The sequence below is a fragment of the Pagrus pagrus genome (genome assembly GCF_965226575.1).
Source record: "Pagrus pagrus genome assembly, chromosome: 5".
Classification (NCBI taxonomy): Eukaryota; Metazoa; Chordata; class Actinopteri; order Spariformes; family Sparidae; genus Pagrus; species Pagrus pagrus.
Window position 1 is genome coordinate 35,822,215 of NC_140189.1, and position 63,181 is coordinate 35,885,395.

The 63,181-nt window shown below is 41.4% G+C and overlaps 1 protein-coding gene across 1 annotated transcript; it reads right to left on the minus strand.

The window, feature by feature from the left end:
- Positions 1-39,386: 39,386 nt before the first annotated feature.
- fgf24 (fibroblast growth factor 24) lies at positions 39,387-52,438 on the minus strand. Its single transcript, XM_084352910.1, has 5 exons — positions 51,737-52,438; positions 51,515-51,551; positions 47,124-47,301; positions 43,123-43,229; positions 39,387-41,168 (listed from the first exon to the last, which is right to left on the minus strand). The coding sequence occupies exons 1-5, from the start codon at positions 51,766-51,768 to the stop codon at positions 40,896-40,898; spliced, it is 627 nt and encodes a 208-aa protein (XP_084209036.1). The 5' UTR covers positions 51,769-52,438; the 3' UTR covers positions 39,387-40,895.
- Positions 52,439-63,181: the final 10,743 nt, after the last annotated feature.

Here is a 63,181-nt window from a genome sequence, read left to right on the forward strand (position 1 = left end):
AACTGAATCCAGGGAGTGTGGAGACGGAGGGAGAGGAAGATGCTTCCATGTCAAAGGTAAGAGAAACGTGTGCATGATGCGTGCACGTACTGTGTACTCAAGCAAGTATGTGAGCAACTGCATGTGTGAGTGTTACATTCCCTTAGATTTTCTGTTCATGTGGGTTGAGTTCCTGTGTGTTATCACTGTTCATGCTAACCTCCAAGTTAATCTTTTAACTAACCACTAACACCAGTGTTGGCTACGTTATCTGAACAATGCAATAAATCACTCATTACATTTCATTAATTAAAAGTAATTAGGCTATATCACATTACTGATACCTCAACAGTCAAAATACTTGAAGGTTCACACACCCTGCAACTCTGAACTAAACCCAGTTGATTCCTAAATGTAGTTACTCGTGGTGAACTACGTCCGTAACTCCCATTACAACTGCAAGTAATGTGTGTTACTGTGACAGACATGTTTAATGTAATTACTGAATTTCAAATTTTATTCCAACGCTACTCATTTCTGAAAATAGTAATCACTCAAATACTAATACCATTGTCTTTATTTTAAAAATATGAATTTCAGTTTCCTTAATTCCTTTTAACACTTGCTGACTCAGGAACCAGGTCCGAGCGTCACATATTGTAGCCTCAGTAACCACAGGAACATTTTACACATTTGTAATGAAGCCTGTTATTACAACATGTAAAAATACATCCTCTTAGTGTGTGTATCTATAAAATGGATTCTCCACACTCCTTTCACTTTACTCACCTGATCGGGTGATTGACTTGCTTGTAGGGTTGTTGGCTGAAATGAGTATCCAGTACAGATAATGTACTTTTTGCGAGAGCAGGTATCACGTGGGTTAATATGTGTCAGTATCTTCATTGGGTAGCTGACTTAAGTTTATTCATTCAAGTGTTAAAAAAAAACTTGTTCGGCAAATAGTTTTCCAATAAAAAATACATAAAGCAACTTCAGATCAACACATATCAGTTTCAGGCTGAAATCAACTACCACAGTTGTAGCGATAGCCCCGCCCGCTTTCAATATAAGCCCCGCCCAGTCAAATTACGGCTACGGATAATGCCAGTTTTTAGCCAGTTTTGTGAAATATTTTGTTAAACGATGTATGAACCACTAACATGATGCATGCACAACTAGCATAATAGCTTGTTAGCTGGCCGAATATGCCATCAAGCTTTTCTCTTACAAAAATCTATAAATAGAACTGTATTACGGTCATTAATCAGTTAGCTAATTCGTTCATGCTAACTTCACGTGGCACACATGAAGAGATCACAGAGGTTCCTACAGGAATGATTCGACTTCTGGTTGACTCGCATACATTTAGGGAAGGTTACCATTGTATTTATCAGTGGCGTACAGCTTGGTTTGTTATAGGCTACAAATTAAACATCCGCCCTTACATTGTCAATATAAACTGAAATTGTCATGTAATTAAACACAACAAGAATAAGAAAAGACTGTCTCCCAGCCCTGTTGTGACTACCGCCGCCCTGTTGTTCTCTGCGCGGATGAGAACAAGTCTGTTTGTTTTATGGGAATCACACTTTTGCAACCTGGCAAAGCCAAACGATGGGTAATGGTCTGACATCTCCATCGCGGTTCCAGAGAACAAAGACTCTCGGGAAGATGATCTCCACTGCCACCCAAGGACTGCAACAAATGACTCAATATTTCTGAGCATCAAAGCCGCACTGTGCAATGTGGCGTCTGACCTGCGAGGTCGCTGGACTCCATGACATCAGGCCCAGTATCACGTCATGGTCAGCATCAGCCCTTCAGTGCTAATTAACACCAGACAGAGGGATCATGGACACAGCTCAGGGCATTACTATTCATCACTGTGCAGCTTAGTTTGTTTATTTGCAGATGTAGAAGAGAGAATAATAACAGATTGTGCAGATTAGAGGAAAGAAAACACAAAGGATGTCTAAATGAACAAATAAAAAAGGTGGGTAAACTTAGTGTAGGAGGTTTCACCGTCTGCTACATCCCAGAGTCCCTGTCTCCTCAGCTGATTACACTGCAGCACTGCACTCCAGGCTCTTCTCTCATGTGACCCAGCGGCCCGTGAAGTGTCATCAACCTTTATGAGAGGGACGGGCCCGGAGCAGAGACCTAAAAGCTTGTACATGAAAGAGACCGTGTTTGCTTTGCTGCTTTTAAATGGACTCGGCACGGAGCTCAGAGAAGAAGAAATGAAGGAAGAGAAATGGAGAAAAACAGATGCAGCAGATTCGTGGAAGACCTTTCTCTAAACAGTGAGCAACAAGTCCTCCCTGTGCTTTTAAACATGAATTAATGTAGATTCCAGGCGTATTTTAAGTCTGTCTGTGACGCCTCGACTCACCGGCGTGGTGGAATTTCGTAGGGGTGCGAGAATCGCGCTGTAATGGGCATTCCAGCGCAACAACATTACCACTATTTCCCAACCATCAATCATGGTCAGTCAGTGTGCAGGAGGAGGAAGAGTAAAAAGAGGCTGCAAGAGTCAGTCTGTTTGTATGTGAGTGTGTGTGTGTGTCTGCTTACTGTAGGTGGTATTGAACAGTACAACAGTTTATCTAATGTAAAGTAAGTTTTCCACCGTAGCCATCTTTATAGACCTTTAAATACATACCATCTATCACTCCCAGTGCTATCTTAGGCAGGCCTGAGAGGTGTAGTCATGGAGGATGAATACATATTTTCACACCAGATAACCAGTCTTATAGGACACACAGTACATCCTTACACCCTCAGGAGTTATCTTAAGCTGTATGTCACGTATAAGTCAGTGAGGGGGAGCGTAACACAGCCAGGGTTAGCGGTTTAACTCCTTCTGGGGCCACCCAATTTTAAAAATGTATGCAACCAAAGCATCCAGAAAAAGCACACGTGACATTAAGTTTAGAGGTCTTAAATCTGCCAAGTTAAGCTTCCCTGATTGCTCTTGTCAGCCTCATAATGCCACTGACCACAGCTGCTGAGGGTCTGCAGAGATCAGCTGTCTTCCTCTGTGGTGGTGTGAGTGAGTTGGTGAAGAAGGCTCTAACGACACATAATCCAGTTCACAAAGAGACACCATGTAAGTAACATGATGTCACATTATGTACAGTATGTGACGTGAGTTAAATGTGTCATGTAGTTAATGTGAAGTGCTCGCAGTTTGGTTGGGTTTAGGCCCCAAAACATAGTTGCATGACGTTACGCTGTGACGTTACTTGACATTATTATTATGTGATGCTACGTTACCTGATGTTACGTCCCTTATGTGACGTCTTGTTCTGTCCATGACTCAAGTTAAGATCATTCTTTAAGTTAACTTCAGGGCATAAGTTAAGATAAGTCAGCAATGACTTTTGGTTTCACACGGGACACTAACAGCGGCCTCCTGGTCATTTTAACCCCTTGAGAAAAATCTATTGGTATTGTTATAGTTTCTGCTGGAAACAGGTAAAGTACAATAAAAGGGCATATATTTTACTTTATACATAACGTCCTTTGTGCTTTTTTAATGGGAATCACCCGGTTAATTCGACTTGTATGCTCATACGTACACAGCCTTCTGTTGTATGTCAGAAAATTGCTCTTTTATGCAACACTATGAATTTTTCCTATGCTTACTAAAGTATGTAGCCATGCAGTGTTTATATAATCTGTCCTGCTCATCATCAACACTCCTTTACAGCATATCCAGGGGAGAAGCCCAGCAACAAATAATGCACAATTGTGTGTCTTTAAATTACTTGCACATTGAAGATACCATGTGCTCTTGCATGGGAATATATTGTGCATTCAAAATCTGTTAATTGTTCATGACTTCCAAATCTTTTGAGATTTTTTTTGTCTGTTTGTCCATCCAATGAGAGTTTGGAATTGGCTCGTTGGTTTGATAAAACTAAAACATAGCTGTAGCTCTGTAGCTTTGAAAGACTTGATCCTCTGTAAGATTGTGTTGGAGGGCGGTTGCAGAGATGAAGCTTTGAGGTGCAGCTCTTGACTATCTGACAGTGACATTACACATACGCACCTTTTGACACGGCTGACGGCTGGCACATGTGCTCAACTCGCCGTCAGATCACGTTTGACCCAAATTGAGGAGGGAGGTGCACAATGTTGTGAAGCAAAACAAGAAGGCGTTCACGGCCGTGTTCCACACATTCTCATCTAATCAGGACCTTCCCTGCTTGGAGACACGACGTCCACTGAATAACACCATGAAGTGATAAGGTCACCAAATTAACTAAAGCTGGAATCAAGAATCTGAAGTCTTCTCTAATCCGTGACCAACAAGATTAGAGGGTTTCCACTCAACATACAGTATGGGTCGCTGGAGGATTCACTCAGGGACCTGAGCTGGTCTGGACACCAAGAGGAGCTTGATTTTAAAAGCCTTGGCTCTAATGAAACATCTACCTTAAAATTAAGTTATATACTGGTGACCCACTCAAGTAGAGATGGTCACACAGTCTGAAAAGCTATTAGCTGAGTGTCAAACCACAAAACCACAAAGTAACTTTGACCTAGACACTCAATCCAAACTTATCCTGCAAGAGTCTGACCTGCTCAGGTTGCTGCCAGAAGAGTAGGACTGTGTGTTATAGACACACTCCAGGTGACTAAGGCATTGCACTTGTCTGAATATGTACATACAATCAAGTTATTGTTGAAAAAGCTCCTGGTACTAAAGGTTTTTAAATAATTTAACAAACTGTTTTTATGATGAGTGTGTGCATGTTCATGTTTTACTTTGGAAGAGCAACTTGTGACATTAGAGTTGGGCAGGGGTGGGTTAACCCTCACCCTCACCCTCACCATAACCCAGTGCTGGCCCTGACCAATTTGCTGCCCTAGGTAAGATTTTAGCTGGTGGCCCCTTGCATTGCAGTCAATTTCACAATCAATTTTCATACACTCACACAGAAACTGCATATATGTATTCAATATTTTATTTCTTTTAAGTCAAAAATATCACACCAAATAAAAACTGAAGAAAGAAACAAGTGATAAATTAAAAATACAATATAAATAAGGCATTGCACAAACATATTAAAGAATATTCTGTTTACCTACAAAATAAAAACAGTGAGCACGAAAACAAGTGACATAAAATGAATTAAAAATACAATATAAATAAGGTATTGCACAAACATATTAAAGAATACTGTCACTCTGCTGTGCTGAGGTAGAGGACAGCACCTGATTCTGTGTCACTGGGGGTGGTGATGAAATATTTTAAAAGTGCATCTGAAGAGAGAAAAGTATGTGACCACTGGATGTTACATTTTAATAAAAAAAACAGATGCTTGGTGTGTGCTATACATAAGACTAATATGGACTAATAATGAAAATACGACGAGATTCGTTCAACTTTATCGTCATTGCAATTCAATTCAGTCTATCCAGACTGCAAAATGCATCGAAATATATATATATATATATATATATATATATACACACAGTACAGACCAAAAGTTTGGACACACCTTCTCATTCAAAGAGTTTTCTTTATTTTCATGACTATGAAAATTGTAGATTCACACTGAAGGCATCAAAACTATGAATTAACACATGTGGAATTATATACTTAACAAAAAAGTGTGAAACAACTGAAAATATGTCTTATATTCTAGGTTCTTCAAAGTAGCCACCTTTTGCTTTGATTACTGCTTCGCACACTCTTGGCATTCTCTTGATGAGCTTCAAGAGGAAGTCACCTGAAATGGTCTTCCAACAGTCTTGAAGGAGTTCCCAGAGATGCTTAGCACTTGTTGGCCCTTTTGCCTTCACTCTGCGGTCCAGCTCACCCCAAACCATCTCGATTGGGTTCAGGTCCGGTGACTGTGGAGGCCAGGTCATCTGGCGCAGCACCCCATCACTCTCCTTCTTGGTCAAATAGCCCTTACACAGCCTGGAGGTGTGTTTGGGGTCATTGTCCTGTTGAAAAATAAATGATGGTCCAACTAAACGCAAACCGGATGGAATAGCATGCCGCTGCAAGATGCTGTGGTAGCCATGCTGGTTCAGTATGCCTTCAATTTTGAATAAATCCCCAACAGTGTCACCAGCAAAGCACCCCCACACCATCACACCTCCTCCTCCATGCTTCACGGTGGGAACCAGGCATGTAGAGTCCATCCGTTCACCTTTTCTGCGTCGCACAAAGACACGGTGGTTGGAACCAAAGATCTAAAATTTGGACTCATCAGACCAAAGCACAGATTTCCACTGGTCTAATGTCCATTCCTTGTGTTCTTTAGCCCAAACAAGTCTCTTCTGCTTGTTGCCTGTCCTTAGCAGTGGTTTCCTAGCAGCTATTCTACCATGAAGGCCTGATTCACACAGTCTCCTCTTAACAGTTGTTCTAGAGATGTGTCTGCTGCTAGAACTCTGTGTGGCATTGACCTGGTCTCTAATCTGAGCTGCTGTTAACCTGCGATTTCTGAGGCTGGTGACTCGGATGAACTTATCCTCCGCAGCAGAGGTGACTCTTGGTCTTCCTTTCCTGGGGCGGTTCTCATGTGAGCCAGTTTCTTTGTAGCGCTTGATGGTTTTTGCGACTGCACTTGGGGACACTTTCAAAGTTTACCCAATTTTTCGGACTGACTGACCTTCATTTCTTAAAGTAATGATGGCCACTCGTTTTTCTTTACTTAGCTGCTTTTTTCTTGCCATAATACAAATTCTAACAGTCTATTCAGTAGGACTATCAGCTGTGTATCCACCTGACTTCTGCACAACACAACTGATGGTCCCAACCCCATTTATAAGGCAAGAAATCCCACTTATTAAACCTGACAGGGCACACCTGTGAAGTGAAAACCATTTCAGGTGACTACCTCTTGAAGCTCATCAAGAGAATGCAGAGTGTGTGCAAAGCAGTAATCAGAGCAAAAGGTGGCTACTTTGAAGAAACTAGAATATAAGGCGTATTTTCAGTTGTTTTACACTTTTTTGTTAAGTACATATTTCCACATGTGTTAATTCATAGTTTTGATGCCTTCAGTGTGAATCTACAACGTCAATAGTCATGAAAAGAAAGGAAACTCATTGAATGAGAAGGTGTGTCCAAACTTTTGGTCTGTACTGTAAATATATAGCCTATGAATGATATGGAAAAGCTAAGGTATGGAGTATTAAGAGTAATACACTTTAACTGCACTTTAACACTGATGTAAACTTTAACAAACATAAACTGTGACACAATAAACCAAAGGCTTACAACTACCCTATTACTTATAAAGGGGGTGGAAAACTAATAGCATTTTAACTGACATACAAGCAGGAAAAGTATTGCATACGTCAATGGTAGCAGTTTCTCTGTCTGAAACTGTGAAATAACTCCAAACAGCACTCCTCTTCCTCTCTGCCATCTCGCCAGTCCATCTCTGCTCTGGCAGGCAGTGCAGGAGGGGAGGTGAGGGGACGGGCACAGTGAACCTGAGTGAGAGCGGTGGAAAGGAGCGCTGCGCATAAGGACTAGCTGCTGCGCTCACACAAACTCTGTGAAGAAATACGAGTGATTTGACCCCTAAGGAAAACACAGCCAACAGGTTAAAATAACACCTCAACAGGCCTGACGTTAACTTTCCAAATGTCCCTGATGAATTTAAGGTGGAGTAACATTAACTTACATCGACTCAGCTATTTACTGATTATTAAACAATGCTACTATCGTCCGAGGTAAGCTAGCAAGTTAACACTCTGCTCCAACAACGGTAACTACGATGCATTAAACTATTAGTTTCATTTACTTCATCACATTGACGTTACTGTACCTCTTTCTTTTTCACGTTTTTCTTCCTCTTCTTTCCTTCTTTTCCTTCCCTGGGCGCCGGATGGTTTCAATCTTTTGGACATTATGGTTCCGCTACAGTATCAATAAATCTCTGTATTGGTCTTGGGGTCACGGTCCGGTCAGATCCAGGCAACGTGCCTCTCGACCCCGCTCCCCACCCTGACAGAGGGCAGGTACAGTGCAACGAGCCAGCCAGCAACCCAGAAAAAAAGGCCTCTCCGTTATTTAATAGGCTTTGCTATGAAGTTATTTTGCTGTGGGCTTATATAATATTTCAAAATAATAGTAGCAATAGCACTGGTAAAAAATAGTAATTTTTTTTTCTTTTTTCTCCCCGTTTGCGGCGCCCCCCGTGGATGACGGTGCCCTTAGCATACGCCTAAACAGCCTATGCCAAGGGCCGGCTCTGCCCTAACCCTAACCCTCACCCACAGTTTCTGAGCAGTATAACAAAAGCTATTAAATTCTGTCAAACCACAAACTAGTTATAAAAGCTGGTGGAAAAGCTGGAGAGACTGATCAGCTCATTTGCAAGGAAGTGACTTGGTCTTCCCAGCTGCCTCAGCAGTATAAGGCTCTATGGCAAAGGAGTTTTAGAGCTACCCATTTCCAGTCTCTCAGAGGAGTACAAGTGTGCCAAAGTCAGACTGGAGATGATGCTAATGGATTCCAGAGATCCATTTGTAGCCCAAGCTGCCAGACTGACCACTGGGAGGAAATGGACCCCATCTGTAGCATCCAAGCAGGCAACGGCAGCACCTAAGCACAGGGACCTCGTTGGCCAAGTGCAGCAAGGAAGGAGCAGTCTTGGCCTCGGGGCATGTACACCAACCTGGAACAAGGCTTCTCTCTTCCAGAGACGCAAGCTTGTGGTGGAAGAGATACGTCGGCAAGAGGAGGCAACAAGGTTAGCTTCGCTTAGGCAAAGCAAGGCCAATGGATGACATGGGAGGGAGTGGAGAAGAGGAAGATCTCCTGGAAAGAGCTGTGGGAGATGGAGACATTCAGGGCAAGCTTCACCATCAAGGCTGCCTACGATGTCCTGCCATCTCCCAAAAATCTCAACCAGTGGTTTGGAGAAGATCCCACATGCCCCCTCTGCCAGACCCCAGCAACACTCAAGCACATCTTGGTTGGCTGCAAGACCAGTCTCACTCAAGGTCGTTACACCTGGCGGCACAACCAGGTGTTACTGTGTCTTGCAGCAGTGCTGGAAGATCACCGGACGAGTTTGAACGCCCTCCCTCCTTCCTCATCCCACCGGCCGACAATGACATTTGGAAGGCGAGGGCCAAGCCAGACTCTCCACTTCAGTACCAGACGCTGGACGGCTAGGCGGGGCACGCGACTGGAAGCTGTTGGAAGACTTAGGCCAGAGGCTCTGCTTCCTAGCTGAGATCGCATTAACCAACCTCAGACCAGACCTCGTATATTGGTCGGCCTCACTCCAGCTCGTCTACATCATCGAGGTCACAGTGCTGGGAGGCTGCAGTGGAGGAGGCCTTTGAGCGAGAAAAGCTGGAGTGCTGGCAGCTGATGCACAAGATCAAGGCTGGACAGCAAAGGTCCGACCGGTGGAAGTAGGCTGCAGAGGTTTTGTAGCCTCATCTACATCGAAGCTACTACGGGAGATGGGAGTGCGAGGGAAGCCATATCGGCAGGCAGTCCAAGGCCTCTCCAGAGCTGCAGAAAAGGAGAGTCAGTGGCTGTGTAGGAAAAGAAAGGACGTCACCTGGGCCCTCAAGTGAGCAGATGGCATCTAGGGGGTGAGCCTGGGACGCCAGGATTCACCGCTGAACCCTCTGGAGGTGTCACTGGCCTGCAACTAGGGATATTAACATCTAGTCCTACAAAACAGATCAGATAAGCAAAGATAAGGTCATGTGTTTATTGGATTTGTAAACAAATATTAAGTATTTGTAACTGGTGCTAAACAGATAATGAATGTTCAATAATATAACATAACAGTTGTACTATATAAATATGAAATGTGACAAACTCATTTGTTATTTTTTTATAAATAATTCTTCATTTTCCAGGACAACTGGGCAAAGTCCATTTGTCGGTGAAGTGCATGAGATGCAGCTGAAATCCCATCCTCATCAGAAAAAAATGACCATATAGGTCAACTGTGAAAGCAGTTTATTTATGACCCATATTTACATCTTGTGTTAGATGCCGTCCTCTAGTGGCTGTAGTAATTATTACAGCAGCAAAGGAGGAAGTCAGGTGGAGAAGTATGAAGAGTGATAAAGTCCTCGAGGGAGAAAGAAAGGGTAAACTGCTAAGTGACAAACACAGGAATTTCATCCCGGAGGATCCTGTTCGTCAATGGAGGATTGACCTTCGGAGACGTTAAACGCTTTCTTCTACACTTCCAGCGGCTGATGGACAAGGTTCTGGCCGGCACGGAGTCCTTTGCAGTGGCGGACCTGGATGACATTGTGGTTTGTTCGTTTCATTCAGCATTTTTCCACTCTTGCAGTCACACACATTTAATACATTTTGCAATTAAAGGAAGACGAGACAGGGCAGTTGTGTTAAAAACATTGTATTTATTGAATTGAAGTGTGTTTTACCTCTCCTCTCTGTTGCACTTGTCTCCTCCTCTGCCATAGACCAGGAACTGCCAAACTCGATCTGGATAGGTCCATGTGAATGAGTAGAGGGGTTCCCAGAGGAGGAGACCAAGTGTGGTAGAGTGGGAGGGGTGTTTTGGTTCTGTTTATGGTTTAGGCTGTTAAAACGGCTGTTTTTAAAGAAACACATTTTAAAATGAACTAAAATGTATTTCTAGTTAGTAACATGTTGTATTTGAATATTGCTGTCCTAGTGAATGGTTTATATGAGGTAATTGGTTCTGGTCTCTTGAGTAGGTTGAGCTCACCTGTATAAAAGGCAGAAAGCTGGGGTGGCTCTGGGTGACCAGACCCAGCGGGGAGAGAGCTCCTGCCGTGGGCCCATTTGGGGGCATAGCTGAAAGTGCACTTAGAGTTCTTTTTCTAAAAAAATAGTTTATTTAGTGTTGTTTGTTTTTCTTCATTTTGGCCAACCATTCTCCGTATTTCACTGCAAACAACTGCTGTAAATAAAATACATTTGGACTGCTGAACCTTGCCTGCGACTCCATTTCTATGTGTCTGGCTACTCGGCCAACCCTCACACACACCTTAAGTGCAAATTGTGTTATTGATTTTGTGTCTTAAACTGGTGGATTTCATTGGTTGAAGAGTTTGATTTCATGTTGGGCTGACTGATCCTAACTGATAAACCCCCCAATTTTTTATTCTCCAAAGAAATCAGTCATATGCAATTTAAAACTTTACAGAACAGATTTTTAAAGGTGAACCGAGATGAATGTTTTTATGAAAATCTGAATTTAGTTTTCTTCATACAGCAAAAAGCACCATGAGACAGTGAGAAGAATTTGTGTTCAGTAAAAGCTGTGCAATATGTAAAATGCGTCGGTTTCTTTTCCCAAAGCAAAGGCAACGTCGCTTCTGAAAAGGTTGCATACATGAGGTAGCGAGGAGAATGCCACACAGGCTAAAAAGACGAACCGGGGAGAGGAGAGAATACACTTTCTCCCTCCCTCGCGTTGCTCAGTGATCCAGTACAGTGAACACAAAAGCTACTGTTTGCCAGTGTGCCGAGGAATCCGACCAGTTACCTAAATGACAGGAAAGCCTGAAAAGTGCCTCCCATAGAAAACAGGCCTGTAAACAACGCAAAGTATCAAAACTGAAGAAGACACGTCTCAATGGAAAGTGAGATGGTTTCATTTTTGCACAAAAAAGTCTAGAATCTGCTTCTACTGAATGCAAACAAAATGAAAACATTTATTAAACTTTCCAAAAAATGTAACCGTAGTGTCCTTCACCACATCGTTTTTCAGTCTAAACTTGAAAGAAACTCATCCAGCAACTCTGTCTCATCAATCTGCATTCAGGTTATATGTCAATCCTCCACATTAACAGATCCATAGTCACTTGACCTTTATCATTATCCATTGTCAGGTGACCGCCATTATCATGTTAACATACAATAAAAGATAGATAAACCAACAAAAATGAAAATCATAAATAAACATGTAGTTGACATGAAACGTTTGCAGTTTGGTTGGATTAAGGCAACAAGGCTACTTTGTTAGGTTTAGGAGAAGATCATGTTTTGGGTTACAGTAAGTATTTTACGTTACGTTAGGTAACCAAAGAACTCCTTATACTACGTCACCTGACATTTTTTCTGTGTGGTATTTGGATGCATCTGTTTTCCACAGAACTTAAAGAGAAGGAGCATATATGTACGCAGATTGAGGCAACTGGGCTGCAGCCACAGTGTTTGTAGTTGCGCTGAAATTAATAATTTTTGTAATTGGTAGAAGAGTCAGTTTGGAAGCACTGACAAAATACTCAAACGAGTTGCTTTTGAATTTGTTGGTAAATCTAGTGTAAACACAGTTGCATATTTCATATTTCTTTCTGAAATGTAATACATTTTTTATTTATTTGAATAAATACGATATTGTGCAGACAAACGAAACAAAAGAGGAACAATGTTTTGCATAAAGGTCCATCGTCAAACTTCAGTAGTGTAATTACTATTTTCTGCCCCTGTCTTGTGGGGATGACAAGAGGCTGAAAAGGAATTATCCTCTTTGACATCTCTCAAGCCAGCATCATATTTATGATATTTAAGATTCCCACTGAGACAGAAAAATCTTAAAAGAAAAAAAAAAAATTGTCTGATGAGCAGTTGCAGTCAATCCAGCCCAGATTTCTTCCCTCAGGTCTGTACGTCTGTTAAGAACCACCCGCAATCTACGATTAATCCTCAGTGCTTTATGCTGCTTTTAGGAGAGCATAATTCTTGCAGTCTGGGTGTTTTTATCACCCAGTGTTTATCCTGGGAACACATCCCCGCTCAACAATCTTCACATAGGAACAGGGGATGACATCTATCTTCATCGGAGGGAGATCTCTCTGCAGCTTTGTGCCTTTTAACATTGTTACCACTTGAACTGAACATCTCAATCCGAGCAAAAAGAAGCACTCACGTTCAGGAATCAAATTATAAGCCAGATAAGACCTGAGGATGTGGTTTACAAGTACCATCACATTCATAGTGTTCTTTTCTATCAACACAGTTTCGTGTTACAGCATTCACCTTGTCAAGGTGTAATGGGTGAGATTACGGGATGTAGTATAAGGTTTGACTTGCAGTACAATGCACGCATTTCAACAAGGAACAAATTAAGAGATGAAGATATTAGTTCCCCATTCTGAACTTTATGCCGCGAGTTACAAACACCTTCACTGATAGGTTCTTACATAATTTAGAGATATAAATGATAAAATTCAATTGATGAATTTTCACTTTCCTCTACAAAATAGATACATGGCATTTTAATTATGGACTTGAGTTTATTTTATTATTCACTTGTAGCAACTGTCTCCCCTGTGAGTTATTTAGACATGCATTCCATACTGGACCACATTGACAGAAAGGTTTTTCATACCTGTCATACTTTCAGAGCCATTTCCCTCCCTCATGAAGCCTAATATGCTCATTCACATTCTCAGGATGAGACCACACAGCTCCTTATACAACAGATTGTTGCAGCCAAGCCACCTGATTGGCCACTGATGCGTTCCAGCCGTGTTGGTAATCCCACAACGCACCAGCGAGATGTTATGGAAATGGTCCCAATACTAACTCACAGTAACCAGGGAGCTCGAAAACAATCCGTCTTGCTTTCTTCACTGTATCAGCCTCATATTTGTAATTTATCAACACTGACTGTTTTAAAGAAATGGCACGAAGCCAGGTCACCACTGTAAACAAAATCATGTTAAAGAATCCTCTCTAGGATTTTATTGCTATAACAAAGAATGTGCGCTCGAACTTCACTGGGACTGCCTGCAGATTTCAGCACTGCTCAAATGTGCATTTTCCACTGGACTATTCTGTTACCCTGTACACATGTTGTCACTGCGCTGTGTTTTTCCCATTTATTTATTTGTTTTCCTTTTTTCTTTCACTGCAGTTTATGTATAGGAATATTCTTCTTTTTTGAGTTACTGTTATGACGTTATTACTAGCTCTGCAAAACCTCTTAAGAACGAGGCCAAGTTGGACGGATGGGTCAACCACATGTGACAATAAAAAGAGAGACTGCTGGTGTTGTTTTCTTTCAATGATGACAGTGATTTTCCCCTAACCTTAACCATTCATTTTCATGCCCAAACTGACCATCAAAACATTTATTTAGTACTCGAGATCACCCAACCAGTGTAAGCGAATGTGATTAGTGCAGAAGGTTGCCAAACAATATTATGGTGTGAGATATACTTGCTTTAAATAATGTGTTTGCATGCACATGATGGCTGCCTTGCATATCCTGCATCTGTTTGGAGCGCTGGTTGCGCTTGTCCCCAGAAATTACTGCAATGCGTTCGCAGGATGCAATATGTACATGAATGATGGGGACGTTGTGGGGGCAGTATGATGATGTGACAAAGTAAGGGTCAGTAGGTGTGCGAGTTCAGTTACATCTAGTTCTATATAGTCTGACTTGTCTGGTGTGCCCTGTAGTAGAATCCTCCAGTAACGTGCGTAACACATATTCAAGTAGCTATGTGAACCGTAGCGTTCTCAGTGCAGCTCAAACGTGTTTCTTCCTTACCTTTTTACCCCTCACTGATAGTCATACCTAAACAACCGAGTAGTCTCCCCAAATACACACATACCGGACCTTTGTTGTAAGGGCGCAGTTTGGTTAGGTTTAGGAAAAATCATGGTTTGGGTTAAAATCAATCAATTATTTTGTCACTTCTGTTACAAACATACACACGTTACCTAACTAACGCATGTTGAGTTATATACGTGATGTAACTTTAAAACACTAGTAAGTTAAAAGAACCTCCCCCAACCTACATATATATGTGTGTGTGTGTGTGTGGTTAGGTTTAGGCAAGAGAAGAATGTAATATATGTGTACAGAATATGTTATGTATAATCTGTAATATGTGAAAAGCAAACACACATTTTCTTATGTACAGTATTTAACTACAACTACAAAGACATAACTGTGTGCTTTGATACATGAATGGTTAATAACACACACAAATAAACGCATGCTTTCAGGGGACTATATTTGCAGAATTGTACCACGAATCCAAAGCGTATTGACTGGTGCCAATTTGTGCCAAATCATACAGACTCAGCACAGGTGCAGTTGTGAAAACGTACTCTTCTCTGATTCCTAAACATCAGTTAATGACGCAGTGGAATTTGGTGTAATGATTATGATATTATTATTAGGCCTAGATCTAATGGCACAGACTCAGACCGTGACTTTTTCACAAACCAGTCCAGTAAAAGACAGCTCAACAATATGCCATTAATTTTGGATCACGGCATCCTGCTTATCAAAATATTTTGCTCCGCCTTTCATCAAAATACCTCAGTAACCTTGGAATCTGTCAAAACATTTTGGGTGCATCGAGTTTACCTGACGGCCTCCGATTCATCAGAATACATGTCTAAAATATTCCAACGTCACAGATTAGTGGGTGTTTTGTTAAACAAAGGCGGGTTTGATTCTGAGCAGAGCTCGGCACTCCACCTCTCGAGCATTACATAAAGCGTGAGCCTAAACTTGGCACGGCCCGCCAGCCAGTAACAATGCTCTATGAGAACATGACTGAGCAACGCTAAACCCATGACCCCACCTGTACCCCTCATCACCCTGCCACCCCCCCCCTTAATGCCTCATTCTCTCCATTTCAATATTTCTCCTTCCTCTCTTCCTCTCTTTTCTCTGAAATAGCTCATCTTGTGTTCAATTGTATTTTGATATAAAGCTGTTATTTTCATTTAATTTACATTTCTTTTTTTTTTCCTCATTATTTTGGAGGAATTCTCTTAAGATCTTCATTAATGTCATACAGTAGTGGAAGAAGTATTGAGTTCTTCTTAAAAAGAGAAGTGACACAACGTGAAAATATTCAATTAGTCCTGTGTGTTAAAATTAACTACTTAAGTAAAAGTAAAAGGTTTTATGGGAGCAGTATTTCTGCTACAGTGGTGGAGGTAATTAGAAGTACTTAATATACTCATGAGATAGTTGATTTTAAGACAATGTAATTTTAAACAATAAGTTTTTTAATAAACTGATCATGTTTTGTGTGTTTAATGTTACAGTTTTTAAATAAATGTAGTGGTAGTAAGTGAAGTACTGCACTTACGTTTGCACTTATCAACCACAATCAGTACAGCTTGGATGGGTAACTTTAGCAGTAGCAGTAGAAATAGCATCACTACTAGAGCTATCAATTTTAGCTGAAGTAGTAATAAACTATAAAAAATTGCTTTTCGATTCAGTTGTTTTTATTTTTTAACAACTGAAAGATCATCAAATCGTTGGTTTTATGCCCACACAACTGTCATTTACATTTTCAAAGTCCTCCTTAAAAAGAGGTATTTTACAGCAACAGCTTGACTTTATCATGGTGGCTTTCTGCAGGCGAGTTAGTTCAAATAGCATTCACCAAAAAATAAGTTCAACAAGAACTACCACCCTTCAGGGTTTCAATAAACAACAAAAGATAGAAATGCAGGTCGTTACAAAGTTTGGTTTCTCAAATCTGTCCCGAGTAAACCCTCTTCAAACAAATCAATAAAGGATCTCTGAAAGAGAAAATAAACCCAAAAGGTTTGGCGCTTTGTGTCGTTATTATAGCAGTAATAGCAGTAGTAGTAGTAGTAGTAGTGGGTTCCAGGGCGGCCATTTCACTTTCATGTTTCGAAATGCCGGCCCTTAATTCTTTTTGAAAGAAGGGCGCCATTCCGAACCTGAAAAAAGGTCTGCCTTCGGAAATTTTAGGAATGGCGGACCATCGGAATGGGGGTCGCCCCCGTAGTAGTGTTAGTAGTAGCGCAGCAATACAGCACATAAACTACTAATAGAAGTAGAGGTAGTGACAATAGTAGCACTTGTTTAGGTAGCTTCAGAGATGTAACAGTAGAGATAAAATCAACTGATGGCAGCCGTCTCAACAGTAACTGTGTTGGGAGTCATTGTAGTTGAAGTAATTGTACTTCCTACTTCCTGTTGTTTCAGCTTCCTCACTCCTGCCTGCTAAGACTTGCAGTCCAGCCAGTACACTTTGTACCATAAAACAATGCATGAAACTAGCTTCAAATCTTTTTCATGCTATTTATTTTGTGTCTCAGTCTCCCTCTTACATCCTCTCACATCTTCCCTTATCTGCTCCCACATCAAGAGCCTGCTCTGCTTGATCAAAGCAAATCAAATCAAATCAAAATATCTTTACTGTCACCGGCTCTGTTGTGGTTTCGAGTGATGACGCTCTTGTCCCAGTCTTTGCATATTGTTAATGGAGTGTAGCCAAGTGAGGTAGCTATAGTGATATCACTTAATATTGTTTTCAGTCACACATTTTAGCTGCCACTCTGAACATGTCCAACACCGGGAACTGCACAGAGATGCCTTTTTAAAGATGCCTTTTTAAAGATTAAGAGACACGAGTACAAGGACAGAAAAGACAGAGAATAAAGGCTATCACATGGAGACCACAAGAACTATGATTGTGTGCTTGGACGACTTTATGTTTTATCCTACATGATTCCAAAGTTATTTGATAAAAGTGATGGTAAATAATTTGTTCTTAATGACTTGCCTTGTTACATAAAAGGTTAAGTGACTAAACTAAAACAATATGGAGCAAGGTGAAAACTCACACTTCTCGTTTTAGCTAGATGTCTGACAGAATTGTATTTTTATTTGTCATTCAAAGTCACGACTGTACCTGTCTATGGCCTGTAGTGAATGAAATAATGATTGACACAACCACGTAACATAGGGGTGGTGCTTTGAAAATCCACGATTACATCCTGAGCTGGGAGTTGTGACTGGACCACCAGAACAGCTCAAAAGAGAAGCATAACTCAGATTTGACACCTTTGGCCACAGATACAGTGAACTCCACCGGAGGAGCAGTATGGAGCGCCTCGTTCAAAGACTGTTGTCCTGAGCGTCCTGAGCGTGTGTATGTGAACTTGTTTTATTGACACTGTGGGGACATAAACCTGATATTGTATTGTGGGGACTCAAATTTACCGAGCACGGCAGAGAAAAAAAAAAGATTGAACATAAAAAAAATGCAGGTGGTCCTGTATCCTGGAATCTGTGTGGATTGATGGACAGCATTATTGCTTTGAAAATGCTTTGTTTGGACTGGCCTGTAGGCTGAACTCACAGAATCAATGTATGTCACTGCAGTGTCCTTATAGGCGATCAAAACAAATTGTATGTGACTGAAACAGAAGCAGGAAAGTGGGTCCTAATAAATCAGATAATTTACAATACTTCATCACAAAGCAGAAACAATTACAATGCAATGTATGACCATTACATATGTTTTTACTTAAGTGGTTGCCTAATACCCAAGCTACCTGTGATTTTGAGTTTGGTATTTTATTCTCTACCGGCCTCAGACTACAGACCCATGTCTCAACATACTATCACAGAAGTTTGTGACATCATCATGAAATATAATCTACAGGATTTGTTTAGATGGACTCAACTTTTAAATTGGTTTTGCGACTGTCAGCATGACTATCTTTTGTGCCTGTGACGTCCAGGACCGTCGCACCAAAATTGAGGGTTCGCATCCAGTCAGTGGTTAGGTTCAGACGAATAAACCCTTTGGGCAAGGTGAGGAAAAGTTTGTGAAACAGTCACAAAATTGAATGTATTGGATTCCCTTTGGTTTGGGAAAGATTGTGATTTTGGTCAAATTTAAATAAAAATGTGTGAAATACTGAGGAAATGTATTCTTCTGCTAACAAGGACATGAGTTTTCCATTTTAAACTTGTGTCACAAAAATAAAAGACAAATTGTGCCCATGTATATGACTCTTATATGATTGATTGTTTATATGATTGTTTTGTTTGGTTTAACATTCACCATGAGCCACTGAAGTTCCATCCCAGCTCATATGAAGGGCCGAGTTGGACAAACCACCCTGTCAACCATCCCACGCAGTGACAGACAATCATTGTCACTCCACCTCTGCAGCAGCCGAGGATTCTTTTGGGATTGAATAAACGCAGGTGAGTTGCTGCTTTGACAGGGAAGTGAAGTATTCTTGTATTGTATAAACATTACATCACCCTCCCTATAAGCTGTAACTGGCAATTGTCCACATTATTAGATGGAGGAACCCAATGCTTTGTCTCTGGGGTCTCAGTGTTCCCCTTTGTGGCCCTTTAACTGAAAGCAAAGGACAAGCTCCAACTTAACTGCTCTAAAATAGATAGATTTCCTCATAATTAAGGTGGTGCAAAATGACAATTTGCACAAGTTTTTAAATGGATTGCTCTACTGTAACCTTTTTCTTCTCTTTTTAAACATTGATAAGGATTTTCTGATCAATACACAAGTGGTGAACGAGAACACCACTTTTAAAGTTTACTGTTCCTGCACAGAGGTTTGTCTGTGGAGATTAATCTATTATTTAAAGTGGAAACAGACAACTTCAGCTCCACTTGTGCACCCAAGTGGTATTATTGTTTCCTCAGAGTTGCAACTAACAACACAGGACGAAACATGATTTTTTTATTCAGTTAGTCTATACCGGAGACATTTAAGTAGATAGACATGGGCTGTGTCTCAATTCAGGGGCTGCAGCCTTCAAGGACGCGGCCTTTGCGGCCCACGAAGGCCGGGTCCTTCGAAGAGACCTTGAAGGCCTCGTCCACCATTGTTAAATGGGACGGTCTAGCCGTCGGAGTATTTCCTGGTTGGCCACCAGATGTTCCTGCCCTTACCCTTACATCACGATAATGAATGAAGAGATGCATTAAAGTCTATTTTGGTTCAAATCTATTAAACGTGTACATTTATTTGTGTGTGTACAAAAATTAATGACAAAATCTAAATTGAATTATCAACATTACAAAATACACATTAACCCATTGGTGAATAACAACTATATTTACCATAGCATCACCAGCGTCACGTATTTTAACTGAAAGTTAAAAGGATAACTACCGTTTTTTACAACCTGCGTCACGTATTTTAAAAAGGTGAAATGAACTAGTTTCGTGGCAGATAATGCTCATAGAGGCTGCGCTTCGGTGCCCGGATCACTCGCATTATATGGATATATGCGGCGCTCCACTGGATCTAATTTCGTCCGAACGACTCCAAATGACACCAAAGTTATCTGGGTGAGTTAATGATAATATATTTTGCTAGAAATAAGGTCCAGGTTGTAAAAAAAGGTAGTTATCCTTTAACATATCTGGCGTTGGATGTTCAAATGACTAAAAACCGAGTATAAACCCATTACTTAAATTTGAATGTCATGTCTGCGCCACTTGATGTCGCCATTTTCTCTTGCGTCCTCTTCTGTTTCGGGACTGAGCGGCGGTGCGCAAAGGATCTTGGGATATGGGAGGCCGCGAAGGATAGTTGGGTGCGTCCTCTGAGGGAAGGGCAGGCTGCATTTGTGGGCTGCGTTTGAAGGAGCCTTCGAATTGGGACAGCCTTCGCGCGGCGTTGTGACATAATTGGCCTTCAAATGCGCCCTTCGTGGGCTGCAGCCCCTGAATTGAGACACAGCCATGGTTGTAGCAGTCCCATTGTTTGAGACTTGCTATCTTTCTTTGTTTTGGGCCAATTTCAAAATCCCTCTGGACTAATTGCAGGTGATTCAGATCACCTGTGTTCAGGTGGGAGACTGACTCCTGATTGAGGAGTGGAAGCAGCTCGGGGCGTTTCCCTCCCAGCCAATCATGGTGTGACGACGCCCTCCTTGTGAAGGCTTAAAAGAGGTGGTGAATGGCACCAGGTGGCCCCAACACTCATTCTGGATCTGTCCTGACTCACTGAGAACCTCGTCCCCTTAGATTACCAGCCAGAAACTCTGGTCTGTTGAGGCCCTGGTGTGTTTTCTTGGCTGCTTCACGTCATTCTAGTGAGGAAACTGTGATTATTCTTGAACCCCTTGAAACCCAAAACCTTATATACACCTTCAGTCTGACATGTTATTTCACTGGGGCTTGTAGGAGCACCTTTCAGTTTGATCATCCCTGAAGAGGCATTCGTTTGCTGGTTTATTGTCCAAGTAGAGGACGTTGGGCGTCCCTCTAGATTTACATGTTTTTATGTAGGTTGGACTGCCTGGAAGCATTTTACTGCCATGGGAACCACTCTAAACACAGGTGTCATTATCCTATAGTCATTTCATGGTTCAATAAACATTCACTACTTAATGACACATTAACGCAAACACATTTTTCTGTAGCAAAAAACATTCGAAAATTGAAAATTTTGGTTGAATTGGTTGAATTTGTGTTAATTCTTGTTGCCACTAAAATCACAAACTCTCAGAGGGACTAATTAAAGGACGGATAAAGCCAAAAATGTTTTGCTCAATTGTCCACCACCATCCAGTGAAAACTGTTATGCATGTCAATGTCCTGCTATGGTTTACGTTTCATCTGTTGGTAGTCATTAGCTTGGAGTCTCTGGGTATTCATAACCGGCAACTTTCTGAACACTCCTGCAACCTCTGAACTGCCCCCTTCTGTTGTCAATGAATTAAATGCAGCTTCATTGCCAGTAGACACTCAGCACCACAACTCTACTGGAGCTGATGACAGAAAAATATTAATATCATCTACAGGATAAGCTCTGTTTAAGACCAAGACATTTTCTTTTATTACCTCTTGGCACTTTTAAAGCATTCCACTTGTTTTGTCCCTCCTCCCCTCAGCCATAAAAATCTGATAAAATAACCAGACTTAAACACTTTGGAAGCATGTGAGGCATAGAGTATATGCCCCCGTTTTTACTTGTGAGTGCTCCTCAATGTAAACCAGACGTTTATTAGTTTAAGAAGATCTGTGGGAAAGAAGACACAGCAGAGGACTGCATTCAAAACAAGGGGTCACAAATCTGTGAAGACGTTTCTATAATATTTTCCCTCACCAGACATAAAGAGTTGACACAGGCACACATCTGCGATGCTTTTCTGACACTGTCAAGTGATACTTTTAAAACACTGTTATGGTTATACTTATTTATGCTTAACAATCTGTGAGAAAGTATTTCAGCATGCATTCTCAGGATAGGAGGATGAAACAGGATGTTGCTTTGATAAAAATTTTGGATGAGACTTTTTTCACTGTATAGATATTTAGTGAACTGTAACTTCAGGAGATGGTCGTGGCGCTACAACTTGGTGAGAAAGCTGCCAAGCCAGACACCACTAATGGAGGTGGCATTTCAGTGTTTGTAAGCGTGAAACCACTGGATGTTTTTAACAAAACATTAACGCACTGTCCAGCTGTGCTTGTGGTTGTACTTGGCCAGGTTTAGGAAAACATTGTGGTTTAGGTTAAAATCAATTTGTTGCTCCTGTAGCTACATTTCCTAAGTTACTAACACTGCAATATGCACTTGACGTAACATCACTACATTAGTAAGTTTAAAGAACTTGACTTCTGTTTTCCCATTGGGCACGGACAGCTGTTTCCTCAATGAAAGTCCTGCACATTTTCAACTCAACCATCCATCCCAGACCTCCTCCCAATACCAACTTTTCACTCTTTACTACTTCTCCTCAGTTCTTCGTACGTTAATGTGGGTCGTAATAAGCCGCTTTCATTTTCGACCCATATGGTCGTTTGTCTGATGAGGGTAGGCTCATATGCTGGATACCAGTCTACAAGATGACTCCTATTCATTTCGATGAAAGTTGCTCACCAAGTTTAAATGCCAAAGTAATTTTTTCATCAGTCATTCTTCACATTGTGCGGCCCACTCTCATACTGTACTTTCTTGTCTGTGTCTTACACATGGTAGTCTATGGGGAAGGAGATGGATACAGACTGCAGACTTTTCACCTTAATTGACTGGTTGATGAAGGTTGTGATTCATCCAGGTCATGGTACGTCTGAACTGAACTTGTTTCAGTTTGTTGAAACAAGAAACCGAAACAAGTCCAGTTTCCTACATTACAGCACTTGGACTTAACTGACCCCTTTTTCTAGACAGAAAAGTATCCTACCTATAACGATGACTTAAAAAAAATTAATAAAATGTAATTGAAAAATAACAAAACAAAATAAGTAGTAACTACTTTTAAAAGTAAATATCCTTGTCATTGCTTTCTTTTTCTCACCCATTATTTTCCTCACAGGTTGGTTAAATCATTCTGGACTCGTCTGGTCTCCCATCTATAACAGCCACTGGGTCTGTAGGAGTGCTGTGATCTGATCAGAGATAGTTGGAGGATAATCTGTAGGCTCATACATCACCTCTGTATGACAGCAGTCTCAGTTTTGAACTCCTCCAACTTCTTGCACGACTGTGAACTCTGTGCAAACAAAAACCCCATGACGGCAATCTGTCACTATCTGTGCTCCCTATACATGACAAAGCAACAAATTGCCTTTTGAATTGCTTGTTGCGGGTGAAATCCCAGCTTCAGGGGAGAGTTTTTCTCCTCCTCTCTCAAAGCAATGAATCATAAAAATGTGACAAATATGGTTTGACATTGCTTTTTGGGGCTGATTAATGAGTGTAGCTATAGTCACGGTGGAAAGTCCCACACAGACAGGTCTGAAGATTTCTGTTTAGCGCTGGAGCAGTGAAGAAAAGCCTCTTCATGTGTGTCCTGGCGTTGAGCACAGGTTGGCTGGGTGACATGCAGTCATGCTGCTCCCCTTATGTGAACCTTTAAATTCACTTCATAACTTGCTGCTCTCTTGTAGACTATGACTGATTTAGAAGTCATATAGTAGTTTGTATGTTTGTAGATGTATATGTGATCACTTTATAAAGTATGTATTGTTTTAACTAACCAACAGTATAGAAAGTGTATAGTTATAGCTACCTTGATGACACTAATATTCTGCTTACATGTAATAAGTTATTCTTTTCCAATAAATTATATACATGACAATGATTGGGATTATTATCCTTAGATTGACTACAGTTCAATTCTACGTTAGCAACCCTAACTAGCCGTCGTGCTGTGTCATGGGGAAAATGCAGAAATGATGTGCACAAGGAACCTCTAAGTCAGGAGACACTGGGGACATGTCCGACAGTATGAGGACCTTTTACTTACAACTGAGTCCATCATAAATCAACAGAAACTCCTTTTGTTTACTAGGTAAGAGGCTAGTATGTTAGCTCACACACACACACACACACACACAGACAGACAGACAGACAGACAGACAGACAGACAGACAGAGACACACACACACACACACACACAGTTGTTAAGTAAATAAAACGGTATTAATGAATATTAATTACCAATATCCAATTGCAGTACCCTACAATATGATAAAATGAAATACCTGAAGGAATAACGGTAATGTTGGCTAAAGATGATGAATAAAGCTAGGCTTTAGCTTTTAGGTCAAACTGCTTTGTTTCAATGACGCACTTTTTTTTTTTTTTTTTTACATTAAAATGTGTGGGCCTGTCGGGGCATTATCAGAAAAGTAGGCTGCAGCAGCTTGCTACACAACAAAAGAGGAAAAAGGAGGAGGCATTACAAACTTCTTGGCTAAGCTGTACTGTAAATTACGATCTACAACTATGACTATTATTGGGCTCCTTATAACATTTAGCCAATAGGATGCACTGATCTAGCTAGCTTATAAACCAACCAATGGATTACATTTCACAGTATATGCTGATCACATGAAATAACAGTTTTCTCCACGTGACTCGTAGCCGGTCCAGGGTTAAATCGGCAGCAGCCAGTTTCAACTGCAGACTGTACTGATGGAGTGCAAAGTGTTCTCATTTGTTAGTTTACAAATTTTGGCACAAACTACTTTTTCAAAAACGAAACAAATTATGCTTTTTAAAAAGTGATGGGGACATGTACCCAGCGTCTCCTTTGTAAATGACACCTAAGGTGAGGAGGAGGTGGTGGCATGCATAATGTAGTATTACTGGTGCTGCAGTTAGAGTGGTTACTGGAAGTCATAGCGATGGAGCCTGCTGAGAATGGCGAAACTGAAGGTCCCTGCATTGTTTCAGAGCTTCACCACACAGAGTTGACCTGTTTTAATGCTATGTTGATATTTTGCAGTTGAAGTGTTACAGCAGTAAAATATGAAATCATCATCTTAAGCTATAAAAAGTTGCTGGTATTTCTGGTGTCGGCGCCTTGTGATAGTAACCATGACTTCATACAGAGCTGTTTGGAAACAGCCTCTTAATTTTCGCTAAACTCTCACCAGTTTATTTTATTTGTCACCTGTGGCAACATGTTCGTCTGTGTTTTATTTAGACGTGCATTCCAACTGGACTACATTTAGAGAAAGGTTTATCATACCTGTCATTCTTTCAGAGCCATTTTCCTCCCTTATGAAGCCTAATATGCTCAGTCAGACCACACAGCTTATTATTATACAACATCCAACTGCAGTGATTGGTCAATGATGCGTTCCAGCCGTGCCTGCAATTCTCACAATGCACGGGATTGCTGGGCTTTATCAAAAATGTAACCGGTTGCTGTGGTAACTTATCGCAACAAAGTTAAAAGTCAGAAGAGCGTGTACTCTCTTGGAAAAACATGGCTGCATTATTGTTGCAACCATAATCATGGTAGGGAACACTTTCTTGAGGATTTAAAGTGTTGTTTGTGAAGGTCAGGTGTGTATTTAGTACTGTAAAAAGCAGGTGTAAGAGTAGCTGTGATTCCTGTTCAGCTGAAGAGTTACAATGAAGTCACATAACAGCAAATATATCTGCATTTCCCATCTTCAAACCAGATAAAAATTATTTCAACAATGTTATTGTTCAGTGTAAAACACTGGATTATCCTCTGAAACAGGATTTTGTGAAACTAAAATATATTATAACTCTCAAAACATTGCAAAAACATCGAAAAATATGTACCTCCCAATTTTGGTGATTTTTATATTTTCAGACCAGATTTAGGTTCCGAAAATCCTTTTCAAACCTAGTGGAAGTTTTTCTTACTTCCTGTAAAGTTTAAACCGTTTATAAAGGGCTAACTTCAACAAATCTGATCAACAGTAGTTCTCCAGTTCTGACGCTATAGTGGCTATGCTAACCTGTTGTGGAGCCGCCATTGTTGTTTTCAAACAAATAGTCACTTCTCTCGCTGCTCGTCACACCTAAGCCACGCCCATAGCTGTTCCTTAAAGGACGCTAATTGGTCCAATTACTGCACCTTCGGCCACAAGCGCATTGCTTGAAGCCTGGAAAGATGGATTTGAAAGATCTCATGTAGATACAAGTCTTTCACTTCACACGGACAAATAACAATGAAATGAATAACTTGTGTCTGTTGGCTAGCAGCTGCGCTGGAATTATGCATCTCCAGGCTGGATGAAAAAAGTGAACGTACATGGTTGTTGCTTGGACCTGTTTGCATGTATGTTTTTTAATACTTGTGCAGGAAGCAGTTTTCATTTTGTAAACCATTATGTACAGAAATGTGGAAGAAATCAGGACGCAAGAATCTTTATTACCCCCGTGACAGTGTAAGCAATGCAGTAAATCTGTCAAACATGTAAAAAAAACCATAGCTGGATGAAGAATGATATTAATGGAAATGGAAAAGTTTATTTTTTTTATTTTTATTTTTTTTTAATGCAGCGCTCCTGTTTGTGTTTCTGCACTTTGAATTCTGCTTTTCTAATTTGTAAAGCATTAAAAATTCACAAGGTCTTTGAGAGAATTTCATGATCCTTGGCGCCTTGAATCCTGTCAAAAACGCTGCTGTATTTATTTAAAAATCTGACTATCGGTAAGAAAAAAGAATTCTTTTCATTCTTTTCTTTGTGGTTTGTGTCCCACAGCTGCAAAATAGCTGTAATAACTCTTGTCCCATTACAACAGGCTGTGTGATTTCACCATTGTTTGGGAATTTCCCCTGTAGAAGCTCAATCTTGCAGAATATTATTAAGCCACAAGACTACATGAAGACTTTGGCTTTAGGAAAGGTAGAGACAATTTTTCAGATGATTCAGCTGCTACAATAATAAACATTGACATTCCTTTCTTTATCTCACTATCTAGAGTTTCACATGCACTGCCAAAATGAGCAAGGTGTTTTTTTGTGTGTGTGATGTTTATGATAATACCCAAGGATATTGGTTGCATATCTTGTTGGGACATTGCGCCCTTGACCCTTGCTCTCTATATTAGCAGCTACATGTAAACTACTGCTAATGAAGGACTAAATATTTAAGAATTTGCTTCTATATTCATGCATGTTTGCTGACATCTAAGGACCATGGAACATAAACACAACGTTTAACATGAGGCCACTAAAACCATTTGGTTAACCAAGTGCATCTAATTACAGGACATGGTGATCTGTCCAGTTTTGATGCGCAGCCTCCAGCTATGCTGTGCTTCACTAAGGAGAACCAACACAGGTGATTTAAATGAATCCCTTTAAACTTAGTCCAGGGTGCCATGGTTAAGACGTCACTGATACAAATTTAAGATGGCTCTCAGGAAGGATTAACTGCTGTAGATAAAAGCCGACATCTGGTTTAACGTATATCTTTTCCAGGAAGCCGACTCAACCAGTAAGTACAAGTAGGCTGCAAGTTCTTGGCCTGTTCATAGGCAATGTTTTGATATAAAGAAACACTTGAAACACAGCAAAGTTATTAATGACACTTGTGCTTTTTCTACTATGACAAGTCAAAATGTCTCACTAAAAACCAACAAGCAACAGACTTAAAGCAAAAATGCAACCAGATTGTTAAATGGGAATTCCAGCATTTTTAAACCTCAGCCCTATTTTACATTTTAGGTGTGTAAATGATTCATACTTACCAAAAGTTTTGGAATTGGTCCAGTAGATCGCAGCAGCTGACAGCCACGACACGACTGCAATGGCTGCAACGTAACCCTTTGGGGCAACTCCGACCATCAAAGTTACATCCACTGAAAGTGCTTGTTTCTGTCACTGACAGGCTGAGGCTGTTGATCTAAGTGCCAGACAACATTACGGAAACGACTTCTACAAAGATTCGTTTTGCTCCAAGAAATACAAGTCTCGCTCTGAAATCTCAGCAGAACATATTGGAAATGAACACCGGGACGGAAGGAGAGACATCATCAGCCACTGTCCCCACCTCTAAAGTCTTCAAAAAGTAATTTGACGAGTGAGCAAGTGTTGGCGAAGTGAGTCTTGTTGCATTTTCTACATATCCAGCAGACAGTCTTCTTGTAGCTTCACACCTGAGGAAAATATCTGGTTCTTTAGCAACTATATTGTCAATTATGTCCGCCAGCTAGCCGCTAACTTTGTCCGTCTGCTGTTTGGTGATAGGCAGGTGGGCTCATCCGTGGTTCTTCATGCTAAACAGCTGCCTGCTCAAGGCTGGAAGCTAGATTGATGAGAGCAATGAGGGTGAACCAAAACAGTAAAGTCGGAGGCCATGAAATAAGAGGAACCGCAGGGTCGAGTAATAAATCTGTGACTTCTTTCGCATTACATATATTTTATTCATAGTCGGTATGAAGCCTGATGCACCAAATTGCAGCAGCGAGTGTGCATGAAGTTATTGTACTTGTTGCTGTAATGACAAAAACAGTTTATTCTCAAACACCTCTCCACTCAGGACCGATCACCGTAGATGAATAGCTCCTCTGTTGTGTCGCAGACTTTCTTCATTCTCGCCCTCCCGGAGTTCGTCCAGTCATGGCGAAGTGCTATTGGCAGCCTGTGTTGCTGTGATTGGTGGTGTTGATACGTTTCATTAAGAGGTAACTCTAGCCGCTCGTATCTCCGTTTCATCCTCACAGTCTCCTGGGAGTGTGCTAGAAAACAAAGGCTGCAGGGTCCTTTGTGGGGTACACTTAGGACTGGTTCAGTTTACTGTAAACACACTGGCAGGGCCATCGCAGAGGTCATGTATAAGTGTTTGTGTGTGGGTGTGGAGGCTTTTGTCACGGTGCTTTCATAGAGTTAAGTTGCAGGGATGGAGAATGAAAGGACAAGAACTTTTCTCTTTAGAAAACTGGAGAGGAAGTAGAGAAGGATTTAGATAATTAACCATTTTTGACGTGACTTGAGTTTGATCAGTGGGGTTTAGATTTTATATTTTCTACTAAAGATTACAATAGTTAATGTTTTTCATGGTACTTTTAAGATCTGAAAAGTACTAAATGTATTCCTAAGGTAGATTGTGTAATACGTGATTTATTTTTTTTGATTTTTTTTTGGATTACTTAATCTTATTAATTTTCCACTTTGCATTTTGGGATCATTTTGAAAGTTTTCCATTTGACTCAGATTAAAAGTGTTTATAAATGTAGTACACAAGGTACACTTGAAAAAAGTACTTTACGTTTGTTAATGGCACAAGTTAGTGTATATGTGGATCTGTTAAGTGAGTTAATCCCAGTATGTCATGATGTTTGAAAACAGTATGGAGTCCAGGGACAATGCTACGGTGGAGCTATGGTGCACTGCTTAAACAGAAAAAGAAGGAAACCTGCGTCTGAAACTTAAATGCATGTTAAAGAATCGCATTGGGAAAAAAGCGACAATTAACTTGTCCTCGCTGGTGTCATGTTCGCTGTAACTTCCTGTAGCCTACAGGAAACCTTCCGTTCAGTTCATCTCACTTCAGAGGGCGAGGAAGGAAGTCGGCGAATGTGACATAACATGAATAAAACTTTTAAATGTTGCCTTGTACATGAACATTTCTGCCGAGTTATCGCAACCGATTTTCACAGCAATGGAGGATGTTTAACAATGCTACACAATATGTAGTTCCACCTCCAGTTAGTGATGCATTCTGTGTTTGCTGTGACATTTACAATTTCGTTAACATTATGCAATCACTATTAAGAACGATCAATTAAATCCCCCCCTCTAAATACAATTTTTTGACCTTTTTTTTGTAGGTGTTACATTTATCGTAGCTATTTCTCTTTTTAATTTGACACGAGGAGTTTGTTGAATGCTAAGCAAGCTAACCTTTTCTGTAGCTGTCTGGGGCTAATCTATTGCTAATAAAACATTCTAAGCTGAAGGTTCGCCCAGGGCGTCATGCAAGCTAGGACCGCCACTGTGTGCACCTGCTTGTATAGTCAAGGAAGAAGATGCAGTGGTTACAGGTTTTTGTGGGAAGATGAGGCTTTCATAAATTTACTTTTAAAATCTGTTATTGCAGACATATTTTTGTTTGAACCTTTTTTGTGGTGTTTTGGTTTTTGTAAATGCATCTACATGTTGGTTCAGTATGTTCTTGTTTTTTTAATACAAATAGTAAAAGGACAAGCTCTTGTCAGCTGAAGCGGTGACCTATTAGAAGTGGTAGGTTAATTGTTGGCTGATGATGTTGTGTGATCACCTCAGAGAAGATTTATTTGGTGTTTGCCATTTGTCACCTTGACCCTCAGCAGTTCTACAAACACTGAGGTACAGACTGGTGTGTGTGTGTGTGTGTGTGTGTGTGTGTACGCTTGTACCTTTTCCGACACAGAGGTCAACCAGTCAACTAGGTGCTGAGGGAACAATTTTTCACAGGCTTTGATTTGCCTGTGAGTAAGTTGGCAAGTATGCTTTCAAAGTCCAGTAGTCTGCGGTCCCAGCAGACCACCACAAAGGAGCTAATCCCCTCTATCACAGCCAGCGCAAACACATTAGCCACACAACATCAACACTGCACTCAAGAGCCCCATTGACAAATCCTCCCAGCTTTCTCAATGAAATTCAGACGAGGAGCCACGATGTTCCTTTCCCAGCAAATCAAGGAGCTTAAATGCTGAAATTCAAGATGCTGTGAGGAATAATTAAAGCTTCGGTGTGCAAAGGTTACCTCTTAAACAAACAATGACTGAATGAATAAGATGCTTTTATATCATGAGTCGCTGTGTGTTTTTGTCACATTACTCATTGTAAGATTGAGCGACGCTTTTTGCTGATATTAAGGAAAAGACATAACTAAAGTATAGTGAACTTTTAGTGGATTAGATCTGTTCCAGAAAAAAATCTGAACCTTCTTTAACATGTGTTGTTGTATGTTGCTACCTCTGCTGGCCTCACTGCTGCAGGTTCCCTCAGCCTGAGGCTAGATGTTGTTGAAAAGCAGACGGGTCATCAAGATGACTGACAAGCACTGGAGCACGAACTTGACCGAGGCAAAGTTAACAATGAACTTCCTGCATCGAGGCTAAAAGCCATGTATTGCAGCTTTAACTGTGCTGCTAACAATGTACAATTGAAATGATATAGAATTCAGTCAAGGGCAGATTATGAGACAATGGGCCTCTGTGCACAGACATTTAAAAGGCTCTTCTTTCTACCCAAGACAGCAACCATTCTCCATGTAAGGTGGTCTCTATGGTCTCAATAAAAGCCGATCAGAGCAGCTGATCAGATGAAGCACCAGGTCCATCAGGTTTCTCTAGGTCGTCCCGGTGTTGTCCAGCCAGGGATGATCGAAAATGTGGTTGGGATGATCAGACTATCACTTAGCAAATAACAAACTGAACTGAGCGCCGACAACAATGAACCTCTTCTGATGCTGTTACTATAGTTAGTATCACAGACTGGCTCCTCAGTGCGAGACTTATGAGAAATGTTCCTCCAGCTGGTAGGACCTCAGAAAAATGTTGCACTGGTTAAACCAAACGGACAACGCAAATATGTATTGAAATGGGCAGGAGAAGAGCTAATAAGCAGCACATGAGCAGTAAGGTTTGTCCTAAGGTTTGTTTGGCTAAGAAGGCTAACAGCTAACAGAGCTAATAGCTTACAGCAGGAGTATAGATGTGCTGAAGTACTTCAGCTGAGTACAGTTTGGAGTAAAAGTACTTTGAGTTTGCAGTTACAGACACTTTACAGCATTTACCAAACTTGTGTCAGAGATGAAAGCAACCAGATTCGAGCAGTGACCATGCTGTGGGGTAGTGGACTTTCATCCATCCATTTTAATGGTGTTTTGTATTATGTCACAAACAACTAAAAGCTACAGATGATAAAGTAAAGACACAACATTTTGGTTGGTGATCGACATTGGCCGATGATGCTTCCAGTGACCGGTGATCAGCCCCAAAAATCCAGATCGGAGCGCCCTTACAAACAGGACACCCTGACCGTTGAGCTCTTTGAAATGAACATTATTAATAACAGATGCTGGGTCCCCTGACCCTTTGTGGCCCTCTGTCTATGCCTTGTTAGCCCATTCAGTAATCCGTGCATGGATTCAGCTACAGATTTTGATACACATCTTGTTTTTGGGGCATGGAACAAGTTTGTGCTTCTGTATTTGCCTCTCGATGTGTGTGGTCAGAGGAAGAACAGAGAACCCTTATCAGTATAAATTCATCCTGTTATTGCAGTCGGAACCACAGCTCATTCTCTCTACAGTCTAAAGTTTTGGTAGACAGTGTCCTCTAGCAGCCAATCACCCACCAGTGTTGCATGACGTTCTGCCTCTCTGTCTCTGTTGGCACCACACCTTGCAATCAGGCCACTGAAAAGTAGAACGCCGATGTAGCTGCTAGCGGCGTGAACACGGAATTAGTGTCGAGCTCCTGAGAGGACGTCATCAGAGGCACAATGGGGAGTGGGCAGCGGGCCCTGGGCCCTCGTGGGGGTTGCCGGCTCCCAAGTGAGAGGCCCGTGTACTCCCAGCTGTTCTATGCAACATGCTGAACAGTAGGGGGTCGCCCTGTGTTTGTTTAAAACTAACAGGAGTCCCATTAAAGCCCTGACTCCCCTCATTTAGGACTGCCATGGGGACACAAAGGACAGCCCTGGGAAGCGGCACGTTGCAAGGGACACCAATTATTGAGGCGAGGACACAGGCCAGCTTGTTCGTGCTCAGGGACATGTCAACTCGTTGGACGACCCCCTCCGTCAAACCCATTGACCAGAGCGCACAGAGAGGCATCTTAATTGGTGTTGGGCAAACAGATTTTGTCACAAAGTTGCAAAGGAAGCTAAGTAGCTGAATGCTCACATTGTCCAACCCCTGACCTGAGCTTCAGGGGCCATTCCGAGACATCATTATGCTCCATTACTTTGAGTAATCGTCTCAGACTCATCCTATACCGCAGCAGGGAATCCAGGACAGCAATTAAAAGCAATATTCTGGCAATAACAACGGCGTAAATAAAAAGTGAGCCCTTTTCTCTTTGTACAATGATATGATGGTGGCGAGGGGTAAGATTTGGCACAGGAAGTAGCTGGTAGGGTCTCTGAGCTGCACAAGCTGAGTTATTCAACAATACGAGGGTCGTCTCAGTGTTCTTCTTTGCATCAACCTGTCCCCCCTTCCTCCTCTTCTGCTGCATCCCCTCTCCGGACCCCCACAGGCCCCCGCACTTCCCTCCCTCCCTGCCTCTTTCATTCTGTTTTTAAAAGGGATTCTGTGAGAGGGAATCACTTGACATCATTAGTTTTGGAGAGCGGCCACCATGGCAGGGTTGCTTGTCTTGGCTCATGAAAACATATGTCAGATTAGCAGCAGAGGACCTGTGTTTCGACCTCAGGTGAAAGGTCTGCATGAGGATTTTTTTTTCTTTTGCTGTTTTTTCTCCTCTCTCTGCTACCAGTAGTGCAGGGTTAGATAATACAGCCAAATTATACCCGACTGGAGGACTTAATTCTCTGAGGCCTATAGGATAGCGCAGTTGTCTTAGGCAGGCCATGTGTGCTTGTGGACTCCAGAGCTGACACAGAGCTGTATGTGGTCAAAACAAACCTCCACAGGGCCCCGGTGAAAAATCAACTGGAGGTTCGTGTCAACCTCCCCACTGTGAACATCCCGTCCTATCCAAGTATCAACTGAGTCCAGTGTCCACTGTGCACTGTAGCATATTCAGTACCTTAAAACAACTGCAAAACAAGTTAAAATATATTCTGATTTTAAAAAGATAGCAGCTATAATGATGACCTGGTTTGGTCCACTATTACCAGCTAACCACTAAGAAAACAGCCATGCCTCTACTGAAACGTTGCATTTATGTATAAAGATAAAGAGAATTATTCTGACTTTGGTCGTTAGTGTGATGAATCTGACCTCTTGAAATGTAAGAATATGAGAACAATGTCTTCAAATGTGAATACAAATTCACAGGATAAATGTTGGCAGTGTACGTTTCTGTAAGATTACGGATATGTTGACTCTTAACTACAATTACAGCTAGTTACAATACTCAATACTTTTTTTGCGGTAATGCTGTGCTTAAAGTGGACTCAGATTTAGGCACTTAAAACCCTTAAATAACCTGGTTTTGTTGCCACAAACATGGCTGGAAAACATCCTGATGTCTGACAGCTGTTGAAATGCCGTCTCACCATTTTGAAAAGAGAAGTGAGAGAGCACTTATGTGGATATAAGCTCTAGATGTATTTTTGTCATATTTTGCATCACTTTGAAGAATTGACTTTTTTTAAATTTGTGTCTTTTGTTAAGCTTCTTCTCTTTATTTTTGATTGTATTTGAGCAGTTTCAAGTTTTGGTCTTTTGCCAATTTAATCCAGTGGTTTTGAAAACTTTCATACAAAATATACCATTAAAGTCGGTGATTGATTGATTGATTGAAGTAATGTACTGTATAATCTACTTCCGGTATCCACTCTTTCACTTATAAACACACACGCAAGATTGTGTAGTGACTGTTATCTGTTTAGTTGTGTTTTTGAAAGAGTCGTAACAGCCCCGCGGCGCTGATGATAACCAAAGTGATAATTAGAGAGGATGATGCAGTATGAGATGAAGGGAAATATAATTGGAAAGCAGAGAGCATAATACTATTTATCGACTAACTGGATCATAGCTTAAAGTCAAATAGTGCCATCAGTTTGACGTCAACGAGCTCGGTTTGATGTGGAGCTCCAGACAGGTGGAGCTCACCAGATCAGGACTGCTCAGAAGTCAGGTAAGTTGTCACTTGCTGAACTGAAGTGATTTTCAGACTTTCTGGCACTCACTGCTTTCTTTTACCTACAACTAACCTCCAAATCCTACATTTACACAGACTTAAACAAACCTTAATGTACTTTGAATAATATTTGATTTTATCTGAAAGGATAAAATGACGTAATGCATCCATTAATTTGTCCTCCTCCAAATGCAGCATTTATTCTTAAAAATCATTGTTGTTCCGTGATATCTCCATTACTGGAAAAAGGCGTCACGACTTAAAAATTTGGCCTTGATAGAATCGAGCGGCTTCTGGCCATTGGTGGGAAAGTGCTGATTAATTGTGTCGTAGCCCTGTGAGAAAGTACGCCCAGCGCAAAGCACTAATTATGGGCCCTGCCAGGCTGAGAGAAAAGGGGGCAAAACTCTCAACAAAGGCTCATCTCATATCTCAAGACAATGAGGAGCCAAAAGAATAGGAGAAAGGAGAAGTTAATGAGCTGTGTCACCTGGCATCTGTTGCTGCTGGGACGAGGCCTGACTGGTGTGTGTGTGTGTGTGTGTGTGTGTGTGTGTGTGTGTGTGTGTGTGTGTGTGTGTGTGTGTGTGTGTGTGTGTGTGTGTGTGTGTGTGTGTGTGTGTGTGAGTGTGAGAGAGAGATGAAGTTTGTTGTACATGTTGACATGTTGTTGGTCAGCATCACTGTGTCCTTTTCCTCTGCAACAGACCATAACCCAACACACTACACAATGCAGCAGGTAAAAGTCAGAATTCAAAGGTGTGAATGAAAATCATGTCTTTGGTGTCATGTGATCAGTATGATTAGGAGCTTTATATTTGATGTCATGTGATCAGTATGATTAGGAGCTTTATATTTGATGTCATTACGTGTGGTGACGCTCAGTGTTTCTGCTTGTTTTGTCTTCGCCCGTTCATACACCATTTATTCTAAAGAGGCAGAATGATATTTGAAATGAAAGCCACAACACACACATCCTGTGCAATAATGATTTTTCTTGGGAAAATAAAATATTCATACTTTGTGCAAGATGTGACCAAAATAAACTCTATTTTCACCTCTTGGCTATGAGAAGTTTTCATCCTGTGCCACTTACAGTGTTTGCAGAAGTTCAAATGTCACTGATGTACAGTTACGATCAATACTGCTGCTTACTTCTTTTTTTCCTTCTTCTGACTCTAATCACGCCGCTCTTACTTCACCATGCATGGGTAATTGTTAAAGGTCGATCAGAAGCATCGGTTTACCTTGTAAATGGGAGACGTCGTGCAGATGCTGTTCCTGGTGCGGTCAAATCCAAAACCATGGTTGCAGTAATGTACCTTTTCCAAAGTTTACCGTGGTGTGAATGTTGCATGTTGTGCACATCTGCTGTTCTTAGGTATTGAATTTTACCGTATTGTTGTTTCTTTTCCTTTTTTTTTAAGCTTCAAGTTTATCGGTGTCATGTCTGTCAGGACGTAATGATTAGTAAAATACAATAAAGCGAGCCAAACAAAAATGCTTCTGTTTGTATTCCTTTCAGGGTCATTAAAACTGATAATAATAATAATAATAAAAAAATAATAATAATTGTGTAATATTGTATAAAGTAATACTGTGAAAGTGTGGTGTTTTCAGAGACGGTTATCACACCATGACAATCTCATATTGTTGCAACCCTGGTCACTATTGTTTGTTGCTTTCTGATAATAACTGGTGTTAAGAAGCTTCTCAAGCAATTTACTATTAAACGTCCAAAAGGGAACTTGTGAAAACAAACTGTAGATTTTAAAAAGATGTGGTCAAATGATGAAACTGATGAAACTGAAAGCAGTTGAGGCTGAGATTTTGTGACTTTTACTATTTGGTTGTTTGGAGGTAAACTTCAAAATCATTGACTCTTACTCTTCTCAAAATGTAACTAAATGAAGCATTTCTGTTGAACCTCCTTCTTTTAAACTGACATGATACCTGTTATTTTCTTGGACTTACAGAAATCTCCCTGTAGAGCCACAGAACACTGTTGATCCAGGCTCGTAGTCATTTTCATGATGAATAAACTTCTGGTCATGTGTAAAATAGGTGTGAACATTTTTAAAACACAGTTTTATTTCAAGGCACAATGTGTAATCCAGTTGAAAGGGAGTTGTCCAACCACCAAAGTCTGTAACACAAGATTGTTCATTTTATTTCTGGTGGAGAAAATGCAGATTTGTCAAGTCAAACTTTTCAATGATGTGGGTAAAAAAAAATTATATTTATTTGATCAGACACATTTTGGATTTGGGTTTAAAGATCATATTGAATTTAAAATTTTCAGATGCAGTTGGAATAGAGTGGACACTTTATACCTCCTGACCTTTATTCTGACCCTCATTCAAAACACGCCAGCCACATGTTGTTACGAGCAGAACACAGAAGAGGTCTGGCTTTCCAGAAACCGTATGTACACTAAGCACATTTGTAATCCTGTAAAAACACAACTCAGCCGTGAGTTCAAAAATACTTTGAGAATCAGTGTTTCCCCTGTGGATTTCAGTCATAAAGGCGACCAGTTGACTGTGGTTTAGCGTTTAGCATGAGTTAGGAGGGCGGCAGCGGCAGGCCTGTTTTGACAGTAAATGACGTGACATAGAACTACATTTAATGGCACAAGGTATATTATAGCTTGAAATCTGTTTTGTTTGGCGCTGGGGTTTTGTTTTTCACTGACCTTGAGGGAAGATTTCAGTAATATTCAGGAGACAAAACGTGTTTTTATGTCTCAAACTGAACACATTTCTGTTGACAGGGCTAATTGTTAAGTGTGTGGTTGCTGATTTCGAGGCCAAAGAGCCACTTTTGGTTGTTCCACTAAAATTTGTGTAACTTATGCAGAACCACAATGTTGTTTTTTTTTATTTTCTCTAAATTGACACCGCTGTCTGGTCATACTGTATCCATTGTGCACAGTTTCTGTGTGCTGAGATCTTCTAATAATAGAATATAAACTACTTGGCAAGAAGCAGGACTGCATTTAAAGATTCCACCTCCTTTGTAACGGGGCTGGGCTTTGCAGAAGGGAATTCTATGTTTCATTTTGAAGTTATTGGTCCAGTTCCAAGACCATCTAGCCTCCAATGATCAAAGGTTGAGTCAGAGAAAGGCCTAGCGGGAGGCTTATGCAAAAATGTCGTCTCCTTATTGCGAATCGGCTGACGCGTTGGAAACCATCGGCGCTCGTTTAAATGTCAATATACCCAGATGCAGTTTGGCTGTGCTTGGTCAAGTTTGAAGTATGCAGACGGGGAAAAAAGAAAAGCTTCTTGCTGGCATAAATAGACTTAGGAGGGTTTCGAAAATTGCATTGATTAAATTCAGTACGCGACTGACTTTAACTCCCAGAACAATAAATATCCCCACAGAACAAAACTTTTGCAATTATTTTTGAAGCAGTGACTTTTTAAAGGGTTACTACACATTTAATACATATTCGTGTCTGTGGCTGTTACTTGTTCTTTTTCCCCTCAGTAGTGTCATCATTCTTGCACCGAGGAGATAATAAGCAGTCGACAGAGATGATGACAAGATGAAGGGACATAAAACATTCCTTGAAATCTTGCAGTCACCTCAGCTTCTTCTCTCACTGCTCCCCCCCTCCCCAGACGAGCACTACCTCGTCCGCTGATCCATTATGTTAATGGTGGATTTCTGGGTCACACATCAAGCACTGTTTCCACCTTTAAAAGCAGGCCAGACGTCCAAAATCCCATGACGGAACGGGGGACTTCTGGGTCTGTTGGAGTCGGAGTCGGAGTTGGAGGGGGGGGGGGGGGGGGGCACCTGATAGCATCGCTAGGAATTTAAACAAAAGTATTTTTTTTCTCCCTCAAAGCCGCCATCTTTCAGTCTGACGGTTACTGTAAACATCATTCCAGCACACGGCATTATAAGGCATGCTACTCCACATTCCTTTAGCGCTTTTAAAAGATGGAAAATTGTCTAAAATATTGTATGTTTACTGGTGTGGAGGACGGAGCGTTTTCATCAAAGTAAAGTCGTGTTTACGGCACTCAAAGGTTTGTGAAGGAGCATCTGTGATCATCTTCTTCACTCTTGTTTTTTCTCATCTGTGTGTTTTGACTTCTGTGCCGCTCACTGCAGCTGTGATGTGGTTTATGATGCAACATTTAATCTCATTTCATTAATACATGTGCTAGTTGCTGACACTGAAAAAAGAACACACACAAAGATAACATATTTCTTTCTCTGCCAGAAATACTTTTTATAATTATGCAATGATATCGGTGTTTAAAAAAAGCACAACTCTCAGCGATATAAAAAGCCTTCAGAGATGTCGCAAGAGGCCTTTCTCAATTTAAAAACCACTGACCTTAAAAGCAGTCCTCACACTTTGGGTTTGTATATAAAAATGCATACCTTGGCAGTATGCAGAGAAGGGAATGTACTCTATGTGGAACCAAACGCTACCTGCAGCATTTCTCTTTCAGGCAGTCTGATATTCAATGTGCACGTCGTAAAATTCCAGTCTGAACCGGGACATCGAGGCGCTTTCACCTTTCTCCACAGAGCAATAAAGACATAAAATAGGTCCTTTTTTAAAATATAGTCCTCATTTTATTAACAGAGGCCAAATAAAACTCATCACATTTTATTTACAAAGGGAGGCAATAAATATCTTAATAATAGTCATAAAATTATTTTTGCTTACATTTGTTTAAAAAAAATCATAAATGTGTCATGTTGTTAGTAGCAACTCATACAAAAACCTGCCGGCAGACAGGTGAATACATACTACTGGTGAGAAGGGCCGGAGTTTGTCGTCAGTGACAGAAGGAATGACAGAATCAGACTTTTCCCTTTAGGATTCAGACTCAAACTGCTGAAAATGTTCCCAGAATCCTGGAGGAGTTGGTCATCATTGTCAAAGGTTGGATTTATGAAGTGATCAGGGTTGGTTAGAGCAACAGTACTCCTGTCTGTGGATCTCTGATCTGACAAACAAGCACAGGCCTCTGTTCTCTGAGACTGTCATCCAGTGAGAGTGGAAGGAGCGAAGATGAGCTCACAGTCGAAAGATGATTTTGGAAGGAAGGGGGAAAAAAAAAGCTCGGTTCAGCTCGGCGGCGTCTGAAAGGTTCTTGAGATTAACTGAACACAGACAGTCAGACTAGGTGAAAGATAAACAAAGAGGTAGAGGAAGTCTTCATCACCAACCCCAAAATATTAGCTAGCTCACACTCAAAGAATCAAGGCATCCTTTTGTAGAAAGAAAGAGCTGTTAAAAAGCGACAGGAGACGAAAGGGATTAACATCCGTCTCCAGAGTGTGATGAAGTTGGAAGACTTTGCTGAATTATGAATCACATCAGCTGTATATTTTTGTTTGTATTGTGTGTGTTTTAACAAGACTAAAGCCACGGCGGCTGCCTGACTAGTCAAAGCATGTCGTGTTTTAGCTGAATCACAGGCTGCATGGAAATGTCAAGGAAATCACACACAGCACTCGGAGGGGTTCAGCACATTCCTGGAGCCGTGAGTGAAGCTGAGGTTGAGAGACATATGGAAAAAAATCAAGAAGAAAGAGAGAGACCTGTAAAATATTGCACTCAAAGCTACACAGTTATCCCGGCAGCACAGTGTCACCTGCAACTGCCACCTCTCTCCGTTTCATCTCCATGGTGTCTGATTCCAGTGGAAAATATGGGATCCACGTTGTCAGGGGAAACACAAACAAAAACCGACAGGTATTCCAATAAATCTCTAGTTGGCTGATTTTTATAACATTGCGTCAGCTCCTGCTTCAGCCCCCATTGTCAAAAAAGAAAGCATGCCTTCAGCTTGCAGTTCAGACGTAGCTGAGGACGACGGCGACAGGAATTCTCTCAGAGGTCCTTTAGTTTATCCAGTATAAATAACATGACAGACACGTTAGCACAATGACATCAACCCAGAAGAATCCAAGAGTTAGGAAATATTCAGTCATCCTGAAATACAAAAATAAAACATCTTTGATTTTTTTTTTGTTCTTTTTGTCTGTCTTTCTCTTACAGAAGTGACTCTTTTAAGACAAGAAGCTTGAGATTTTCAGATATAGTTTGTTTCGTTTTTTCCACCCAAAGGAAATGTAGTGCTGTCCCATTGGTCCCATCAGTTCCTCTTGGGTTTTAACCGCCGAGCCCTTCGTGTCCGCTTAGTTACTGTGGTGAAACGAAACTCCTCCAGTGGGTCCAACCTGCCCTTCGGCTGGCGCTTCATGAAGTGGACTTCCTGTTGCCTCTGCGTGGTCCGCGAGCCTTTCTTGGGCCGACCCTTCCTGTTGAAGCCGAGGTACCATCCTTTGTACTTGGCAGACACGAGAGCCGTATAGTTGTTCTCCAGGAATTCCTCGACAAAGACGCACTCCTGCTTCCTTCCATCGGGCTGGAAGAAGGAAATGAAATAGGACATTAATTAATTATTAACAGGACAGCCTGACCTCTTTTTCGTTCTGGTTCACCTTCATTGCATCAGTGTACCTGGGCTCAGAAGGGTTTGCTTTTCTTTGTGGGTTTTGTATTTTCCAGTTCGCCGTCAGATCTAAGTCTGAAATGCTGACAAGGTTCCTACAAGCATTTTTTTAAGCACCTCAAACAAAATGTGTCGACTCTTGAAGCCTTTATCATCAAATCTAGGTTATAGACTTCCTTACCAGCAGCAATCAATTTCTATTGTTGCTATTTGTATGATCATGATTCATTTGTTATTTGGATGCCATACAAATATGATGACGGGATTGTTTTCGGTTTACATGATTATGTTGATTTTCCAAGGACTATATTCAGATTCCAGCGTATTCCCAAACTTGAAAACACAAGAGTTAAAAAATGTAAAGTGTTCAGCCCTGTGTTGGTGCATTTTCCCCTTCTTCACTGTGATGATCAGGCAAAGGCAAGTTTACATTACAGTAGTAATTTATTTATTTATATTTATTTTATTGCAAAGTATTTTAAAGGTTTTTTTTTTTGGGAGCCAGAAATGACATATTTGGACAAGAGTGTGGACCATCATCTAAAAATGAACATCATGCTGTATTGAAGAAGACTTAAAACTGGTGATTGAGCCCATAAACTCATCAGGAAACTATTTATTGAGGCAATGAATCAAGTGAGAAGTAGGGTCATTTTCTCATAAGCTTACATACAATCGTACTTCATTTTGGAACCAGTGCAGGTGTCCCCTGCAGGCCATTAGAAAGAATGCAGGTTTCAGGTTCTTGGCTTTACTTTTCCGACCCAGAGGCCTGTCCATATTCTATAAAGTCAATGGTATATCTTGACAAAAGAGTGGTTTCAATCTTCTGATCGAACTCTCTGCGAGACGTTAAACTATTGCTTTTAAGATATTGAGCAATAAATTGATGAAAGATTGGTCTTTTATATCCTCTCAAAAACATGCTGGTGTGGAGAATATCATGCAGTTCTACAAGACTCCAAAAGCATGGTCCTTTTATTGAGACTGCAGCTCACTATCGACACATTTCATAGAGTTTTTCTCTCCAAGAAAGTAGTTCCACTGAAAGCTCTTCACAGTGAGGTGGATTATCCAAAGTAACAGCACGTGATTTCTAGAAGAACTGATTTTTAAGATTCATTTTGTAGTGAAAATCTCAGAGATAGATATTTTAAAAGCCTGGCCCATAAAAACAAAACTCCCTGCATGTCTACACAGCAAATGTGATTTTCATCATTAAGCAAGCTGAAAGCCTCCAACAATCAATAATTTAAACATCATCTGATCCGATTTTTTTTAAAATAATCCTACCGCGTTTTAAAGGAGGAAGTCATAGTACATTTTTCAAACAAATGAGGCCCCAGCAACTTAAACTCAGAATACAGGTTTCTAACAGATGACCACGATGAGAGAGTGAAAACTGGTGTAAATGGCTGCTGACAGCATGAGTTATTAATGCCTCCACAGTGTACGTGTTCAGATATTAACTTCTTTTCCGTATCGAGGCGGCCGTCCGCAGAGTCACATGCAGTCATCCCGCGCTCGTGGGCCACCTGGTGTGACTAAGTGATATAATTGCAATGGCATTCCTCCTAAGTGACCATTAGTCTCTCAATGCATTGTGGTGATTGCAGTCCGTAATTGACTGATCGAGTGTCAAAGGAGTAGGCCGATTACGTAATGGAAGAAGGGCTGCGAGTTATCAAAGGGGTTTTGTTGGGCAAAAAAAACAGCAGGAGAAAGCAGATCTGAGGCTGCGCCACATTCAGACCGGATTAACAGCTCTGTTCAAAATATTCATTTTGATATTAAGAAGTGGCGATTTAAACTTTTCAGTGAAAGATCTAAGCTTTTACTAAAGTTTATAAAAAATGAAGATACTCACCCTTCCAACTATTTTGCCCTTCTCGTTCATGCAGATGTAATGTTCGCTCTCCTTTCCTTTTATTCGAATGTGGCTCCCGAAGGTTTCTGTCTCAACGACAAGAAGAGCTGGAGAAGAAGAAGAAAAGCAGACTCTGTTAAGGGCGTATTTAACTCTTTACACCTGCATACAAATGGTTCAAGACATACATACATTTACTCAAATCTGGTATGATTTATTTTTTTTTTACTTGGTCGATAGTGTCTGGCTCCTGCACTTTTTTCAATACTCATTAATGTTTTAAAAATATTCCACACATATTTAAGGCCTAAAAATTATTAGGTTTAATTTCCAGTCCTGTAAAAGAACCCTAAAAAAATGAAACCTCTACACTCGAGGGGCTAACAAAGAGCTTTTTCAAGCAAGAGTCTAATAAAGAAAACCTAGTTATTTCAACTGTTTACAGTATTTTTTAAGGTTTGTCATTTTTCATCACATACGTCATCATAAAGCAGACAACCAACACGATATTTGTTGTACCGGAGATTAAAATCCCTTTAATCACATCAAGGATTCCAAATAATTTATCTTAATAGCTGGAACCAAATAAATTATGTAAGTACTGGACGAATACATTTGTGATACTGGAGTATATAAATGAATTGACTCGACTTGACAAACACATTTTTTCTCTGAATGTGGAAAATTGTGATGTTTTAGCCTGACAAAAAAAAAGAACAAAACCGATCAATTTTGGGTCTCCAGAGCAAATCATTCAAGTCTTTTAAATGTATATTAAGTGTATAACTTTTTTATACGACACCATACATGCACTAAAACAACAATGCCACCGTCACTTCAGCCTGACACAGTAGTAATCCACTCTCGAGACGCATCCCGGCGGCTCTTTTATTTCCCCATCCTAAATGTTAACCCCTGCGAGGTCACCTTTGTCTCCGCTCGCCCCTTGACCAGCAAAGAGATCTGCCAAACATTTGTGGAGCGGTTATGTGCCCCTCAGGATTAGGTTTCCAGTTCCCTTTAGTCTGTGCTCACTCAATCAAAAAGTTAAGATGATCCATTTGTTTAACACACAGGGCCATTCAGTAGCGCTCAAGGGAGCAGAGGAAGAATAGGCGAAGGGGATGGGACGGGCTCGAGGGCAGAAGTAACTCCCCGCCTCCCTCCCCCTCCTCACCCTTAGATCCAACCTTGGGAGGAAAGTGGGGAAGGAGGAAACCTGCCTCAAAGGTGAGACTAAAGGAGGGTTGAGGTTAGTCCTTCTCTTGTTATGACAGATTTCTCTTTGTACGTCTTGTTTGGGAACTAAAGAACAGCATTTCTGACTTTCTTTTATAAGACTTGAAGATCACTCCGGACCTTCCTGGAATCCTTGAGAAGGAAAAAAAATATTGAGTGAATGATGATTTAAAAGATATTTAATCTTTTTAAGTCGAATCAGGAGTCATTCAATAACACTTTGGCTTTCTCACTCAGCTGGGTTTGCATGGAGTCCCAAAATTCAACCTCAAGTTTGAAGCCTCCATGCAGAACATCAGATAAAACAATATTTATCTTCCTACTGTTGGATATCAAACCAAATCGGCAGAAATAAATGTTGGCAATGTATGTTTCTTTAGGTTCAGTTGTAAATTAATGTTGTGATGACGCTGTGCTTATGTTCTGGATACGTTCATCATGTATTGGCTTAAAATACCTGTTTTTGTCACCACAAACACAGCTGGACAATAACCTAACGTGTCGTCGAAAATATCCAGTGTTTTCACTCTTACAAATGTTGAAACAGTCTCGAACAGCGGTTTCTAGCTTGGCAGATGGCTCTCCTAGCAAGCATCGCCTGGCATCTCCTCCGCTGCCCAACAAATCAGCTCATATACATATAATGTGAATTTGATATGACAAGGATTGTAGAAATGTTGAAAAGAAACCCTTCCAAAGCCTCATACGTGTCGTAGGCTACGTACTGAAATGACATTTCAACAAAACATGTCTTATCACGTTCACATTACATGTTTATTATCTGACTTTCATGTCATAGAGGTGGAGGAGATGGTGGTGGAGTACAGGCTGCCAAGCCAGTGACGGCAGTTCAAGCAGGCATTTTAACATTTGTTAACATGACACCAATGGATATTTTTTTCAAGAGACCTCCTCAAGTGTTTGTGGCCACAAAACATTTATATTTTTGACAGGAAGTCACCCGTGTGCAGCAGTGTTTGGTGGCCAAGAGGTTTTTGTGCCTAAACCTAACCAGAGCACAAGGACAGCGATGTGACGAAACAAAAATTGAAAATTTAACCCAAAAAAAATTAAGTTGCAACATAAAGGAAATTAAGGAAATTTAGCTAACTGTGCAGAAACATGCTTTGGAATGTCAGAATGAATATTTTGATATAAAACCCCTCTTCTAGTGACTTAACGTTTCACCCTCGGTGCAATATGAACAATGCAGGGCCTTGGGTATTCATTAGCCTCAGCATGGGGTCACCTGTCAAAAAAGATGAAAACTCCTGCTTTAAGTCCACATTGGCGCATTTATTAGTTTAAAAGCCTTTCTAGTGACCTACCATGTGCTCTGAGTGGACAACAGGATTCATTTACAATGAATTGTTCTGGAAAAGGATTGTTCTAGTCTCTTTAAAATAATGAATATGCTACACTAATACCCAAGAAGAATGATAACACCCGCACTTTGGCTGCACTGATATGGAGTCAGCAGTCTTAAAGCTCTTCATCGACGCAACATATTTCTTCTGTGTTGTTTTGTGGCCCTCCGCTGTGAAGCTGCAGTGACTGAGAGCGGATTAGAGCACAGAAGAGTATCTTCCTGAGCATTATTAGTGAGTGCAAAGGAGTTCACAGGTGCCAGGTACTGCAGCTGGATGGGGAGGAGGGGGAGGAGGAGGAGGAGGAGGAGGAGGAGGTGGGCGGCGGGAGAAGGAGGAGGGGCGGAGGGCAGAATTGGCAAGGCCTCATGGGAAAAATTGGATCTGCTTCCACTCAAGCTCTAACAAGCAGTGAGGAAACTTCGCCTCGGCGCATCTGCGACTGAACACACTCACTCAGAAGCATTCAAGACCAGCAATTTTCGAGCCGTGAGTCAGCTGTTATGAGCAAAATATCTGCAGGAAAGCACAACACAAGTCCTGCTGCCTTATGTTTGTGCCACAGCATCAAAGAGCGCTCCTCTGACCACCAATTTACTCAACCGCCACATTTGTTTTGATTCTGATTCGCGAACAAGTCTGCACAGAAACCAAAGACAATGTATTTAAGGTTGACGGAGGCATAAAATTGTAACTGAAAATGTTAAGTTCATTAAGTTTGACACTGCTAAACTGAGCAAAATCACCCTGGTCACCCAAGTCCAACAGAAATGTAACGATGCACATTGCAAACCAATGTTGAGTGAAGAAAATGAAGCATTATACATTTAGTTTTAACTCCCTCTTGCCCTTTCAAACTCAGGGACTAAACAGTTTTAAGTTTTCACCAATTTGTATTTCTCAATATGGACAGCTGCAGTCCCAGTCAACAGTGAAGTTGAGTAATGCCACAAGATTGCATCCTACATGACCATGGAAGCTCATAACCTAAACATCAAAAACCAACAGTAAAGACCATTTTGCGGAATGGCAAAACAAGTCAGTTTTGGTCCATATTAGACATTCTGGCAGCAAATTTGCACCGTTGGCCTATAAATCTATCGAGATAAAAATAGACTTGCTCTGGATACCCAAATGCTGCAATAAACATCCATTGCAAGGTCAGCAATTTCATAATGTTTCCAGACACTCCAACCAGTAGTTGGTGGCTTCCAAAAGTCACCATCCAGAGAAAACCAAATTCCAAACAAAGGCTGTAAACAGCCAAAGCAGCTGGAGGAGTGAGACAAAATCTCAAGAAGCACCAAATCTGGCTGGAAGTAGATGGTGATTTCTCTTCCTGTTGTATCGAACTAGCTAAAGTGTCAGGTGAGATGCACAGGAGTTCTCCCATACCATACTTGCCCCCATCATCTCCGTTGGCGTTGATTTTCTTGCCCAGGATCTGGACGTGTTTCCCCGTGGTTCTGCTGTAGAGCTGATAGATCCGGACCTGCTTCCGGCTCAGGTCATCCGGGTTCCTTGTGTGGTTCTCGATGTAAAACCTGAAATCAGCAGAGCTCTGCTGGGACTCCTGCACAGAGGTGTGAGACAGGAGGAAATGGAGAGAGACAGAAGATGAAGAAACATAGAAGACAGACGGTGAGGGATCGTCACCGCACAGGTATTGATTGTAATCTGTGAAGTAGCTTTTATGGGCTCCTTGTCAAAAAATTGCGCTTCAGGGGTTAAAAACTCTGATACCAACTGGGAAATTGCGGCTGTGGCATTTCAATGTTGCTCTTCTCGCTTTCAACTGGCACATTTTATATGCATTGCATTTACAAGCTGATAACTATGCTGCAATGTGTTAATGAAGTCACGGTTTGAGTAAAAATCCCACAGAACAAGTGCAAAGCTCATAATGCAACCGTCTGTTGCTTGGTATTGAGACAGCGGTATACTATGCGCCCCGGGCGATATTGAGAAACCTGTACTCCATTTCCACAAGCAAGCAAGTCACTAGCAATTATACACCTGAAGCATCCAGACCTGTTGCACTATCATCAAACAAATATCTGCCTGCAGGCCAAGCAGGGTCCATAAATTAGGAAACGCAGCGGGCGGGAGACAAGACGGTGAGCCTGAAAGATGGCAAGAGGCACCCTGAACCACAAAAACACTCCTGCAGGAAGACTTTTGGATCGTATCGTCCAAATCCACCTTTCAGGATCCACTATCCTGCTGTTTACGAGTCACCTTAGACCTGACATAAAAACAGAGGAAATCGTTGACAGCGTGTCAGCCAAGCAACTGTGTCACCCAACATGTGGAAGAGCGGGAGGAAACGTATACTTTCAGAAGCCCTGGAATCTCAGTTCACGCCAAGATCTCATTTCCCCAGCTGTATGGTGTGGTAATTGCACAGTAATGGCTTTTTATGTGGCTGCTCTCAGGTGGCTAATTATATACACATTACATACCCCGAGTCCTTGTTATTCTAACTTGAGTAAATTAATGACATGTAGCAAACATGATGGGAAATTGTGGCCCTCAGAGGAGCAATTCCTTAAACTAAGAGAGGAAAAAACGAGCAACTTCTGCAAATCTTATAGAGGCTCCTAGCGTGGCTCTTACGAACCAGGTGTCAAGCAAGTTGAGCCCCAGTTCCGGCGCCTAATCCTTTGAAGGATCCATGAAGACAGGTTAGACCAACACGTCCCCTAAAAATGATGGTTTAACTTCCCAGAAACCAAAGCTGATGGTTAGTTTGGACATCAACTTGGAATATCAAGAACTGCCAGGTCTTTTTCAATGACTTTGCCCTCCAGTGCCCAACGGATTGTGAGATACAGCACTAGGCAGCATTTCTCTGCCACATTTGTACAAGCCTTTGAATTTGGAAGATCTTGTTGGCTCATTATGACGTATTGGGTCTAGAAATGTGGACCTCGGAGGATCCAGCCCCTGAACTGGGACACGGCTTCTGTATCTTGACATTTAGGAAACACGCCCATAATGTTACTTTTGGCATCAGGCAAAGAAAATGAGAGGCTGGATATCAAAAAATCTGATTTGTGGTGTAAATACTGACTTCAAATGGTTTGACTTTACTACATGCTCTCTCATGAATACTTTGATATCTTGCTTTGAGAAAAAAAGCAAACTTAGCTGTTACTCTATTGGCTCATTTTGTCTCCAACCCAACCTCTTTTGCTCCGGACCAAATTACTCGAGTAAATATTTTGTCATCTTTTTCACTGCAGTCAGCACAATAATGCAACAAAATGAAAAAGACCAGTTCTTTTCTGAAGCCTGGCCCTATAGTTTTTTTCAACCAGTCCCTTTATCCTCTAAACTCACCAAGAGATGAACAGATTGTGGCTTGAAGAGGCACATTTACATCAGACCAGGGAATCTGATGATCTGATTACACAATACATTTCTGTGTTACCCTCCTTGTAACTTATAGTAAGAGATGCATAGAGGCACAATGCATCAGACTACATTTACTGTATATTGAAGGGATGTTGAACAAGCTATGTTATTGAGTCTTAGAGTACTATTCATGAAAGGTTTTTGCATTTGATGCTCTGGACATCCCCAGAAAACGATGCATTCTAGAGCTGAGCAGTTAGGATGAGCAGCAGCGGCCACAACGGCTGAACAAACGAAGAAAAAAGCGTCACCTACGGCATTTTTCATCCAAGGAACAAGAAGACGTCATAGCACCAGTCAGATTGTAAAAATATCTCCACACTTAGCAAAATACTACTACAAAGTTTGGAAATATGTTTCTAAAAAATGAGAGCAGCTGAATACATGTTGATTTTAAAATCAAACATTCATGCAGCTGCTAGAACTACACACAAATGTGTAGAAACCGATGCATCAGTTTCAGAAGTCAAACATCAGCATCTTCTGTTGTCAACGCTCTCTCAAAATGAACCTCAAAGCTGACGAGCCAGAAAAAAAAAGCGAACACACAACAAAACGCGGCCTAACTGGGCTGCTACGGGATTTATCCCAAATCTCCCCATCTCTAAACAAACATAAAGGTGTGTTGGGTAGACAGTTGCATTTTGCGCCAAGGGAAAGACAAGCCTAAGCACATGGCTGAGGTGAACGCTAGCGACAACAGTTTTTTATCGCGCTGTCTCCTTTCTTCAAAGACACAGCATGAAAACGGATATGGTTGAAACTTCAAAAGTCTGGCGCTCGTCTTTACCCAGGAAGCTTAGTTGTCGCATCCATCTAAGATACACCTTGCTATCTGCCACACACACACACACACACACAGGGTCACACACAAGAATGGTTAAAGACGCACTCTCACACATTGGCAGTGCATTCAAAGTTAACTTCCAACTGTGGTTGCTTCTGTTGTTTTTCCTTGTGAGATCACAACCACAGCATGACATGTAAGGGCCATTAGCTGCTCGGAGCAGCGCTGAGGAGGCCAACAACATGGAGAGGCAAAGTGACAGAAGCACATTAAAGGGAGATTCCTGCAATTTTTTTTTTTTATCATCATTGATCATCAGCCTGAACGCACTCAAAGAGCCACAGTGCATTTGATAAATGCCTTCTCAAATCTGTCAACAAACATGCCAGAACAGCAAAAAAAACCAGGAGCAATCCTCCATCAGTCAGCCTCATACATGTCGGCCACGATCTGCATGAACTTCACCCCATCTTACATGTGACGAGCAGTCGGTCAGCACTGTCGCTTTGTTTGCGGCAGCTCTGTTGGAATAATCAAAGCACATGGACTTACATAGCTAAAACGTCCCGGTTCAAAGTTAGACCTGGTATTTTGTCCCTGAGAGCTGGTGGCTCCCGGCTGGGACAAGATGATATATATATATATTTTTATATATATATATATATATTTCTCTCCTGTTTTCATATTTAACATCATAACAACAACGAAAATTAATTTGAAACCACAGCACGTGGAATATTATGATCAAACACGTCATACCAATGAACTGATGATGAGCGAGCTTTATGAGTGAAGGAGCGTGGCCTCTGCGTCTTTATCTGAGTCGCGGCGCGCAATTAGGTGAGTGGATGCCTGCAAATCATTACTGTTCAAAGTGAGACGCGACTAATAAAAAGCGAGGCAACGAGCGCCAAACGAGCCCATCTGCTCACAGAACAACTCCTAACCCCGGGATCAAAATATTTATGACACAATTCCGTTGTAAAACACCCAAACTGCTACCTGAACTCCGGATTAAAAACAACAGGATTTAAGTATACATTTTTTTTCCAGATTGATTAGAGATAATTGTAGATCAATCCGGAAGAAAATGGTGGATAAGCTTCAGATTCCAGTTTAACCAATGCCGAGCTGCCTGTGATATATTTTTTTTTCACTGCAGGATGTTACAATCTTTATGCATTAGTCATTTTATAAGGAATATAGTGGAATTGTTCTGTTTTTATCTCATTGTATTGAGTTTGGTGACGTTTCCTTATATTTACTTTTTTCATTGTATTGCATTATATTATCACCTCCTGTCTCTTCAGTAAATTTATTGTAATGTTTTTCCCCTCGTTATATTTTCATGCTCTCTTTCTAAAAATTCACGATCGCCTTTTGTCACTTTATGACCCAAATTAAAAATCATTCCAAAAGATTTCATTTAAGCAAGTCGACCGTCCCTCAAACACGGCAAGGACCACCTTGACAATAACCTATCCCCATCATCAGCATTATTCATCCACATTAAAAATGTGCACAGTGACATGCAAACATACACACGCACACAAAAAGGAGTGTAACGTGGGAGTAAACATACCTGTAGCTGGAAGTAGAGTACCAGAAAATGTAAACACCTACGTGGAGAGAGAGGGCGAGAGAAGCGAGGAGGGGAGTGAATCACACAGGCAATTACATGAAGAAATAAACGCAGCCTACCTGGATGAAAGCAATGCGCGAATATGAAGCCTTTGGCGACTTCTATTGGTAAGAATGCACGAGTTTATGTGCGAAATTTCAAACGAAGATGTGGAACACTTACACGTATATGAACCTCGAAGGCAGCAGAGACATCTTGACTTGCAGAAATACACCTGAAATACACCTGCTTCCACAGATTTAGAGCCCCGGGAAAGGTTGGCGAAATCGCCCCCCTCTCTCTCGCTTTCGCTCCCCTGCGCGTCCTTTACGCACACAACTCCGGCGGTAAGTAGGAGATTGAATCCCAGTGTAAGGATAGATCGCTGGAGAGCAGTAGCAGAGTCACGGGGTGCAACATTAGGTGCTTCCTTGTTGGGGGGGGATTATCCAGATTTTTTTCTCAGCTCAGTCTCCTCCGCTCCCCGAAATCCCGCAACGTCTCCGTAAATCGGTGCCAAGCGAATTCAACCTCTCCAAAAAAAATCCCCTCGCTCAAAAAAATATCCTCCGAGTTTTGCGCACCTACAACAAGTTTCCCCCGCAATCCCAAATCCTGCTGCTCCAGAGATCACAGGCTCCTCAGCTCCGTCCGTACCTGCGGGGGATTTCTACACCTTGCATGGGTCATTTTATTCTACCAAGTGCTGCGGTGGAAAAAGGACACGCGGTGGATAAAATAACGCCCTTCCACCAAAAAAACACAACTCGCTAAACGTGGGCAAACAAACTTATCCAGTCATACCAAAAAAAGTTGTGCTTTAAAAAAAAAGAAGGTAGTGTGGAAATCTTAGCGGCAGCAGCGGATCCCTGGAGAGGTTTGGGGGCTGATGATGGCGCAGCAGTGCCTGTCAGTGGTGTTAGTGCGTCTGCGGCTTGAGATTTGGGCACAGAGAGGCTTTTTTGTTGTTGGTGGGTGGAAACATGTCAGCGGTTTGCACCTGATAGGGTAATCTTGGAGAGACCATCAACTTGAAGAGGGTTTTTTCCTCTCGGTGGGCAAAGCGCTGCGCAGAGGAGAGCAAGGACGAGGAGATGAAGTGCTTTTGGTTTGTTTTGTTTTTTCTTTAAATGAGATTTTTTTTTTAATCAGATTTCATTGTTTTTCAGATATGCAGAAGACAACCTGATTTAATAGATCAGAATCTAATGGGGGCATTGAATAATGTTCTTTTTTTATTATTTATAAGAGTTTAATTAAACCAACTTTTACATCAAACAATATATCTCCTTTATTCTGATGACTTTGAAGGCCTGTGGGATAATAACAATCAGAGTTGCTGCGCTCCAACAGCCACTGAAACTGCCTCTCTCTCTCTCTGTTATTTGGGCTTTTTAAGCTGCTGCCGGTTTGTGGATTGGCCTCGGCTCTCCCAGACAGCATTCAAATGCAGCTTGTTGTCGATTTTTTTTCAATAATGTGCTATAACTTATCCCGCATTTAAATGAAAGAGAGGTGTGAATGTGTTTACGAGCTGGCAGCAGTAAAGTGAGCCCACATCCCTGCTGCCATTAAAGAAAAAAAAACCTTTGTGGTTCTCCTTTATTGTCCCATTAAAACTGGATCCTCGGCATTCCTGGGCCATTGATATTCAAAATGATTTTTAAATGATTACATACATAACTTCCCATGTTGGGGATTTCAAAGGGCCTCCTGGAGTGGCTTCAGTGGGAAATAAAGAGGAGTGTTTGGCTGCTGCTGATCAAAGCTAACACACAGAAAAATCAACAACAACAAAAAAAAAAAAAATATTTATCTGGAAATATATCAATTTATGGCTTTTATTTTGAAGTATTCATGATTTATAATGACAAGTTAAAGTCATTTGCTTGTCTGTTTGTACAAATGTGGATAAAGTGGGTTGATGTGGGTTCACCCTGTGATTCATGGCTGTCTGCCTAACAAGAAGGTTTGATCCTGTCAACCACAGTGCTCTTTAATAACTCCTAACACAGCTCATGTATAATGTCATTTAAAGCATGACTAATTTAGTCGTGTCTGCCTTAAGGGAGGGAAATCACAGCAAAATCTGAGAAAATAGTAATTACAGAGAACATTACAAATCCAAGGCTCTGGGTTCTGTTTGATCAAATAAGGCTTACATTAGCTGCTGCTCACTAGCTAAAGATTTCTCTGAGTCCAAAATAAAGGCAGCTGATAAGTGATTTAAAGAAGGAAGGATAATAAACAGCAATTACCACACCGACTGTGATGCAGCCAGCACTGTGGAGTCACTCATCGCCTCTTAAGCACATGTTTGTGACAAACTTCTCGGAGCATGACTGTAAATCCACAACTGAGAGGAGAGAGCGCAGCAGCCGGCTTGGATGTGGCCACCTGTGAGTCACCAGGAGGAGGAATCGTATCTGCGCTGGTGGCGAAAGGGAAGATCCCAGAGGTCTTTTATCATTTTATCAGGCTTAAAGGAAAAGTTCACCTGAAAATTAAAAAACACAGTCGTCATCGACTCACCCCCATGGCACGGAGAGTCAGGTGAAGTTTCATAGTCGACAAAACATTTGTGGAGCTTCGGTGCAAAACAGCGTAGCAGCGTTCTCCTAAACAACTGAAGAAGCTGGAGACTTGTTTTAAAATGTCAAACAACAACCGAAAAAACTAAAACGGCCTCATGCACCTGGTCCACCTAATCCAGACTGAGTCCAAATTGATTTGAAAAGACGTTATTCACACCCAGGATGCGTGGTCGAGCTTGTGCATCAACTACGGACAACGCTTAGAAAAGAGTGAAAGTAACACACTTTTACACCAATTCTTGGGTCTTATGGAACCTTGGATTGTGCCAAACAAACCGTATGGTGCCATTTTATGTTTTCGGGTTTTTGGGTTGTGTTTTCCCGTTTTAAATCAAGTCTCCAGCTGCTTCAGTTGTTTAGCAGAATGCTGCAACTCTGCTTTACTGTGAAGCTCCAGAAATGTTTTGTGGACTACGAAACTTCCACCCAACTGCATTAGGGGGAGTAGATATGGACTGATATGTTCATTTGTGGGTGAACTTTTCCTTTAAGAGAATGGGAAATAAGTCATGCTACAAGCCAGATTTTGGATGGGTCTGCCATGTACTTGTCTGGACAATCATTCACTTTGGCAGCTGACCAGTCAGGAGTCAGAAGGACAGATTTATTCTAGAAACTAATGCCACGAAAGACACTGAGGTGGGCTCAAATATAGATGTTTTTATGCCCTACCTTCACATCATTGGACTGATGAAATGGGATTTATAATGACCTTTAGGTAACTTTGTGTACACGTAGGTGGTTTGGAAGATGAGGCGTCCTGCTTGACACACATTTTACAAACAACAATGACAACAGTCAATCATAATAGAAGTACTCAAGGCTCCAATAAATAAATAAGGTAAAACAAATTGACGTTGCTTCTATAGCATCTGTGCAAATGTTGCTACGACTTTATACCTCTTTGTTTCTACAACTTGGGATTATAAACCTCCATCAGAGGGAAGAAGCTGAAATGAACTGTGTAAACTGTGGGAGTTGTAACTGCCTGGTGTAAGCTGTGACTCACTGCTCAGTCTACTAGAGCACTTAACATTTTGATTCAGAGAATTGTTGTCAGGTTTTCAAACCATGAAGACAAAAAAGAGAAGAAAAAGATCAAATTGACTTAATGACAGCACGATAGAATGAGGTCATTGTAGTTCTTATTGGCTACATCTAACCACCTTTATCCATATGGATCCCTGTTAGTGTTTTAGAGAAAACAATTTCTGCAACGTTTGTATGTTAAGAATAAAGTGATACTAAAGTCCAATACAAGCCGACAGGTTCATAAACAAAATATGTCATCTGTAGCAGGCTTGACGGGTTGGTTCATTTTGAAGAATGCAGCGGTGCCATCGATCCTTGTGTTTCCCAGTTTTTTTTTTTAAATACACCTCCCAGATTTCTGCTCACATACCCAATACAATGAAAGTAATTGACAGCGTCTTCTCTGGATTATCCAGAGTAAGTGGGATATCTTTAAACATTTTAAAAGTTACATTTTTTGCACAGTACAGTCCTGACCATTCGCCGCTCTTTATTTGGTGGGAGATTAATTGCCATAAATTTTATTGGTGTCACTATTTTCGTTATGGCATTTTCCTCCAAGAAGACAACCTTAAAGCAGAGTATCAGCTTCTCCTGTTTCATGTAAGAGTATTAATGTGATATTACTTTGCACATTTTGAAGATTTACGTTGCTCAAGGGTTTTCTTTTTGTGCTTTATGTCTATTTCTGCACAAGTACACGATAAAGATGTAAAATGGAAGTCAAGTTGATTTTTAAATGTTTTGAGTGCAAATTAAAAAAAAAATTCCATCAACCTCCATTTTAATCGTGTGGTGGCAAAAATGTAAAAACCTGAGCATTTGCATGGAGAGAGAGCAGGAAGGTTTGGTTTGTTTTTGTTTTTTTAACCAATTTGGGTGAATTGACCCTTTTTAAAGGGAAGAATGCAAAATACATTGTCAGGCCATCAGTCAGAAGTCAGTGCCTGCTGACACTATTTGAAAAAGTAGGAAAAAAATCGATAATACAGCGAGAATCAATCAAATGCAGTATGCTGCTGGTCGAGCATAACGAGTGAGCTTTATGAATGGGGAGAGCTGTTTCACAGTCCAGTTTCTGAGGCCCGGGGGGGGGGGCAGCCACTCAAGAGTTGGGATAAGGTTACCCACAGAGATTAGTTGACAAGAGTGAGGCAGTGAGAAAAACAAGCAAGCAAGTTAAAGGTCTTAGTTTACCTGGCTCGCTGTGCTTGGCAGCCAATGAAAGTGCTTTGAAACCACAGATTCAAACGGAGCCTAAAACGATCCTCTGCGGCCACATTCGCCAATTCTGTTTCAAATTTGATGAGAACAATTTGAGGTCAGGAGCTCGGTCGCAGAGTAGCGAATGATGTTATTTACACGACTCCCAGACTCCTTTCAAGCCTTTGAATCTGAACCTCGCCGCGGCCGTGCAGCTATGCGTGTCTGTCCGCAGCGACGGGACTGTGGGAATGTCAGCGAGGATATCTCATTGAAGCTAAAGGAGGAGGCATCAGAGGGCGGGCGAGCGCTCAGCGGTTCAAAGGGCCCTAGCAGGCATTTAGGGCTTGACAAAAGAACTTGGCAGATCAGTAAGTGAAGCCCAATGTACTACATTAGTGTCAGGACCCCCTCCGCGTCCCTCCCACTTTGCACTTTCATCTCTGACACGGACATATTGACTTAAAGGAAAGGAGGGGTGCCAGGGCCGCGAAGGAGGGGTGGGTAGCTGCGGTGTGTGTCGAGGGGGGGGGGGGGGGGAGAATATGTGTCCCATTCAATTCCCAAGGTGAGGCGATTGATGCAGAGGGGTGACCACTGACTCATATAAACCACCCAGAAGCCCTTTTTTAACTAGAAGTCACAGGCCGACAGGCATGTGAGACCTGAACAGGACGGCCCTCTTCCTCTCATCTCGCTGAAATCAGCCTCACCCCATTAGTACAGGCTGACCCCACCCCCCCCTCTCCAAACACATCCCTTTTCACACTGTCGGCCGTGCCCTTCTGCAGGCTACTGAAGTCCAACGGCCAACTCGGGTTTGGGTCGTAACGGGGTCGCGACACCTTGACATTGCGGAGGGTGACAGAGAGAGGAGCCAGAGGAGGGAGGGGAGGCCACAGCTACCTCGGAGATCTTTCAACTGAAGGAGAAGGAGGAGGAGAAAAAAGCGGGAAGTGTTTTGGTAATTTGTCCCCCGTCACACGTTGTTTGCATGGAGTCATTAAGGCCCATTTAGGTTTTGTCTTGAAGGGAAGAAGCCAGAGAGTTTTGGGTGTGGGCGCTTTTTTGGGGGAGAGGCAGAGGGAGTGAAGGGTGAAAATTAAAGCGTTGCTCTTCAACAAATCATCTGCGAGCAGCACGGTACATGCAGAACATATGAATGTTTCCACTGACTTCAGTCGCCTGTTTGACATTAATGATGATTTGCTCCGTCTCATCCAGCGGGGAGCCTACAGTTGTCCAAAAACAAAAACAAAAGTATGGGCTGTCTTGTTGCTAACACGTGGAAGAACTTTATGTGACTACATGCATTTTAAAGACATCGCTAAACTGTACTTGCTTGGACGGATTCTTTGGCCGTTGCTCAGTACAGAGAATCTGCCAAAACGTCAAAGCGCTACAGCTGACTAACAATCAGCCGACAGACCCCATGTGTGCAAAGTTTTTGGCCGGTGTTTGACAGATAAATGTCAAGTCCCCTGGACAAGCAGTGGTAATCAAAAAGTCTGTTTCTGTTCTCAGACTTCTGCTGAACAATATGAGTGCCTTAATGACATAATAAGCCGTCAGAGCTGGGCGGACTGCTGGTGAAAGTTTGGGAAGTGAAATGATGTAAGTGTTCTTTTCTCAGCTCTTTAATTTATTTTTCCTCCCTGAATTGAACGACCCCATAATTGTTTTCTTGGATTGCTGTAATTACCATATGAAGGTGCTGGTTGTTTGTAATGTGGCATGAAATGACTGTGAGACTCACAAACTGACTCATTCAAACACAATGTGAGATTATTTGACAATTATTAAAAACACCTCGCTGCCCTGCTGTGTTTTTAAAGCATCGTGAACCTTTGATGGACGGCACTTTATAGATCTCATTAATGACACAAAGGCCCAAAGTAAATCAATAATCAGCTTAAAAGCAGCTTTGAAAAGGTGATACTGTGGAATCAAAAGGATGTCGAAGCCCACCAAGAGTGTGACCCGGACTCACCAACATAATTTGATGAGGACTTTGATTCGAAGTTATTACCTCCATGTTAGGGGTGAGAAGTACTAAGTGAGTGTTCAAAGGGGAAACCTGTCAGGCTCATGTTTATCTGATTACTGTGCCGTCTGAAAGGAACTTCCTCAGGTGCAACTGGTCTGTTGTGCATTTGTTGTGGCAACACACCAGATTGGTCTCATCTTGTGTAACGATCAAATTCAGGAACAGTTTAATGATAACAATGCCATCTTGATTTTGAAAATTGTGGGAGAGATGCATTGTTTAATAGATGTGATTAATTACATATTTTTTAATGTCCACCTTTCAGAATAAAAGGCGTCATTCTCATGTTAAATGGCTTTTATTCGTCTTGCTTTGAATTTGAAGAAAAACATTCTTGTGCCAATATTTCAGACTTGTTTTAAAGTGAGAGTCAGCAGAAATCTGCAACAGATGCATCTCTGTATTGTTTTGTTTTTGGTCAAATGATAAGATAATATAGAGATATTATTGATCCCACAGTGGGTAAATTCAATTGTTAAAGCAGTTAAAGAGTCAGAATCATTGGGAAACAGTGATGAAGTGGTAGAAGATCAAAATAAAGACAATATAAACTACATACACTCAAGTCACATGAAAAGGGATGAAGCAGAAAAGTCAAGTTTTTTCTGCTAGCCTTGTTAAGGACCGGAAGGGGCGTCGTGCGATGGCACTGCAGCCCGCTTGACTCGGTAAAACTGGTAGTGGAAAAACAAATCATCTCGACAAGTGCCAGTTGAAAAGCCCCATTAGTTGCCTGTCGAGGGCGTTATATCCCCTTTCCCCTGGTAGCTGCTATAACTTCCAGGAAAACACAGGAGACACCCGATGATACATCAGAGTGAGGCAGGAAGTCCAGCATCCTGCTAGTTAGCTCCTCTGGTGTTTACCATTGTTCGTTTTCTCAATCGTGAGGGAAGACGATTTTTCATTTCCCTTTGCTGGATAGTGAAAAATCGCTCATTTCCTTTTTGTTTCCAAGTGAAGTCAGTGTCATTTAACTCGGTAATCAAAAAATAATTTTCCTAAAGCACGTAAGTCGCTTCAAATCACATTTTAAAGCAACATTTTATGAGTGACCTTATTTCATTGCTTTGATTGAGAAACTCCTAGTGGCAGAAATGACACACTGTGAACACAGTGGGCTATAATGAACATTTTACATGGAATTAAAGGCCTTTAATCCTAACCCAGGTTTCAGCAGAGACACGACTAATCCAGAGCAATACAAGAGGTCAGTTAGTCCACTATAAAACTCCCTCAGCTCTCCTTTACAATTTAAGTTCAACAATAAGTTGCAGTGGAGTGCAGCTGCGGCACACAAGTCCACTTTTCCCAGTCACGAAAGGTCCCACAGCAGTTGGAGTGGATTCCCTCCTTGAGCTGCCTCTGCTCTGCTAAGCTAGCCTGAACCTGCACTTCCACTCATCCTAATCGCTGAGCCCAATCCATTCCCCTGTCTAGCACCTCTTCAGAGGCCGCTCGCCCCCTTTGTTCTGACAATACACAAACGACCATTCAAATGGAGGGACTCTGTAATCAGTGAAATACTAGCCTCTGGGCTTTGTAGAATAGAAAAAAAGGAGGGACAGAGAGAGAGAGAGAGAGAGAGAGAGAGAGAGAGAGAGCAACATAGAGAGAGAGAAAATCCATCCATGACCAATCAGCTCTAACTACCTGTCTGGCTTTTTGCTGCAGATGTTATTTGGAAAAGAGAGAAAAAATGTGCCCGTTTCAGATGTAAGATGTACAAAGGGAAGGCAGGCTGGTACCTCCACCCACCAAGAAAAAGGCTGGACCCTCCACACCCATCCAGCTTTGATATGGCTGATGTTGTTTTTGCTCTTGCCTACATTAGAAATATGTGATGGGTTGCGTCACCTTAAACTAAATTTAGACAGTGAGAGAGATAAAATAAAACATGATTGATGCAGTCTCACTGTCAAAGCATGCCGAAATCTTACTGGATCACTGGTGCTGAGCTTCACCTGGGAATGATTCTGGATCGTTTATGCAGGTAAAAAAATAGCTCATAAATATTTATATGAATGTGTTTATAGTGGATATAACTTGTCTCTGGAAAAAGGGATAGTGTTAGAAATTCAGTTCGATGTCTTCAGATTTATAAATCCTGAAATCTTACTACCTATTTGGATCAGAAGTCTTAAGATGAAGTGGATGCTGGTTTTCTGCAAAGGCACCAACCAAAAATATACAAAGGGTTTACTGCATATTGTTCACTTTTGATTTGCTTTACCTCTTGAGCTCCTGCAACAGAGGAACAAGATCCAAGTCATGCATCACAATGCAATAGTTTAAAAAAACAAGTTGGTATTACCTGAAATCATGAGTGTTGTGCATTTGTTAAGTATGAGTGACTGTTCATCTGAACCAAAAGAAATAGTTTACTTTATTGCATTTGCGTATACGACTTGGTTCATTTACGGCCCTTATAAACAACCTGTCCGAGGCGGGAACGATGCGCCGTTATTCTGCCTTGTTCTGTATAAAAGGAACAAAGATGGAGGGGGTCAGTGTTGTTCTGCCTCTGAGCAGGCAGCGGGGTTAGTTACTGTACAGCAGTATAAAAAGAGTAAGCCAGTGAGACGGACAGACGTGTGACGTGTTGTCCACATGTTGTGTGTGCATCACACCGGGAGATTTAAAAAAGCAGCTTGCAGCGAACTCAAACAAAAGCTACAGCACTGCATTGTCTGCCACATAACAGGGGCGGTAAACTCTTGTCATTGCCATGTTATGCCAGTGTTACTGTTTAGAAAGCCCTGCCCAACCTGAATGTAAAACATCACACTACATGATACTAGCACTAACACTAGCTGATGCCGTGTTAAATGTCATGACAGTTGTGCCTCCTTCGTTTGTAGAATGCTGGCATGCTATCCAAAATCACAGTGTGTGGCGGCTTGTTTGGTTACTTTTAAGAGACAACAAACAAAACAAGCTGGTGTAAAGAAGGCTCTTTGTGGCCTTAATTTCACCTGTATGCTGTTGTGCTGGTGATACAGTAAACAGATATAATATGAATTTTATGATGTTGCTGTGCTGAGCAGTTGACAGTCTGGTCAATACGTCTGTATTATTAAATGGATACTGGATAACCTCTGTCTCAGTCAATCAATATTTACAAAATATTTTATTCAAAGATTACCTTGACATTGAGAATTTGATCTGTTACTGCATCCCTGAAGAACTGCATGCTGGGTGTTGTAATTTGTCAATCAAACCCTCAGTGTTGATGCACTGACATGTCAAAGAGCAAGAAACATGAATACTCAGCACAGATATCCGACAGTGAGCTGGTCTGGGGCTGGTGGAGAGCTTTTATTGTGTTGACAATTTGTGTCTCTGTGTCTGAAAAGGACTAACATGGGTTGCTAAGCTAAAACAGAAGCAGTTCAGCCAGTAAATCAGGTTAAAGCCCAGTGCAGCGTTGTGTTGTAGGTGAAATAATGCATTAACTCAACCCCAAATAAAGTATGGGATGTTTTGCATTGAAAAAAGGAGTACGAAGGAGGGACGAATTACAACTGACAATGTGAATCATATGTGTCTAGAGCCTCGCAGCTTTGCCTACATGTGCTGGGGAGCAGCACAGAGTTAAGTAATGTGTGAATGTGACTCGTATTGTAGAAACGTCAGTATGACACGAACAAATTTGAATGTATCTGTGGTTTGCAGAAATGTAAACTGTCAGCTTTTTTTTTCTGGTGACTGGGCTGTCCGTTATGTATCCTGTAGAAAAGCTGACAATGAAACAACGATATCACTGGCACAGAGAGAATCAACCAATCATTCTAGTTGCCATGTTTTGCTTCATCTTCATCTTGTTAAGACCTTGTAGAGAATATACAAGGGAAGCACGACAAGATGCAAAAGTGAGACAACATGCAAGGTGCGTCACGGCCTCACAGACCTCAGGGGCTGAAGTCTTTACAGATATCAGCTTATTCAAGTTTGGTGGCTGACAAATTACCTTGTTGAACCACACTGGTTTGAGTGAGACATCATTTAAATATATGATAAAAGTGCTGTCTCAGGCTGCTGGTGAACAAGGACAGATAGGTGCGAAACAGACAAATGTGCATTTAGTGAAGTACATTTCTGGTGTAGCGATACATTTAAATGTAAGCTTTCCTGCAGAGGATAAGCAGTGTGAATCCCCAATAGCTGCAGCACATACTCCTTTTATACAAACAAGAATCACCACCTTAGTTTAGCATTTCGTAGACCTAGTCCTGAATTTAATAAAACACTGGAAAGACATGCTGAAGCACAAGGGTCCTTATAGAGGCCCTCTGGTCAGGTAATACTCAGAGGATATTAGCAGTCAAGGTCAGCAGTTCTCCTCTGCTGAGAACCACAACTCCAACCACCTCTGCAGTAAAAGGTTTGAACTGGCAGTTTCAGACCTACTGATGACCCAGTCATTCTCCGAGGAAACCTTTACTGGAGTGGTGTTGAAGCAGGACCTCATGACATCCTTGTGGGCCCGGTGCATCTCACGCTAGAAAAAACTCCAAAAAAGGAGAGAGGCCAGCATCTTAACCACAAGTCTTGTTCCAGAATCTGTGGTGTTGCTCCATCTTCCACACCAGCTTTGGCTTGCTGAACACCAGAAAAGTGGCACATCTGAAGAGTCGAATGTCTTAATGACATGCCAAAGCCCCTGTTGCGCTTGCTACCAGATTTGCAACCCGTCCTTCACCCACACCTGAACCCACAGTCGGTTAGCCAACAGGGCAACCAGACCCCTCT

Excerpts from the sequence above, each read along its gene's own strand:
- fgf24 (XM_084352910.1), bottom strand. The coding sequence starts at position 51,768 with ATGTCTCTGCTGCCTTCGAGGTTCATATACGT. Across the intron at positions 43,230-47,123 it reads AGATGATGGGGGCAAGTATG|CTCTTCTTGTCGTTGAGACA; the intron begins GTATGGGAGAAC and ends CTTCTTCTCCAG. Across the intron at positions 41,169-43,122 it reads AGGGCAAAATAGTTGGAAGG|CCCGATGGAAGGAAGCAGGA; the intron begins GTGAGTATCTTC and ends TCCTTCTTCCAG.